Consider the following 62,366-nt stretch of genomic DNA (forward strand, 5'->3'; position numbering starts at 1 on the left):
GCAGGGAGGAGTTTGTGGCGGGGACGTGATGTGCTTGGCCAGGGTGTTGGACGGGTCAGCATTAGGAACGGTGTTGTTTAACATCTTCGTCTGCAACAGGCCGGTGCTGGAGAGACCTCAGCGCCTAGCAAGGGGACCCATCGCCGGGCTCCACCCGGGGCTCTGCCCGCCCCGCCCCGCGCAGATGCGGCCGCTGCTGCCCGGCAGAACTCCGCGAGCCGTTGCTGCCCCCTGCCGCGCGGAACTCGAGCGCCCGGGCGGCGACGGGGGACGGGGCCGCGCTGCCAGTACGGTCGGAGGGGCCGGTAGCGGCGCCGCCGCGCCGCCAGGGGACGCTATGGCACCGGGCTGTGCGGGGGCGTGACGCGGCGGTGACGTCGGGGGCGTGGCCCCCAAGGGGGCGGGCCGGGCCGGGCCGTACCGAACCGGGCTGTTAGAGGTGTCGGTGTCGCCGCCGCCATGTACCGGGCTCTGTACAGCTTCCGTTCGGCCGAGCCCAACTCGCTGCCCTTCGCCGCTGGCGAGACGTTCCTGCTGTTGGAGCGCAGTAACCAGCACTGGTGGCTTGTCACCCGTGCCGGCTCCGGCGAGACGGGCTACGCGCCGGCCTCCTACCTCCAGCGGCTGCAGGTGGGCCGGGCGGCTGCGGGCTGGCGGACGGGCGGCTGTGCTGGCTGTGCTCGGCCGGGAGCTGGGCGGCCCGGCGCCGGGCAGCTCTTCCCTCCGCCCCTCCCCCGCGGGTGGCGTGCCGTGGGGCGGGCGGCGGGGCTGTGGGGCAGTTTGGGGCTCTCCTGCTGAGACCGGTCCCGGTCTGGCTTTGTGCTGGGACGGGTGGTGAAGGAGCAGTTGCGTGGTCCGGAGCGACTCAGCACGCTGCTTTGGGGGCACTCTGTACACACACACACACACACACACCCCAGTCCTGTATCTGGCACCTCTGGAAGAAGTGGGGGTCTATGGTTCTTGTGGATGTGGTTACCCACTGCAGGGGACTTTCAGCACACAGGAACCTTATGGGCATCATGTTCATTCCGCGGTGAGAATCGAGAGCTTAAAGGGAATCAGGAGACATCTTTTGTAGGGTGATGTGTTTGGAGAGCAAGGTCTAGGGAGCTGAGTTTTGTCCAGAGATGATGGGCTAAGTAAGGGTCTCTTGGGTGACGACTGACAGATTAGGAGCTAAGGGCCTAAAGGGCTGGTCTAGGTGATGACCTGGAGAGATAGTGATGTATGCTCCCTCCCAGAAGCATACGTAGCTACTAGATAACCCTGAAATCTCCTAACTAGCAGCCCTAGTTAGCATAAATAAGCAGTGCTTGTGTGTGTATCTCTGTGTCTGCTGTTCAGTCATGGGAGTTTCCATTTTTATGGCACCCCAGCACCAAGAGAGCAGTGAGGAGGATCACCTCCTCCTTCCATCAACACACCATGACATCCATGGCAGATCTGTACTGTCCCGGAGGATAGGAGAAGCCACAGCAGCTGCCTGTGGTGCTAGTAACTGGGGTCAGAGGAGGGAGGGTACTTCTGGCAGCTGCAGGTGTGAGCTCTGTGCCTGCATGGGTGTCATGGGGAGGGGGTTGCTTGTGGTTTGTGCATTGCAGGGCTTCTGAGGTGCAACATGGCTTCTGAAATTAAAACAGGCCTTCACATAAGGCTAATTCATGGAAGTTTTATACTTCTGGGTTTCAGGGCATAGCTGTGGAAACTGCGTGCCGAAAGCTCTTTGCATCAGTGAACAGGTAACTGCACACAAATGCATCTGAATGGCACAAATGGATCTTTTAATGTCTGGCTGAAAATGGTGACAAACCCCTTTACTTCAGTGTGCTGCTGAGGCTCCTTGAGATGCCATTGAATTTCTGATTAGCGGTAATTCAGCCTGTAAGTAAGCGTGGGTGTGTGCTTTGCAGAATTCTTCAGTGAGACAAGTGTTACCTGGGGAGTGTGTGTGTGTAAGGGCGGTGCCAGGTCTCTCTGCCAGCTGCTTGGATCAGGAGCTAGCCCACCTGTGAGGCTGGGACTCCTCAGCAGCTTGAACCTAATAGCCTGACAGGAGGGGACATCTTGTATATCAATAAGCCCTTAAGCTATTTACAGGAGCTATTTAGTTACCAAGTAAAGACCTTATTAAACTACTAGATTTTAAAACCCTTTGGTGGCATTGCTCCAGGCTGCTGCTCAAGAGTTTTCTCTCTGCAGTACCCTACTTCATTTGCTGGTGTGACATGACGTCTTCTCGCCGCTGTGGGTGCGGGAGCCTTCTGCCAGGCTGCCTTCTGGAGCAGTCTTCCTGTATCTCTCCACCTTGCTGTACTAGTTTCAAAATCTTCCAGGGAAAGCATTTCTTCGATGACTCTATGTTCATTTCTGAGGGTATATTTTGCTACAGCTTCCCAGGCTGCCTCCTGACAGTCTGCTGGCAACGCACTAATGTTTAAGCAGCATTGCTGGTAACTTCCTGAGCACTCTCCTCTAGTTCAGATGTAACTTGCACAAATGCCCTTGAGCCTTGTAGCAGGAAACAGAAGAACCTTCCTTGCATCCCCTCATCTTTTTTTGGCCACTAAGTTTCCGGCATCAGAACTTGCCTGAGGATGCATGAGGCAGCAGGAGCCAGTTTGCTCCTCTGCAGTTGCAGTAATGCTTTGTATCCCTGACTCTTTCTGCCATTGCGTCCTGCCAGCTCCAAATTGCTGATCTGGAGTCACAACCTTCTTTTATTCATGGGAGAAGGCATCTGCTCACTGAAAGCTTGCTTGAGACTGTTTGCTGAATGTCCAGGATGAGAGTGCAAACAATTTGTCACCCCGTTTTGATTTAATAAGGGCGTTGAAACTAATTGGTAACAGCCATTTGGGAAGCAATTAATGCTGCCTCAATCACAACAGAGAAAAACCACAGCTAATGATTAGTGTTAGTGTGCTTAGCAGGGAGACAGAGTGGCCAACAGGAGTCACCATTGTAAAAGTAAGCCTTCGACTTTGCTAGTGCAGTCAGGTTCCAGGTGAGCAGTAGGTTGCACAACAGTTGCAAATCTGAAAGCTCCTCGCAGCAGGCTGCTGAGAATATGCTCACAGGAGAGGCTTGGGCTGCTGTTCCTGCTCTGCTATTAGGAGCAATAGGTTTCTTCCCAGCCTCTCTTGGTTTTCAGGTTCTTTTACTCAGCTTTCGTAGATATTGGAAATTCATGCCTTGGCCTCTCTAGGAGGGAAGGAAAAAAAATCCTGTTTATCATTTAAAGCTTATTCTTGGCTAGTGTCTTCTCGCTGCAAATGCAGCAGAATTTTGTACTGAAATCCTTGTGACTCAATGTTGCTATTAAAAGAGGGTTAGTTGTAGGGGGTGGAAAAAAACCACAACAGACTCTTCTAAGAAGCAAGCTAGGGCCAAGCCAGGGCACAGAGGTGCAGTTAATTTGGGTCAATTAGAAATACCCAACTTCATCTCACTTCCCTGCTAATCTTACTCTTCTGTAGTTCTCCTTTAGATGTGTTGTGGGCTTTTAAGAGTCAGGTCAGGTTGAGTGCCGTTCTGGGTATACAGAGGCCATCAAGCAGTAACCTGGGGGGATTGAGCCCCATGCTGCTGAAGGGGGGCAGGTTTTGAGCTGCTTGCCAAAACGCTGGCCTTGCAGGCAGCTGGACCCCAGCTCTGCACACCCATGGCAGAGATCCGAGCCGTGGCGCTGGCAGGCACGGCGGTACGGAGCAAAGCCGTAATGAGCTGGGAGCCTGACTGATGCTGCTGCCAAGGCAAGTGAAAACGTGTGCCCAGCGCTGCGCCAGCCACTAGCAGCACGTAGGATAATTGCCTCCAGCTATTGGTGGAGCAAGAGACAAATGCTCATATCTAATGCCAGGCAAATACTGCTGCAGTGAAGCTGTCGGCACGAGTGCTGTGGCTTCTGATGGAATGGAAAGCTGCCCATCGGCCTGAGGTTGGGCTTTTGGCTCTGGCTGTGTGCTGATGCTTAAGCGATGTGGCAGAAAAATGCAGAGGTTAAGTTGGAGCTTAGGGTGTCCTCTGAAGTCACAGTTGCTGCAGAAGGCAGGCCTTTTAAAGCTTTGTGTGGAGCAGTAAAAGGTTCCGTTTAGAAAACTTCCTTAAGTTCAGCTGGCATCAGGAAGAGACTAATACGAAGTCTAGTAAACAATAAGGTTCTCTCCTTTGGGTGGAATAGCCTGTAGGTTGCTGTTGTGGTGAGGAGACATGTAATTTCATAACAGGAGCCTGGAGATAGCCTTGGCTGAAGGCTTCAGGCTGTACCAAAGCAACACAAGGAGTGCGAAGTGAACTGTTGTCCTTGAGGATGCTGAGCTGGGGATGACACTTGGCCTTCTAGGAAGGCTTGTCTGCTCTGCTCCCCACAGGGCACAGGCCAGTTCCAGTGGTCTGCTGCTGGTAATGGGACCCACATATGGGAGCAGCAGTTTGCTTCTGCTCTTGCCTTCACCAGGCACCAGGACTGGTCTTGCCTCATTTCTTCTCTGCGCGGATCCAGGCTGTATTCCCCATCAGTTCAAGTGTTACTATTGCACACCAAGGAGGGGAATAGCAGCAATAAAATGCTGTATTGCCAAATGTCAGGGGTGCAAAAAGAAATGCTAACTTGCATTTCCTGGTGAAGTGGAAATGGTTTAGTGTGTTGGCCATTGCAAGTTAGCTGCTTGGCTCTATTTAGCTGTTAGGAAGTAACTTTGAAATTCCTATTAATAGCCCTTTCAAAATTACTTAAAATGTAGTTGGAGTAACTGAAAAATCTTGTGCAATGTGGGTTTAGATTCTCTGCTCAGCTGAGGCCTTCTCTGGTTGGTCTTGCTTTCATGTTGTACCTCTGGAGGAGTAAGAAGGGGGCTGTCTGGGTGTAAAGGTGTTTATGCTGATGGCCAAGAAGCTTTGGACCGCTTGCTGAGAAAATGGACTCAGCTGAGAGTATAACAAGCATTTTGAGTATGCCTTGGATTGCTGTTTGCCATATCTACAAGAATAAACAAGAATGTCTACACAAATAAGCAGGCATGTGATAAAAATAAAAGACTGCTTTGTGCAACCTAGCAACAACAAATTCTTCAGCATGATCAAATGCACAGAGCCAGGGTACAGGTAGTGTTCTGGTAGTTGCCAGAATTGTTTAACCTCCCAGGCTGCAAAGAGAAGAGAGGTTTCTGTGAAGGAGTGACTTTTGAGCTCTGTTTGCAGGAAACTCCCTTGTCCTGGTTCATGTTGTAACTTTGATAAGGGTTCAGGATTGGAGCATCTTGTGCAGCGTGGGAGCTGCCTTTCCTTGCAGTCTGGGGCATGCCAGGGCTCAAAGCATGTGTCTGACAGCTCTTTGAGCCCAATCCCACATCCTACACCTGGCCCCATGCTCCAGCCCCCTCCCACCCCCCCCAGCACTGCCTCTGCTCTTATTGGCCTTGTTCTCAAAAATTCAGTTCAGTGTCTTGCTGGAAAGCTCTTTGTTTCCAATCTGGTTGCTTTTCTGCCTGGATGGCAAATGCATTGGTTTAGTGATGGAGCAGCACATGCCAGCGTAGGGCTGCTGGGGAAGCAGTGAGCTGTGCTAGCTCAGGTGCTGTCAAACCTTTCACACTAGCATGGAGATGATGATGGTTGTGGAGCATGGAGTTGGTTGTATGGTATCAATCAAATGGTTAGGTCACAGAAACATTCAGGATCTTCTGATAGCAAGCCCCCAGTCACTGGAAACTGAGCTTTGGCAACTGTGCTTTGCTGCCAGCGTTTCTCCCTCCATCTACACAAAATAGAGCTGCCAAACAGAGAGGGACCTGGGGGTGCTGATCGACAGCTGCCTAAACATGAGCCAGCAGTGTGCCCAGGTGGCCAAGAAGGCCAATGGCATCCTGGCCTGTATCAAGAATAGTGTGACCAGCAGGAGCAGGGAAGTCATTGTACCCCTGTACTCTGCACTGGTTAGGCCACACCTTGAGTACTGTGTCCAGTTTGGGGCCCCTCAGTTTAGGAAGGACATTGAGACACTTGAACGTGTCCAGAGAAGGGCAACGAGGCTGGGGAGAGGCCTTGAGCACAAGCCCTATGAGGAGAGGCTGAGGGAGCTGGGGTTGCTTAGCCTGGAGAAGAGGAGGCTCAGGGGAGACCTCATTGCTGTCTACAAATACCTGAAGGGTGGTTATAGCCAGGTGGGGCTTGGTCTCTTCTTCCATGCAACCAGCATCAGAACAAGAGGACACAGTCTCAGGCTGTGCCAGGGGAAGTTTAGGCTCAAGGTGAGGAGAAAGTTCTTCAGAGAGTTGCTAGCTACAGGAATGTGCTGCCCAGGGAGGTAGTGGAGTCACCGTCCCTGGAGGTGTTCAAGAGGGGATTGGATGTGGCACTTGGTGCCATGGTCTAGTCATGGGGTCTGTGGTGACAGGTTGGACTTGATGATCTTTGAGGTCTCTTCCAACCTTGGTGGTTCTGTGATACTGTGAAAATCCAGCTTAAAACTCAGTCCTGCAGATCTCTGGCAGAGTTCTTGTTGCTTCTGAACAGAGGGTGATGATCATGCAGGCTGCTGCATGGACCATCTCCTGCACTGAAGCATGCATGGTTACTTGTCCTCTGCTGCAGATTTGATGGGGCTTTCAATGAGCAGGAGAGCTTAATCGCAGTACTCGCACAGATCCTGAGTAAGCGCTGAGGCTAAAAATAAAGGCTTATTTTGGAGAATAAGCAGCTGGTAGCACTTTGCAAGCTGAAGCTGCGTTTCTTGACACGTGCAGGAATCTGAAAGAATGAGACATTTTTCTCTGGGTGTCACAGTAACAGATTCAATCATGTCAGAGCTGCTGATGCCTGGAGATGGAGTTTTATTCTTGAGGCTCAATGACACAGCCAAGAGAATTGTAACAATCTCTAATTACTGTAGCTACAGACTTGACACTTGAGCCAGAAGTTCTCAGTCTTTCACAGTTCAGAATTATTAAAGTAGAAATGCACTAATGATCTTTAGCCTCTGTTTTTGCTCACCTGTGAAGATGTGTTCTTTTCCCTTTTACTCTGATTAAAAATAATTAGGCTTCCTGATACCAGGTGAGATTTGCCTCTGTGACCTGGATGCCCACGTATGAGCGGTAATGGGCAGCCTGGGCCCAGGGGGTTCACTTTGGGTTGGAAATGTTAAGCCTGTTTCAGGGCTGAACACCACAAAGCCTGTCTTAGCCAGAAGTGATCAAGCAGTAGAGAGATGCCTGAGAGCCCATGTCTGGTCTTGAGTGATGTGGCTGCAGTTCAGACAGACCTTTTCCAGACTTCTCACATCAGTTTCCACTGCCGTAACCCACAAGCGTATAAACACAGAATCACCGAATCTCCAAGGTTGGAAGAGACCTCAAGGATCATCAAGTCCAACCTGTCACCACAGACTTCATGACTAAACCATGGCACCAAATGGCACGTCCAATCCCCTCTTGAACACCTCCAGGGATGGTGACTCCACTACCTCCCTGGGCAGCACATTCCTATAGCTAGCAACTCTCTGAAGAACTTACTCCTCACCTCAAGCCTAAACTTCCCCTGGCACAGCCTGAGACTGTGTCCTCTTGTTCTGATGCTTGTTGCCTGGGAGAAGAGACCAAGCCCCACCTGGCTATAACCACCCTTCAGGTATTTGTAGACAGCAATGAGGTCTCCCCTGAGCCTCCTCTTCTCCAGGCTAAGCAACCCCAGCTCCCTCAGCCTCTCCTCATAGGGCTTGTGCTCAAGGCCTCTCCCCAGCCTTGTTGCCCTTCTCTGGACACGCCTTGGAGGAAGGGCAATGTGAGGGGCCCAGACTGGAATGTATCACAGTATAACTAAGGTTGGAAGAGACCCCAAGGATCATCAAATCCAACCTGAAACTGCTGCCTGACAGGAGAGGCACTTGCTTGGGACTGATAGACACAGTCTTATTTCCAACTTCTCTACAAGTTTGTAGTATTTACCAGGTCGTTTGCACTTCTGCTTTCTAGAGCTGGTCTTGCTGTGAACATTTCACTGCGGTGCACAAGTGAACACCAGCTGGTATCTTGCAACTGTAATGATCAGATTTGTGACTTTTTTTTTTCCTTTCTTCCTGCTGTACGGTTTTTGAATGCTTTCATCAGAAGATGGCTTGACTTCCTTCCCTGTTTTACATCTGGAAGATGATCAAATTCTCATTGCAAAGGGAAGAACCACCAGTTTGGATCTAGGAGTCTGAACAGTTTCTGAACTGTTAAAAATGGCTGGTGAGGTGCTGATGCTGGAGAACTTCAAATGCAGATTGCTCTTGGCCCCCTTGCAGGAAAAAGCCTTCAGCGTATTTACTGAGCAAGGTGCTTCTGTCATAAGCATGCAGGAATCTGGAATCTTTTCAAACCTGCCACCAGCTCGCTATGGGACTCCATGCAAGTGGCTTTCTTTGCCAGACCTTGTTCCACTGCCTGTAAATGAAAATATGGGTGAGAGGCCCCATGGGAGAGTCGTGGCTCAGCTGAATTTCTCATTAACATTGAAAAATTTAATTGATATAATCTTAAACTAAGCAACACTGCTGTCAGCCTGTGGGAAAGTAAGTTGCTGACTGCCCAGCAGTGTAGGTACAAGATAATAGAGCTCTAAGATAAGAGTGCTAACATCAAGTCAAGCTAGTTGATGTGCTGCACAGCAGGTCTGCTGAAAGGTGTCCTACCTTCAGCCATCACTGTCTTCTGATCCTTCAGAAGATCAGTCTTATGCTATCCTCACTTTGAACAGGGCACCAACAGCTTGGCCTAGACTGATCTTTCTGAGCTGAAGGGGACTGGCAGTTGTCTTTGAATGTGCAGTTTGAATGTCTCTGGGCTTGCCAAGCTGCACCTGCTCTGTGCTTGTGTTTGTACATCTCTCCTCACCATCCCACTCTAGTGTTTCCCACCAGGGTTTCCAGCAACCCATCAAATGAACTGGTAGGAGAAGGAGGGATTTGTACAGACAACAATAAATGAGAAACTTCATGGAAACTGATTTTGTTTGCTTGGTTTTTGTTTTAGTGTGATTGTTGCTCTGTATGAGGTACAGAGGAAGCAAGACACTGGACAGCAGGGATTGAGTCAGTCATCAGCAAATTTGCAGATGACACCAAGTCAGGAGCAGATGTTAGTTAGAGGGTGGAAGGGCTCTGCAGAGGGACCTTGACCGACTGGACAGATGGGCAGAGTCCAATGGGATGGCATTTAACAAGTCCAAGTGCCGGGTGCTGCACTTTGGCCACAACAACCCCATGCAGAGCTACAGGCTGGGGTCAGAGTGGCTGGAGAGCTGCCAAACAGAGAGGGACCTGGGGGTGCTGATTGACAGCTGCCTAAACATGAGCCAGCAGTGTGCCCAGGTGGCCAAGAAGGCCAATGGCATCCTGGCCTGTATTAGGAATAGTGTGGCCAGCAGGAGCAGGGAAGTCATTGTGCCCCTGGACTCTGCATTGGTTAGGCTGCACCTTGAGTCCTGTGTCCAGTTCTGGGCCCCTCAGTTTAAGAAGGACATCGAGACACTTGAACGTGTCCAGAGAAGGGCAACAAGGCTGGTGAGAGGCCTTGAGCACAGCCCTGTGAGGGAGCCCTGAGGGAGCTGGGGTTGCTTAGCCTAGAGAGGAGGATGCTCAGGGGAGACCTTATTGCTCTCTACGACTACCTGAAGGGTGGTTGTAGCCAGGTGGGGGTTGGTCTCTTCTCCCAGGCAACCAGCACTAGAACAAGAGGACACAGTCTCAAGCTGCGCCAGGGGAAGTTTAGGCTCAAGGTGAGGAGAAAGTTCTTCACAGAGAGAGTTGTTAGGCATTGGAATGTGCTGCCCAGGGAGGTGGTGGAGTCACCATCCCTGGAGGTGTTCAAGAGGGGATTGGACGTGGCACTTGGTGCCATGGTTTAGTCATGAGGTCTGTGGTGACAGGTTGGACTTGATGATCTTTGAGGTCTCTTCCAACCTTGGTGATACTGTGTGAATTTGTGTTTCTTGTCCTTGGAGAAAAATGTTCCTGTGTTAGTGATGATGGGAAAATAATGTGATGAGTCCTCCTCATTGCAAGAGAAGAATAACCTGCATGCTCAGGGCAGCTTAGGAAAGGCTTTCACAAAAGCAGGTTATGTCACCATTGCTGGCTGACCTAAGAAGATACCTTGCAAGGTCTGGAGCATATTAATACCTATGGGGCAGGTCAAATCCCATGGTGTAAAATGGGTGTTTAGATCTGTCATTGGCTGAAACACTGGAAAGAGCTGAACCTGTCTGTTGAGGTTGTTGTTAGGAAAGCTCTGGTTCTGGAACAGAGGCAGCCTCCTCATTTTCTTCCCTTGTTTGTATAGCTCAGATGAACATAAAAACAAACAGAATTTTTAAGAGCATCCCAGCTTCACTCCCTCATGAAGAATTTAAACTGTGTCATTCCCAGCCAGGATTATGTATTCAGCATATGAGCTGTCAGTCTGGGCTCTGGAAAAAGGATTAATTCCAGAAGAGGCTTATGAGGAGGAATGTACAAGCAGCCATAGCATGCAGCTACAGCATTAGATAGTCTGCAAGAAAATTAGACTTTGCAGATGCTGACATCCTTTGTGGCCAGTGCTATAACCAAATTTTACAAGCCACAGGTCCTAGCAGAGCTGTGTGTGCAGAGATTTTTAAATCAAAAGGCATGTGCACTGCATTTCTTCCAGTGACAATAACCTTACACTGAGGCTTTCTTCCCAGCTATGGGAGTAACAATTGGCTCAATTTATTTCAATGAAGAAGTACTTTTGTATGTGGGCTTGTGAGGACTGGAAGCATTTGCTGTTGGGCCAGGAGATCGCCCCAGTTCACAGGCTCTCACAGACCTGCCCCAGTTTCTCATGTCTGATCTCTTTCTGATGTCATGATCCTGGTGCCTTGCTGAGGGAGCTGGGGCAGAGCTACCTGTGCTGCTTGCTGCCTGCACTGGATGGTGCTTGGGGGTGAGTGGTGGAGGCTGCTGTAGGGCCACTGGAGAGAGATGCTGGTCCATCTGAGCTGGCCATACGGTGGAGCTGACCATACAGTGCTCCGCCAGCTTGCTATTGCTTTTGCAGTGAGGTTGTGTGTGCAGATTGCTGTGCCAATGGGCTCTAACTTCTGATGAGGAAGGGGATCCCATTTCCAGAACTGGCCTGATAAGTGGAGATGACAAAGCTGTGTCACAAGGCCCAGGAGGAATAATGGAGCTCAGTGCTGAGGCTGCTCCCAAGTGTTCCTGCTAGTGGACCACAAGAAGTGGTTTGGTCCCTGTGCTGTGGCAGAGAGGAATGGATGGCAGCACTCTTGGAGGTTAGCAGTTTGTGCTTTTTCTATGAGTTGGAATCTGGAGCTGCAAAATACTTTTGGTATTTAGAGAAAAAAAATCTCATTTTAAGTTAGAGTCTATTTGGGTCCATGGGAAACTCTTTGTGTGGACCCTGGCTGCCCTTGTTGCCACTGGTCTTGAGCTCCAGCAGGAATTGTGGGGAGCCCTGGTCCTGCTTCTGGAGGAGCTTTCCCAGCCAGTGGCTCACAAAGCAAGTTTTGACCTTTACAGAAGGAACTTCTCAAGCCTACTATTTTTCAGATTTTGAGCACATGGCAAAACCTTGGGTTTTGAAGCTTGTCATGTGAGAGGTGGAGCAGAGAACACAGTTCATGACTGCATCTGTTTCTCTCTGCTCCATTTCATCCCCCATCACTTTTCTTGTGCAGAAAGGGTGACCATCATTCTGGGGCAAAGCTCTGTGGATGCTGACAGAGAAACAGAGTTGTTCCAAAGACAAGACCCATCACCCTGCAGCTGGAGTAGAGGATTAGCTTCATTTCAACTACTCTGTCCACACCCTGCAATGCGGAGCTGTTTGCTTCCCTTGCAAGGGAACAAAGCACCAATACTTGCCCCTTTTTAGCACAGGGCTTAAGCAAGAAGGAGAAGTAAAATTTTGGCAGTGTGGACTTCTTAGGTGTAAAGTTTATGGGTTTGTTTTTCATGGTTATTTGTTTGCCTGTTGAAGTTATTTAGAAGTTGTCACTCCCTTCTTCCTTCGGAGCTGCTTGCTTCTTGATTGCTGAGCTTTAAATGAAGTCTGTGGCCTTTCTCCTGTATGTCTGGTACAGCTAAAGAGGCGGCTTCACCCAGCTGGGAGCACCATGAGCCTATCCCTCCAGCTCTGACTGCCCTTCCTACTAGCAAGATGTGCTTTTTGGATAGATGCATTTCTTTGCTAGCATGCTAATGGGGTCCTATCTACACCACTTCATCCTTTTTTCTTTCTCAGGCTGGGGTGGTGTGCATGAAGGTGGTCTGCAAGATGTTGACTTTTGTGCCTGTAATCTGGAAGTGCCACCCTAGGCTGGTATTTTGGGTTGTTTAGCTGATCAAGAGGCTTAGTTTTTTAAAACCAATCCAGCTGTTGCACTAAGCATGCTAGATAATTCCAGGCTGTGGGTTGTTTCTTGCTAAATCACTGGTTCCAAGTTCAGATTAGATCTTTTCTGAGTAATAGCTATTAATTATTTCTTGGGGCTTTTTTTCTGCTGGTACAAGTGGAGACAGTGCCTTGTAGCATGGAAACCTGAGGGCAGGAACCAGCTCCAACCCTTCTGTTATATTGAATAAAAACAAAGGGATAAGGCAGAAGATGAGGCAAGAGCTGTAAAAATAGACACTCGCCCACAGGGAGGAGGGAATGGCCTGGAAGCTGGGATCATGTCTTCATGAAAGAATTCTGAACGCCTGTCTGTGGTGTTTCTGCCTGGGGTGATACCTCCACAGCTGCTAATGTCATTGGGGTGTTATCTTCCACCGTTCCTGCTGCCTGTCCTGGCTCCATTGTCCTTCATCTCACTGGCTGAGAGGCTGAGCTCAGCCCCTGAGTTGCATCCTCCTCCTCTGGAGGTGGGATTGAAACCTTGATGAACCACGCAGGTGGCTCGCGTGTGGAGGATGGAAATGGTGGTGGACAGGTTTTCCGGGTGAAGGACTCTCTGTCAGTTGAGTTCAGTGCAGTGTCTCTGTGCACTGATTGTTGCACTGAGAACTGTGGCAGCTCCTGGAAGAAGCAGATGGCTGCCCAAAGAGATCAAGTTGAAGCTCCCAACTGAGCAGACAAATGCAAACCTCTGTGAATTCTCAGTATGATGCGGTGAAAATTCATCTTTGGGTAAACTTGGTGAATTCTGTGGTTTGCCAGGGTGCTTGAAGTTGTTCTTTTTCCCTTTCCTCCTGAGGAAGGGATGTGTGGTTGCAGGGGGAGTGTCAGGGTTTGAACATAGAGTGTGGTGTGCATGAATCATAAATTGCTGAGCAAAAAACTTCTAACAAACGCACTGTTGGCAATGGTTGGTCTCTTGTGACTCCTCAGATGTGGAGGAGCACCCAAAGCTCTTGTAGCTGGGCCATAGGGAGTTATGAGTACTAAAGAATGATCAGCCTTGACCTTGAGATCTGGGGAGCAGGGCAGGGGTGAGAGGCAGGGGTTATGCAAACCATACAGTTTCAGAGTTACTATAGCCCCTTCCTTGCTGTCTGGCAGCTTCCTCCACCTTGTCTGCCCTGTGGTGACTTTATATACCAGAGGAGTCCTACTGTGGCCACCAGCTGGGTGAAGTGCAGGTGAGCTGTCCCCTTCCCTGGGGGATTTGTCCCACTGGAAATGGTCTGCAAAGATTTTCAGAAGTACAACCGTTCACTCTCGCTGATGCTGCCGAGCGAGGTGGATGCTGACACGGGTGAATGTGGCGTGTGAAGAGGTAGGTGCAAGAAATTGACACTGCGGTAAGACACAAGTTGAGTGAAAGTTTTGTGCATGAGAAGTGAACAGTCCAATAAATGCAGCTTTTTGTGCTCACTGCCTCAGGAAGTGAGGGCAAACAGGATTATGGCTGTTCTGCTGTCTGTAGCACAATGTCCTGAGAGGATATTCCCCTCCTGTTCCCATTTCTTTGTGTTTTCTGGGAAGCCTGTGCCACTTCAAGCTGTGAAAGGAGATGGGATTATAACTTGCAGCCAGAGCAGTAGGCTTTTTTCCACCTGCAGATAGTGTGGGGCACTAATGAATTGCTTTTCTTCCTTGACCCACCTCTTACTTCCTTAAGGGTGAAATGTCAGCAAATCCACTTGAACCCCTTAATCTTTTCTTCAGGTAAACAAACCCAAGAATTTGTTCTTGAACCGAATCTGGTGACAACAGCAAGTCAGCCTCCATCCTCTGCTAAAACATAGCTAAACTTGCAGTTCTCAAGGTACTTTTGTAGGTCAATGGAAACTGTCAGTCTCTCTAAGTTTTGCAACACAGAAAAATCATGTGCTGTCCATTCCCACTGTCTGCCAGTCAAAAAGCACCTTGGGAGGCTGCAGGGTCTCCAGTTGCAACACACTGCTATAGATCTCAGTCATATCTTTGTTTATTTTGGGCCATCAGCTTTATCATTGTCCCCACAAGCTCGATTGCATTGACTTCCCAGATTTGGTGAGTGTCTGGGTGCTGATTGCTTCAGCAGAAACATCCACTTTACCAGAAATAAATGTGCTTGCAGGAGCAGCTCTCAGCTAACAAGCACATTGGTATACTTGGGTATTTTATCTATGGCCAATTTGCATGATCTACCTCTTGACAGTGCAGCCTGTGTGGAATATTTCAGCCCCTTTGATACGATACCCCCTCCCTTGCTGCCCTGCACCTGCACCCTCAACAGATTTCAAATGTCTTTGCTATAATTAGCTGGCACACCTAACTACTTGTAACTTCTGTGTATAGCAGTAATAAGCCAAAAGCCTGAATGGCTTCCTCTGTTCCTAGTGCTATTCTGAATGTATGGAAATACATAGCTACCAAAACCCATGGCAGGGAGCCAGGCAGATGCCTGCTTGCTTTCTGGAGGAGGTGTTCCTTCTTGCCTTAGCTTTACAATAGACCACCTGAGAGAAAATGAGGAGTTGAGGGTTATTTTTTACTGGGAGTGCAGCAGTCAGACTTCTTTACATCCCTTAATGAGTGCTTTGTACTCAGGTTAGCCATAAAAGCTGCTGGGACTGTAAGGCTGTTTGGGTGGAAGTCTTGTTTGGAGTACTTACCCAGCACTGGGGAGCTGTCTTTCCTCTGCACTGGTGAGAGTTGGTCTGTACATACTGAAGGTGTTGGGGAGAAGCTGGTTGAGTATACTGTGGTTTCCTAGTGCTGATATTTCAAATGCCTGTGACCTGGGTGGAGTGGGCTGTGGGCAGTGTGGGAGCTTGTTGGTGAGGTCTGTACTATGGGAACATTGTATAGAAATGAACTTTTCAGGGGTGCTTGCTCTCTGGGGTCCCTGTCCTGAAACATCATTAGCAGGAGCAGTCTTCAAGGATCTTGGTCTACCTGATGTGCCTGGGAGCTGTGTGAAGGGGTGATGGCAAAAGGACTGTTCGTATGTGATTCCTCCACCTTGGCATGAGCTTTGCTCTGTGGGAATGTGGAGCTGTTCTCATTGAGCAGGGAGCACAAACCCAGTTGTTGTTACTCTGAAGCTGCTTGGAGCCATTCTGCTGCTGGTAATGAATGCAAAGGTTTTTCCATGAGGTGGTTTGGGTCATTTTATTTCAGAGCAGGTTGCAGATATGATCTGTTCATATCACTGTGATAAGCTGTGTTTCAGGTAGGATCGGCAAGTTATTTGAAGAAGAGAAATGCTTATTACAGAGAGAGGCACTGGGTTTTCTGTGTGAGCTAATGTGGTTTCTGATCCTGCCCTGCTGCCTTTCTTGTTTTGGAGTGTGTAGGGAGAGCTGCATTCCTTTACAGCAGAAGAGCAGTGCTTACTCTGCACACGGAGTCCAGGAGGACATAGGAAAATAATTGTCTAGCCAGACTGTTAACTGATCCTGCAGCAAGCAGGCTACCTTTGATCATTCTGACTGGAATCATTCTGGTTTGGAGACAATTTTGCAAGGCCACTCTCAGGTTTGGTCATGGTCATGCAGGGCAGGTTCTCAGCTTTGCAGGAAGGAGCACTGGCTGTGCTGGGCACGGCAGCTCTGATCTCCCTGCTGCTGAAAAGATCCTGGGGCTTTGTCTGGTTTACAGTTTTGTGCAATTTACATCTGTACAGGAATAAAACTAGCTGATGACTTCCCTGTGTTCCCCACCTGAGGATGGAAGCTCTTTTCCCTCATTAGTGGCTTTAATAAGGTCCATATATCTGTCCATATAGTGGATCCCAGAAAGCAGCACTTGTTCTCCATGTGGCAGACTTGAATCATTCATGCCCAAGCCAACAAGTTCTGTGCTCCCTAGGGTGGTGACCTGTCCACCCTTCTCACCCCATGTCCTTCATACCTGATTGGTGTTGTGTGCCTGTGCCCACTGCCTAGTCTGCTTTCCTGTGTCCACTGGAGTCAGGATTGCAGGTTGATTTTCTTTACCAGTCTCCCTTTTCCTGTTAAGCCAGTAAGAGGTACTTTACAATTTGTGAGTTGGATTGGGTCTGGGCAACGTGGTAAATATGCCCAAAGAGCACCATAGCTGCAATTTGCCACCTTCAGTCCCTTGCCAGAAGGTTGGTCACAGGAGAGGGAGGGTTTTGGAAGAAAAGCTGATAAATCATAAATTCCCTTGCAAGATGAATCACGAGTGATTGCCTCTTTCTCAAACATGTACCTGCATGCTGTTAGATCAGTGCCAGTCTGTGGCATGCAGGAGGAAAATCCCTTTTGGTCAACATGTGCATACATGTTGTCTTGCATCTGTCTTTGTGCATCAGTTGAATTGGCAGCTTAGTTGGTGCCTTTCCCTGCCTGACCCCTAGAGACTTTATTACTCAGTCCTTGCATTGTGGAAATGTACTCCAGGGTGGAGGTGAATGGCAGCAGAGTGAAGTCATTTGGATGTGGCAAAACTTCTAATTTCTTGGTCCTGCCCCTCATGTGACTATCACTTTTCCCAAATTTTACTACAATTTCTGCCATAGAACTTGGGTTTTTTTGGGAAAACCAGACCTCCCTTCTTGAATGCCAGAAGAGGAGCCAGAACTTGCAGAGTTTCCCAGACTCGTTTCTTCCTCTGTCCTTGCCTCTTGTCCTGGCCATGCTTGGCAAACCTGATGAACAATGAGGACTATTTCTGCAGCTGGGTCTGCAGCCCACATCCATATTTTTGCCAATTCAGTCTGTGACCGTTTGAGGCTGTGCCTTTAAGAACAAGCAGTGCTGAGACACTGGCTAAATGTTTTCGGTACTAGAACCAAAACATTCTGATATTCTAAACGAGTTTCATTGGTTGATAAACAAAAATTCAACTTTAGATTGTGAAGCAGTTGGAATTTTTTTTTTTTTTCCTCAGTTCAGTTTGGTTTGGGGAGTTGGGGAGTTTGGTGTTTCAGCCTGTTCTCCCTGCCTGCTTCTTCTGCAAACTGCTGGAGTTGGCCTTCAGATAAGCAAACACTAATCCTGCATGGGCCTTTGAAGCTTACTAACAACTCTTTTCCTTAGTAACTTGCCTTTCTCTCTCTCTAACCCCTTTTTGGGGAAAAAGGGAGGTAGGCGGGGAGAGAGGGGGTTCCAAGGAGGGGATCCCTCCCTCGGGGAGGGATTTTTGTTGTGTTATTTCTCTTTGCTGTATCTTTCTGTGTATATATTGTAAATACCTGTATATATTGTGTTATATATAACCTGCTTTCCATAGATGCTTGTAAATATATAGCTTGCTCTTTCGACTGGGCTAGTTGTGGTTTCTTACTCTCTGGAGGAGGGAGAGCTAAGCCCTCTCTCAACCTACCACACAGTCAAAGGAAGATGAACTGATACTAGCCCCTTGTCTGTCCAGCACTGTGGGAAATTAGTGGCATTTTTGATCATACCTAATACAGGGGCTTTCTCAGGAACCTGTGTTAGTTGTGCATGAGTGATGTAGGAGCTGAGCTGAATCTCAGTGAGTAATGGGCATCTCTAGTGGGTTTTTGGGGGCTGCCAAACTGAAGACTGTGCAAAGACTGACACAACTCCTTCTGTCAGGCTTTTCCTGCAACTTTGAATGCTAGTATGTCAAATTTCTAGAATAGCTGCTAGCCCTTCACTGCATCATCTTTCCTTCTACCTTGATACATCCTGGGTCATCATCCTGAGCTTTCATCGAAGTAGAGGCTCTCTGCAGTTTTCTTTTTCAGTGTAGGTCTAATATATAAAATAGAAGTAACCAGGTTGGAAGAGACCTTTGAGATCACTGAGTCCAGCCTATCATCCAACACTATCTAATCAACTAAACCATGGCACCAAGCACCCCATCAAGTCTCTTCCTAAACACCTCCAGTGATGGTGACTCCACTACCTCCCTGGGCAGCCCATTCCAATGGCCACTCTCTCTTTCTATGAGGAACTTCTTCCTAACATCCAGCCTAAACCTCCCGTGGAGCAGCTTGAGACTGTGTCCTCTTCTGGTGCTGGTTGCCTGGGAGAAGAGACCAAGCCCCACCTGGCTACACCCTCCCCTCAGGTAGTTGTAGACAGCAATAAGGTCTCCCCTGAGCCTCCTCTTCTCCAGGCCAAGCAACCCCAGCTCCCTCAGCCTCTCCTCACAGGGCTTGTGCTCCAAACCCCTCTCATATATGTGTGTGCATAGCTTTTGTGTGTGTGCATATATATATATAAGTAGAAACATGCTTCCCCTGCACATACGTAGTTTTGATCATGTCTGATACTGAGTTGGGTTTACAACTGTGTGCCAAAAGGATGCTAAACACTTAATCCTAAAGAGAGGGTCAGCTGTGGTGTGTGTTGACCTGGGACAGGCTGAAGGATCCAGAACAGTCAGAATTAAGGCAGCAGAGAACAGCAAGATGTGTAAGTATGTGTTGAATGCTTTATTTTGAAAACTTCTGTCTCTGCTTTTATTCTCTTAGGGTGTTTTGGCTTGAGAGATGAGTTCTGGTAACTGGAGGGTGCAGGATGAAATAGAGGAGAAGGAATCAGTGGCAAATTCTGATCATAGGGCCAGTAAACAAAGTCTGAGCATGGCTGGAGACCCAGGATGAAGCATTTCCACCTTGGGAAGTATAAGTGTGCAGTGGTGGCTTGCATGGATTCTGTTGTTCCTCGGTGTGTCTTTGACTTTGCAGCTCTCTGCTCCTGGTTGAGAAATCAGTTGAAGTTTGGTTGCTGTGCATCCTTCTGCTGCCTTCAGGGTTTTGGTTATTCTGAATGCCACTCGTGCCCGTACTGTCCCTAGTTAGCATGTCTCTTTATTGGGAACTCTGGCCTTGACTTTGGCGTGATTTGCACAACTTAAGCCTTTCCCCCAGTTATCCTTTCTCTTCGTTCTCATCCGTGCAGGCTGTGTGCTCGGGCGGCTGCTGTCAGCACTCAGTGGAAAACCAACACCCACTGCAGCCTATCAGCAGGGATTCCAGAGCTGCTTCTGGGCTGCCTCTTTGTCAGGAGAGCTCAGCCGCGTCTTTGTTTGTGCTCGCTAGCGAGTCAGTGATGCTGCAGGTTTGTTGGGAGCTTTTCTCAGCTGATTTGCTTAGTAACCAGGACAGTTGGCCATTATTTCGCTTGCGTTTTTATTGTGTGTTTTTATGTGCCGCAAGGCACAATATCTCCATGCTGACAAGAATAAGCTAATGCATATCTCTTAGTCAACAGCCTGGGGACTAAAGATTTCTGATTGCAAAAAGGGGAAGAGAAAGGAGCTGAATTTCCCACAGCAATGCAAAAACGAAAACTCAGCCCATTTGTTTGAGCCACGTGGTTCAGAAGGGGGAACTCATACCTAGCACATCGCTCTGCTATGGACAAAGCCGAGCTGATGTTTGTAAATTGCTGCCGTGGTCATTTACATCTGGAAGGAATCCAGCCCGCAGGCACTCCGGCGGTGCCTGGGAATGAATGGCGTGTGACCGAAGAGGTGGCATTGGTCTCTGGGTTGAGTAACAAAGAACCAGCCTGTGCCTGTGTACACGAGAGGGATAAATACCCTAATTTCAGCAGTGGTCCGTGCCAGTGCAGCTGTGTGAAAACTGAGCTGTCACTGGAGACAAAACTTTGTCTGTCTTTTGTTGTGGTGTTGTGAGATTTGGAGCAATGACACGAGGGTGAAAATCAGCCGCCCTACCTAGGCATCTCCCTGGCTGCAACAGCGGGTGCGGGGATGAGGGCAGCGATTCCCGCGTATGCAGAAGAGCAAACACTTTTGATTACTAAAAACTAGGGAGGCAGGAGGAAAAATAAAGCCATGTTTTCTTGGATCAGCCCCCTGCAGAGGCAAAGAGCAGCCTGCCATACGTTGATGGGCTACTTTCATGAATGTGGGAGTCTCGAACAGGCAGAGTGGCTCAGCCTGTCTGTGCTGATGCAGCTGTCAGCCTGTTTGTCTAGAAAACGCTGTTCTGAAAGGTATGATTATTCTAGACTGTTGAGCAAGTTCATCTGTGTGAGTTCATTTCAATAACACCAGCAGTACATGGGGAAGGACTCAAAGAGGGAGGAGAGCGACATTTTTGGTAGCTCTGGGAGGGCAGGAGAGAAGGCCACACTGCCTGTGCAGCAAGGACACCAACAGTGTGTTCTGAAACTCTCAGGACTCTCCTCAGCCTGTACGTGGGGAAGCAGAGGTGTGCAACGTGTCCTGTGCATGTCTGCTCTCCTTGGGGAGACTGCTCTTGGGGCAGTGAAGATGAGAGCCATGTGAGCTGTGGGAGTGGATGCCTTCCTGCCTGCACATGTCCATGCCCTGTGTTGGCCGTGCTTAAGTACTTGTGAGACATCCTTTGAGGGATGCCTCTTTAATGCTTGGCTTTGGTGCTGGGGAAGGCATCCTTCCTCACCTGCCTTGGGAAGGGGCACACACAACACCCCAGGGCAGTGCTGAGGTCTGATTCTGTCCCTGTCAGGTGGAAGTCCCCCTCCTGTGGACAGAGGGCAAGAGGAAATTGGCAGTGGGCTCTGGGGAAACCTTTTGTTTGCTCATGTTATTAGCAAGGAGAGAGGAAATAATGATTTATTGATGCTCCTGTGATTCTCCTACACTGGCCTATGAAGGAAGAAATTTTTTCCTGGCTGATATTCATGGCTTTAATTGAGCTGTAACTTATTCCTGCAGGTCAGCTTGCCTGAGGGGTGCTGGCAGTGCCCCCAGTTCTCTGGTCTGGCACCCGGTCAGCCAGTCTAATCCATGATCGTCAAGGATCACTGCTCTGCTCTCCCCATGCCTCATGGTGTAGCCAAGCTGGTCGTGACAGTCTGTTTATAGAGCCAAGCATTTCTCTGCTGCAGTGTTTTATTTGATTAAACCAAAAATATCTGAGAGGAGTGGGTGGCAGCCAGTCCTTTCTGGGGTGAGATGCCATGTGCATCAATACCTCACCAACATACTCCTCTATTGTCACAGTACCTTGTGCAGAAGATGGTGTCCTGTTGGTGCCTCTGGACTACAGCCTGGTAGCTGTGCCACCCTATACTGATCAAAGAGATATCTGCCTTCAACCTGTGAGGGCAGGCACACATGACCAGTATCTTCCACCACCATCACTGCCCAATCCCTGCCACCTTCTGTGCCTTTCTGGAAACACTGTGACTGTGCCACTGGTGAGCTGGTAACTGGTGAAGAATTTAGTTAACAGCTAGTTAACAGCGGTTGCTCAGGGCTCTGCCAACCCCTACCCGTGCAGATAGCAGCACAGCTTCAGTAAATTCAGCTGAATTCCTGGGCTTTATTGGGTTTGTCTCCTCTGACAGCACATGGTACAGGAATGCCCTTTTCATGCCCTCCCCCGCTTCTGTGTGAGCTTTGGCTTAGCCTGCAGTGAGCAGGATTTCATCCCTGTGTCCTGGAGCATGGGTGGGGGCAGGGTCGGGGTCCTGGCAGTGCAGGGCTAGCACAGCACTGGTGAGAGCAGACTAAGCACTGACCTCTCCTGCCTGAGCTTTAAGGCTCTACTCCATTACCTTGGTGGCAGTCTATGACCCCTCTCTTGCAGGCCAGCTGTGCATGGCCAGGATTGGCAGTGAGGGTGTGGGAAGGCATGGACATGTGCTGCCTGGTGTACCACTTAGGATCTCTGCTGCCTGTGTGCCAGCTGTGAGCATCCCCAGGAGTGGGTGCTTGGCACAGGCAGGAATCCCCTGCCCTGTCATCCCCTGTGGGATGACTGGTCCTCCTGTGTGGCATGGCAAGAATGGTGAGGGACACACATTATCCTGAATTGCTGTGAACAGCTAATCCCTTGAGACCGAGGGAGAAGGAGTTTGTAGGGGGGACAGTGGCAAGCTTGACTTTTGCCCCCATGCAACTCATGCTCCTTCAAACTGCGATGTGCTTTATATGTTCGTTCTTTTCAAACAAAGCAGTTCCATTCTGGTTAACCTGAGGAGAATGTGGACTTCTAATCATGTGTTTTATCCAGGAATACTGGTTTCTATTTTTTAAGTTTATGACTATAGTGCAGGGGATCCCCAATGCTGGGTGTCCTACAAACCCTGAATGTGGGGGAGCCTGTGTGCTGAAGATCCTGCTGCCTGACCAGATCAACTGAGCAAGAGAGGAGGAGTTGATTTTATGAGCAGCATCCACAATGTCATAAAGTGCAAGTGGCAAGTTAATGCTGCTTTTTTATTCCAGCCTTTTTGACAGGGCCCTGTTAATGGAGGTCTGGGGAGCAGAAACAAAGGAAAGAGCACAGCAGCTAAAAGCACTGCTGCATTAGTGTGAAAATGCTGTGTTTTGCCATTAAAGAAATGCCCTCTCCATAGCAAATGGCACTGCACAGTGAGTAGCAGCTCCAGCCCCTGGATTCCTGTAGGCTGTGGATAATGTCAGTGTGCCCTCTGGAAGAAGCCAGATAGGCTGAGCTGTTCAGTAGGATTCTGCATGCTCTAATGTGACCTTTTCTGGGAAAAGGAGAGTGAGAAGGGGTGAGCACTTGTGTGGGTGAAAGCCTGGCTGGGGACAGGGAGAGGAGACACTACAAAGGAGTGTGTTTTGTAGAAGGGATGGTGTTTGAGGTGGTGGTGAATGTGGAGGGGCTACAAGTGGGGAATCAGGGAGTGTGTCATGGTGGGTGTTTGGAGGCTGTAGCAAGAGCTGTGTTGAATTTTGGGGTGGGGAGCTGACCTGGGAGCAATGTGAGGGTGGGTGGGCTGTGCAGAGGGCAGGGATCTCCAGTGCTTAGAGCAGCAGTGTCTTTCTTCTAGGGAGAGCAGTGCTGAGGCTTCTGCAGTGTTCCCCTTTCCCAGAAAAAGCATGCAGCTTGCTGTGATTTTTCTCATCTCAGAAAATGAGATGCATTCTCTGACATGCCTTGCCTTTCCTTTTAACACTCCCTTAAATGGTTCAAATGTGCTTTGCTCCATTTCCTTACTCAGAGCTGCAGTTACAGGTGGTGAAATGTTCCCTAGGCCATATGGGGCTGCTTGGAGGCTTCATCCCAAAGCTGGGTTTAGAGTGTTGGTTGTGTGTGTTAGATCTGTTTTAGCACACCTGGGTTTATTTTAAAGTTTTTCCCAGGTGTTTGCTTCCATCTCTCTCTTTCTGGGGAAAAAGAATCCAACCCAAAAAAATCCTCCTACAAGATTTCTTTTTCGAAGCTGAGTATGGCAGAGAGGGCCTCTCATCCCCACCTTGTTTGGAGGTGTTTTGGTTTTTCTTTTTTTGTTTTTGTTTTCATTCCCCAGCAGTCTGCAGTAGCTGTTAATCCACATTTGGTTTAGCAATTAATCAGAATATAAATAATACATAGCACGTTATCAGAAAACTGCACACCAGTGCTACGGAGGCAGCCACTTCAGGCCCCGGCAGGGAGGGCTTGCCTTCTGCTGCTCTGCAGCCCCCGAAGGCCAATTAAGGTGCATCCTTGATGAGATTCCAGCCGTTCCTGGCCTGGATAAATGGTGGTTCTGATGCAGGGGGGGTGGGGGCAAAGCAAGTGAAGATGAAGGAAGTTTTAGTTTTCAAAGAGCAGAAATGAACACGGGAGTCCACGCACTCCCTTCCTGCCCTGTGTGCCTGGGTTGAGGCCCCCGGTGGTGCTGCTGAATGGATGGTGCAGGCACCACTCGGTTTACAGAGACCTGTGGGTCTGCTCGATCCAGAGCAAAGACTCAGCAGTGTCCTTCAGCCTTAGTTCTGAGAAGGTCTTTTTCTTCTGAAGGCATGTCAACTGATGATAAAGCATTGGATATCCCAAATGTGAGAAACCTGCTTTACCTTCCCGTGCTTCCTCACTACAGCTTTCCCAGTCTCTTGGCTAAGCCCTGAGATTGTCATCCTTGGTACTTCTTGTTTCAAGGCTGGTGTTTATTTCAGCTGCAGTAACGAGTGCTAAACTGGCTGGCAGGAGGAATAAATGTTGCTATGACAGTTTGGGTGGAGATTTGGAAAAGGCACTTCAAGTTCCAAAACAAGTATAAAAACCATCATGAAAAAAGACAGCAAAAATGCAAACCCAGAGCCAACGGACTCCAAAAGACCTCAGATTTTGTCTTTGTAACATTCCCAGCTGTGTATTTGTTCCACAGTAGGGCAGCAAGGGCAGCAGTAACTGAGTTTGGAGTAAGCTGGGCTTTGCAGTGGGATCTCAAAAGCTCCCTGCAGCAGGCTGAATATTCAAGGTTGCTGTGTTGTCCAGAAGCTCTGTCCCTGTTGGATTTCAGTGCTTATAACAGTGACTTTTCCAAACATAAAGCTTGAATGTGCAGACTCAATTCGAAGCACAGCTTCAGATATGTTTCCTCTGGAGGAAGGAAGGAAAAGTGAGATGGTTCTGAGGTGGGGTTCTGATCTGGGAGCTGTTTTTTGGCCTCTTGGCTCCTGTGGTGCCTGCTCTGGAGGTTTCCTGTACTGTCATCCATCCTGCCCTGAGCTCTGGTGCACAAGAAGTGCAGCTGAAGCAGAGCAGTAACATGTGGGGTGTTGCATTTCTCAGGTGCTGGAGCAAGATGTGGTTCTCCAGTCTATTGACCGTGCCATCGAGGCTGTGCACAATGCGGCAATGAAAAATGGGGGAAAGTACAACCTGGAGCAGAGAGATGTCCTCCAGTAAGTATGCCAGGCACTGGGAGAGCTGGCAGATGGGGGTGGTCAGTGTGTGATGCTTGTGTCTTTTCTATTCTTGGGGGTCGAGTTGGATGTCTTTGATTTGAGTCCCTGTGCTGCAAAGTGCTGATGCAGTCGGAGAGCTTCCCAGTTTCTGAGCTCGTAGCTGGTGCTGCTCCTCCTTGTCAGCTGCTTCCAGCAGAGCAGTGCTTTGGTCTTCCCCCCCCCTCCCCTTCTGCACGTAATGAAGAGGAAACTCGGAAGTTGCTTTGTAGGCTTGGAGGAAAAATCCTGAACCTTTCTGGATGCATTTTCTCCTGTAGGCTTGGAGGAGAAATCCAAAACCTTTCTGGATGCATTTTCTCCTCTCTACCAGCCAGAAGTAGTTGGCATGTGGCACAGGGTCCTTAATATGTTCTCAGATAATTGTCTGTGAGAAGAATTTGTGTTGTTCTCTGGCACCTTGCACTCGGCGCTGAGGCACGCCGGTTTAATCTCCCTTGAACAGCAATTCCAAAGCGCAGGCAATTTCTGAAGCTCGCAGTGCAATATGTGACTCTCCCCCAAGGAAAAGGCATTTTTCTCCAGCGAGCTGATGAATAAATCATGGGCTCTTGCAAAGCCTCTTCCTTCCTCCCCCAGAAGTGCTGCCTTAGTTGTTAATGAAACCGGAGTTGGCGTTCAGAGTAACGTAAGCCGTCCTGGTGCGTACGGCCCGAGCACAATACATCACTTGAAAACATCATTGAAGTGTTGTGGCATGGCCGCTCCCTGCCTTGAGCTCTGCTGTGCCTGATGCTGTTGTTCTGTTGCAGAAAACTGATCCATCACCGCAAGGAGACCGTGTCCCGCAAGAGTCACTCCCCCACCCCGCAGGGCATGGTGATGACGCAGTCCTCCAGCGATCACCACCTGGACGTGGCACGGCAGCCCAACGGGGTGTGCCGGACCGGCTACGAGCGGCACCACAGCCTCCCGAACACCGAGTTTGAGGAGGAGGACGAAGGGCTCTATCAGGTAACAGCGGATGGACGCTTTCTAGGTTCCTTCTCAGTTGGTGTGACGTCACTTGTCCTGCTTATCAAAATGCCTTTGCAGCCGAAGCCATGAGAGAGCTGCCAAACAGAAAGGGACCTGAGGGTGCTGATTGACAGCCGCCTGAACATGAGCCAGCAGTGTGCCCAGGTGGCCAAGAAGGCCAATGGCATCCTGGCATGCATCAAGAATAGTGTGGCCAGCAAGAGCAGGGAAGTCATTGTGCCCCTGTACTCCGCACTGGTTAGGCCACCCCTTGGGTACTGTGTCCAGTTCTGGGCCCCTCAGTTTAGGAAGGACATTGAGACACTTGAATGTGTCCAGAGAAGGGCAACGAGGCTGGGGAGAGGCCTTGAGCACAAGCCCTATGAGGAGAGGCTGAGGGAGCTGGGGTTACTTAGCCTGGAGAAGAGGAGGCTCAGGGGAGACCTCATTGCTGTCTACAAATACCTGAAGGGTGGTTGTAGCCAGGAGGGAGTTGGCCTCTTCTCCCAGGCAACCAGAACAAGAGGACACAGTCTCAAGCTGTACCAGGGGAAGTTTAGACTCGAAGTGAGGAGAAAGTTCTTCACAGACAGAGTCGTTAGCCATTGGAATGTGCTGCCCAGGGAGGTGGTGGAGTCCCCATCCCTGGAGATGTTCAAGAGGGGATTGGATGTGGCACTTGGTGCCATGGTTTAGTCATGAGGTCTGTGGTGACAGCTTGGACTTGATGATCCTCGAGGTCTCTTCCAACCTTGGTGATTCTGTGTTTGTACCACTTGTGGGTTACGGCAGTGGAAATTGATGTGAGAAGTCTGGAACAGCCCCTCTGCCACTTGTGATGCATTTCAGGATCCTCAAGGGTCCATGGTTTTATGGTGACCTGTGAGATCCGCTCTGTACTGTGTGGCTGTCTCTTGACAATTTTTTTTAAGAGCTGCAAACTCCCCAGAGAGCACTTTGAAACACAGTTTTGATGTGAGCAGCAGAACTCCCTCCAAGTACTCAGCACTGCTTTGTTTTCCCCTTGTTAAAGCTGCACGACAAGATCTTTGGTCCTTAAACACTATATCTGCTGCGGCTGCTTATTTTTGCTACCCAAAACAACAGCAGCAACAACAGAACAGAAATCAAAGATCCTGCTGTGTCTGAATGTTCCTTGTCATGAAGAATTAAAGGTAAATTGCAGGAAATGTGATTGGAGCAGATTTTTTTATCTCAGCGACACACAGTTCCAAGGCTACTGTGTGGCGCCAGTGAGACTTCAAAGAGGTAGCCCAGGATGGATGCAGCGGTTGTTGGAGGTGAGTGATGTGGCTGATTACACCGTGTAGGTACAGCCAAGCAAGGATGAGCACAGGGATTTTTTTTCTCCTACAGATGAACATGCATGCTGTAGTTTTTCTTCATCTCTCTGGGTAAGTGTTTGGAGGCAGTGTTTATGAAGTACTGATGTGCTGTCGTTCCGAGCAGATGAGGCTTGTTTTACACTTGAAGAACTCCGAGTCTGCAGAGATGAAAGGTAGCTCTGGCTCATGCAGAACATGGCAGTCCCTACAAACACCATTTTATTCCTTGGTGTTTGTTTTCTTTTCTGGGCAGCCAAACTGTCTCCTTTCTCAAGCCCCTTGCATTATGACCTAAGTGAATGGAGCACCTTACAGCCAATTCTCCCTCCTGCTTCCCTGCCTTTATCTGCTCTGTGGTTTGAGCACTTGCCAAAAAGGAACAGGACATACTCCTTGGCTGACAAAAAGCTGTTCCTGTCTGATGGCACTGAGGATGCAGTCAAAGAGTTTCCAGCTTAGCCCTGTTCTGAATGGGCTCCTTGAGATCTCTCAGCTTGGCTCAGGGTTTTCCTATGTGCTTTGAAGTACAAAATGGAGGAAGCAACATTGCTTTCTTCCACTGGTTGTGCAGCTGCCGAAGAGGAGACCTGCTGAAACCCAAACTTTCTCACTAGCTCCAGAGAAGCAGAGGTCCTGGGCTATGCTTTTACCTGCTTGCAATTTTCATGTGCATTCAATGTTTGCATCTGAAAACTTAAGCAAAATTTGAAGTGCAAATTTCCTGTTGGTGGCTTCGCTCCTAGAGCTGAACTGGCTGAAGTACTTGGTGATGGCACCTGTGCCTCTCTTCTGTTCCTCTGTAGTTAGCATAAGATAGGAAGCTGGGGCAGTTAGGTACCAGCTGTGAAGGGAGGAGGTTGTGCTCTCAGGAGTGTTCTAGTCATCACCTGCTGTATTTGTGCATGCTCAATAGGTTTGTGATGCTTGCTCCAGAAGCCTTTGCTGCATGCCAGTGAATCTGGCCTGGCAGAGTTTGCCTAGAGGAGGTGTTGGTGGGGGCTTGTTAGTTTGTTATTGTTTTTTTTTAAAAGATCTTATTGTCATAGCATTGTTCCCAGGAGTCTCTGCCTGCCCATCTAGGAAGGGGATGGGAGTGTTGTGGCTGAGTCAGTCTTAACCAGTGCAGGGAACGGAGACTCTGCTAGCAGTTGCTGCAAAATGGAGGAGGAAGCACATATGTAAAATCTGTGGATTTGGGGAAGTTCACAGCCCCCTTGTAGAGGCCTGTGGAAGGGGAGGCTTTCAACAAGTGTTTAGGCACTTCTCTCTACATCTGAGCTGCAGGACCTCCTTCACGGTCACCTTCCCTGCAGCAGCTGGACAGGAGAGGTTTTCTCCCTTTTCATTGGAGGATATTTAGTGTTCTAGGTTGTCCTCCTGGCCCTATACAGCATCTGGGATACAGGGTGTGGAGGGAAGGGATGGCCATCAGTTACTCCTTGCAACTCCTGACTCTCTGGCAGCTCGCTGCTTGGGCAGGCACCAGCATGGGGAAATTCATGTGATGCTTCACATTCTTTGCTGCTTGGACTGTGGTGTGTGGCCATCTAAATGAGGCTGGCAGGGCTCTGAGCTAACATTAGCTCTTCATCCCTTAATTTAAGCACTAGTCCATGATGGCTGTGTTAAACTTGCACAGTAAATTTGGAAGAGAAAATGAAGCTATGGAAATACTCTGGAATGACCCAACCCAAATAATGTCAGGCAGCTGCTCTGAGCCTGCCTGCTAAATCCCATTGCTTTGGTAAGTGTGGCCATGCCATGCCAAGCAGCTCAGACTCGTGCTGTAGCTCCATGGCTCTGCAGAGAGCGCTCTGCTCTTAGCACAGCTGAGCTTTCCAGATTTGGGACCAGCCTTCCAGTCACACAATGCAGAGACCCCTCCTGATCTGTTTGGCCTCTCTCAGCTATGCAATCTCTCTTTTGGATTAACATGGATCATTTCTGAAGCTGTATGCAGGTATCATATAGCACTTTACTGGGAGAACAATGTGGGATGGATTGACAAGAGCAGAAGAGCTGGGAGTATGCAGCAGTACTTCATGCCAATCCACCAGCTGAAGGTGTTCCCAAAGAAGTGACTTCTTGTGTAACATAGTAAAAGGTTGGCTGTATTAGGTTGGTGTATTAGGGTGGAGAAAGAGACCAAGAGATCCCTTTTTAACAGGCTTTGTAAGCCATACAAACTGCTTTGTCTTCTCTTGTCTGGTAGGGTGCAGACATGGGCTGTGAGCTCTGTATTGTCAGCTTTTGGCATTGAGTCTTGAACATTTAAGGTGGCTCCTGAAGGCCTCTTATTTACAGGAATAAGTTTGCTCCCATTTCAGAGGAGGTTTCTTCCCTCCCTGGATCCAGGTGGGGGAAAAAGTACATTTTTCACTGTTGCTGTGAGCTATTTATGATGGAGACCTCTGAGGGACCTGCCTTAGTTCTGACTGTGGGGACTGGCAGTGCTCTGTGCCCAGTGTGGCTGTTCAGCATTGACAGGTTACAGACAAACTTCTCATTCAGGGCTAAGCAAACATGGAAAATTGACTTTGTGTGATGGCCTGAATGTTACTATAGATTCCAGCTGGCTTCAGCCTGAGCTAATGGTGGTGTTCAGGCTATCACCTCCTTTCTTGTGCTGCCCTGAGTGTTTTTACTGCAGGCAACGGTTGCAATATGCCATAAAACCAGAAGCATGTTTCAGGCAGAAGGCTGTGAATCACCGAAGTCCTAAGAGACCCCAAACCGAGTCTCCTGGCCTTGAGCTGCTGGGTTGTGAGGATTAGAGTATTGATGCAATGTGCTCCTACCTAGATTGGCTGCTGTGTTCAGCAGTGTCCTGCTGATCAGAGGTTAACCCCGAGGTTACACCTCACTGCAGTAATTCTGGGTGAAAATGATGTCAGCGATCATGTTGCTTGGCTCTGACAGGAAAAGGTGAGTGTAGGAATCTGGATCTTGAGCTCATAGGCTGCCAGCTTGGCATTTCCTAGGAGAGAGACTTACAGGAGAAACCCTGGATGTGAATAGTTAATTCAACTCCCTGGCAAAAAATTTTCCCAGCAGGTAGCATAGGACTGCACAGAGGGTCTAACCCTGCCTTTTCCCTGCGTGAGCAGAAATAGCTCTGCAAGCATGGAAAAGGCATTTACACGTCTCCAGTCCTTGGCTTTGTCTTTCTGCAGGGGTATTTGTAGCTGATGTAATGAATCTCTCTGGAACAGTGTCTAAATACACGCTCTGTTTGCAGCCTCTGTGGAGCTATTGAGAGTAATGTGGAGTCATGGTGAGTGTGTGGGATCACATTTGGAATAAAGGAGGAGTAAATGCTTGACAGGTCTACACGACATATGTGCCGTGTGCTGCTGAACACAGCAATTAAACAAGGGCTGCTTTGCCTGTCACAGGGAGGGGATGAAGCCCGCCCAAGTCCTGCTTTGTTGTTCTAGGAAGCTGCCTATTAATATCTGTCCTCCTGAGAAAACTTCCCTGAATGATGAGAGAGATGTAAGGACAAAGCTACACACGCACGCGAGAAGAAAGGTTTCATAACAGAGGATGTCTTTATTGTCAACCTGCTTTGATTGCTCTGAAATCTTTCCTTCTAGATCCCACATCAGGCCCGGCGTGCAGCTCCCATCACCCCCCCACCTCCAGAGAAACACAAGAACCCACAGATTGCTGCTCCTGTTAAAAGTAAGGACAAACCTGGGCACCAAACGGGCACTGGGCGGTGGGACAGCCATGCTGCCCGGGTGCTTTTGCTCTGTGCTTCGAAGAGCATCCTTACATAAATCCTGGACTTCTGTAGGTTTTAATGCTGATGATCATGAGGTGTTGGCCAGTGGTCTTTCAAGCCCACACTAATCTGGGAGGATCTGGCCAGCCTGGCATTTGTGGATGGGTACTAGGTACAGCATCATCCCAGTCTGCCAGTTCTGGTGTCCCTGGGGAACATGGTGCTCTCCGAGGAGCACCTCTGCCTGCTCCTGTGGCTAGTCAGGCCAGTGCACAGCGTCAGTGATGTAAGATCCTTGTAGGTGTTTTTCTCCCACAGACATCCAGGCCATCTCCAGCAAGGCAGAGGGAGTTTTCCTTGGCAGTGCAGAGTGTAGTAGTTCACCAGGGGGAGCTCATTGGTAGTGGTTTTGGGACAGGCTCAAGTCTCGCTTTTGGCTCACACAGTCTGTTGGATGTTTGTAGAGTGTTCAGGTGGGATTTCCATAAAATCAATAGCTGCAAGGAGCAATAACAATACCAGGGACACAGCTGCCTATGTGGCACCCACAGGCAGGGGAGCACTTCACAGCAGGACCACAGATGGGGCTAGGGCAGGAGCTTCTCATCTTCAGCATGTCTGGGCTGGCAGAGGCAGTGGTCATCTTGCTGAGCTGCTGTCAGCTTCCCAAATGCTCTCCTGTGCTGTGACAATTAAGCTGTTAGTGACACACAGCCTATCTCAAGCCCACTCATGTCTCCTTTTGAGGAGCAGGACAGAGCTGTTGACTTGCAGGTAGCTAATTGAAACTTGGCCACCAGCTTACTTAATGGTACTTAATGGTATTGAGCCATTTTTCACCCTGGTAGTGGGAGTTCACAAAGGTCAGTTTTCTCCAACACATTAACTTGATTTAATGAAGCATGATGGGAGCTATGATTCATGAATGCTCGTCTGTGAGGAGGAGGAAGAAAGAGGAATGCTGAACCCCTATGGGAGGGAAGGGTCCTGTTTTCATGCCCAGCTTGTGCTTGTCTTGGGGTGAAGTGGTAGATGGAGTAGTAGAGGAATTCCAGGGCGAAGGGGGTGAGAAGGATTGGAATTGCTTGCAGAGGTGTAGCAAAAGCATTTCTCATGTCTGTCTCGCTGACCCATCCTTGGGTGTCTGGGAAACTTCCTTCTCTGTGAACTGGGCTCCCCCATGGGTGTGCTGCTTCTCTTCCAGGACTATCATCAGCATGTTTGACCAAATAACTGTTGTTGTAGTCAGGGAAGGACTTAGGTACACTTCTGCCCCCTAGAAACTAATGGGTAAGATTTACCCAAACTATATATTAGACCCAGTTAAAGGACAGAAGAATCTTAACATCATTTTGCTTGTAGTAGAGTCTTTTTTTGTTGGAAGGTGGGACAGCTACCACTGCTTAGAGCTAGTCAAAACTAGATGTAGGTGTGGAAGGGAGAAGTACAGCAAAGCAGATAATGTGGAGGCTTGGGAAAGTGGTGAGTGCTAACAGGGCTCGTGATCAAACGTTGGAGAGTGCTGAAAGACACACCAGAAGTGTTGTCAGCCAAATGTTTCTTCCACCACTGGTGCTAACCATGGTGTGCACTTAGTGAGGTGTGTGCAAGAGGGAGGCGTGGGCTGGCATGTCAAGACTTTGGTGTCTTGCAATTCTCAGGCACCATCATTCAAAGTGAGGGCTTAGATCATGAACACAGAAAAAGACCCTTGCTAAGCCAAGAGAAAAAGACTTTTCTGTCCCTTAATCCTGTTTCCTCCCTCTCTTCCGTAAAACACTAAGCCCTTTGATGGGTATTCATCTCAATAGAGTACTTTTCCCCTTTTTAAAGAGGTGATTGTGCAGGAATGCTCCAGAGAGAACTGGTACAATTTTGCTTTGAGATAAGTGAGGCAGGAAGAGCAGTTAAACTGCTCTGGTGGCATGCACAATGAGCCTTTTAATGGGCTGTGCTGCAGCAATTTGGTTTTTTTCCTCTTTATTCCTTTGATGCTGTTGCTAAGGCTTTTTTAATTGTTTCCTTTCAGACACTGTTGAAATTATCACTGGGTCAGCTTCTAGTGCCTCCTCCATGAGCACAACATCCTTGGATACCTTGTACACTGCTTCTTCTGTGTCCGAGACCGCTCTCCCAACGGCCACCTCCAGTCCTGCCAACACGCCGCCCCCTGTCCCGAGCCGCAGTGTCCACACCACCATAACGCGCAATCTGGACACTGGCTCCGTGACCCACTCCCGCTATGGGACCTCCCCGAAGGATGGCTCCAGCAAATCTCCTCAGAACAAGAGGGCTGCCCCGGCACCACCAGCTGAAGGAGGGACCCAGAGGTCCCACGCTGTGGATGGGGAGAAGACTTCTCAGGTGAAGAAAGCTGCCCCAAACCCCCCTGCAGGCCTGGATGCCTTCAACAACCTCTGCCTAGAGGATAAGAAGACAACTGCTGTAGAGCCAGTGCCACCAGAGCCCAGTGGCCTGGTGGCATCCGTGCCCAAGACAATAGGTGCTGAACTGATCGAGCTGGTGCGCAGGAACACCCACCTCAGCTACGAGCTGTCCCGCGTGGCCATCGGCGTGGTCATCGGCCACATCCAGACCTCCATCCCGGTAACAAGCAACATCATGGAGCAGATTCTCATCTCTGTGGTGGAGAGCAAGGTAACCTGTGGCTGGGGTGGCTGCTGCAAACTGCCTCCTGGCATCAGGCAGAAGTGTTGAGCTCCCCTAATGTTTGGGATGGAGGAGTGCAGCTTGATCCTAAAGGAAAGGGGAGAAGTGCTAGAGGGGAGTAAATGTCTAGCCACGGGAACCAAGGGTTTAAACCAGGTCCAAGTCCTGGTAGCAGGGAAATGGCAAACAGATGAGTGTTTCTCCAGCAGGTTGTACAGCTGAGAGGGCCCTTGGTGCTGGGAAGCACTGGTGGACTGTGGTGGAGAGGTGAGTGTCTCAGGCAAGAATGTGGCTTAGAGAGAATGTGATGTGGTGGATGGTGACAAACTGAACCACATGAGGCAGGAGGTGCCAGCCTTTCAGGTCCCAGGGGAACAGCACTGGTGACAAAGCAGGGTGAGAATGGATGCAGTGGGACTTGATGTGCGCTGAGAAACCTCTGGTGCAAGTTGCTGACCACTTGATTTTGAAGGCTCCCAGAGAACTATTGTGGCAGCATACAATCAGAGAAAGAACCAAAAGGTGACTTTTTAATACAGTATTTTCTGTTATGAATGTGGCAAATGGAAGGTGAGGAAAATGAGGACTTTTCAGTAAGTGCTTCTGTATAGAAGCCTTCTATAAAATAATGTCATTGTCTACATTTGTTTTCTTCTGTGGTGCTTTGCTTTTTCTGTGGTAGCTTCAGCAAGCCTATGCATGCCATAAGTCTGCATGGATTCTTGTCTCTGACAATGGAGCACCCAAAACTTCTCAATGTCTTGCCTGGTCTTTCATTGAAGTGATGAAAACTAGTTTTCTGTAGCTGTGAACCTCTCTTCTTAGTCCACAATGCACACCTCAGCCCTGCTGCTTTTTAAACATCATGGAAGAGTCGTTTTTCAGCCACTGGAGGAAGAGCATTGTCTTGAGCATGTCCCAAATAAACCCTATGTCAAAAAGACTGGATATTCCTCTTTCCTCTGCAGCAGATATGCATGAGGGGAAATGAAAGGATGTGTCTTGCAGCAGTCATTGAAATGGTGAAGTGCACCTGAGCACCTGAGTTGTAGGGATAATAATTTTCAGCTCCCACTTGCTAAATACAGCCCCAAGGACTGCTTCATATAAACATCTAAGATTGGAGTTCCATTGCTAATGGCAAGATTATAATGAACTGTTCAGAGGCATCTGAATATGGAAAGCTCATGGCATTCAAATTTTAGATCAAATCATAATCTGGTTAGCACTGCATAGAGAGGGTCCTATAAGCAATCATTGAGTCTCCGTTTGTGGCTGTAACCCAACAGTTCATTGCTTCCTCCTTCAGGAACAATCCCATGTCAAGGTGCAATCTAGATTCAGCAAAAAAATTTAGCTGTTTCAAGCAAATGCTCTGCCTCTGACTCACATGCTAAGGTCTTCCATTTTCTGTTATTTGGACCTGGGACAAGATTTGACTATTTTTATCTTTAATACCTGTTCTCAGGATACAATAGACCTAATTCCACAAAAGTGACAGCTCTCTGCAGAGGGGATTTGAAAACTTCAATTCCGTGGCCATTGCCACAGACCAGCCTGAGAAAGATGGGAAGAAATTGTGATGTTGGTGCGGGGACAAGTGTGGATCTTCTTATAAGTGGTACAGTATCTGTCATCTAGGACAACCACTGGACTTACAAAAGCCCAGTTCTGTGTGGAAGCAGTGCAGAAAGTCCTGTCCCATCTCTTCATACCTCATCATGCCTATCTGGAGCAGTCTTGCTTTCAGGAGAGCCTGGGTGGGCTTTGCACAGTGTTCAGGTGTAAACGTGGTGGTGGTTTTTCCTCCATGTCCCAAGCAGAAGATGTGGCTCTGCTGGTACCTAGGTGCCTGGTGATGGATGAGGTTGTTCACCTGGTGTAGAAGGCAGCTCTAACAGTTGAAAGAGCAACCGTGTGGGTGGCTGTACTGCCATGGCCTCGCGAGCGCTGTTTAATGGTACAGATCATTACTGCTGATTTTTGTATTGTTCATTACACAAAATCATTCCAAGATCTCAGGGGCTTTGTGTAGAATTGTTGCTGAGCCATCAGTTCTAGCTTAAGGGCTTTTCTATTTAATTTGTAACTTCTGAAATCCCTCTACAGTCCAATCTGTGAAAACATGGTCAATTCTTTTGCATATTTTCAAGGTTTTTCTTCCACTCCCTAAGACAGAGTGAGAGATCAGCTTTGATTTAAAGCTTTGGTCTGTTCCTTGTATTTATCACACCTGCTTCAACCCTTTGCATCATGTTCTTTAATTAGTTTTATCCTGTCTATGCCTACACCAGTCTTAATTTGAAGTCACATCACTGGTTTACTAAATCAATTCCAGAATCCACTGCCTCGTTCCTATCCCCAGTGCCTCCTGGAGGTTGAATTGCAGTGGGACTTCTCTCTTATTTACCTTGCTGTTCCTCCAGCATAGAGTCTGCCCAGGCACATCTTTTCAAGAGAACAAAAGACCTTTCTTCTGGGACAGCATCATGCTGCTTTTGGAGGGGAAGGTCCTGTTTGTGGAGGGTTAACATAAGGCTACACTGGGGGAACAGCAAAGACAAGGAGGATGCTGAGGTGCTCATGCTTCAGAAAAGATGTTTCAGAGGTATCATACTACTTGAAGAAGCCTGATCATCAGGAGAAAATGTGCTGAGTTGGTGTGGTGGATTGGAGATTCCCCCCAACATTAAATTTTGCCAGACCAGCTCAGTTGGAAGCAAATGAAGCTGTGTTTACAAGCAAAACTACAATCTACAGTGAAATGCAATGAATATGTACAAACTATACAGTGTTTACAAATATTTACAGGTATTTACAGTATATAAACAGCACAAGAGCCCCCTTGGCCAAAGACCAGGGGAGCTGCTACAGCTTTTCCCTCCCTGCCCCCTCCTTACCCCCCTGTACACAAAGGGACAAGAGGAAAGAGCAGTGAGAAGTTGTTCTTAATAACCAGTCACAACAAAAGCAGTGCAGCCAAGGTCAGTAAAGCCAGGAGAAGCATCAGCCAGAGCTGAAGAAGCCAGAAGAGAGAGATTGTTTTTGTACTAGTTTAAGTCTGTTATCTCTCCAGGGGATTGTTTAGAACTTGCCCTTATTTTCCTTTTTACACCCAATAGTGATTTATTTTCATGTTACCACTGTTCTGTTCAAGATCTGGGGAAAAAATTTTAAAGGCATAGCCTAAACCTACCACAGTTGGCTTCTCTGTGTCAGGATTTGGCCCAGCCTTAGATATGGCTCCTGTTTTTGTCCTTGAGCTGGTTCCTGATGAGTGGTATGGTGACTGGGCAAGATGTGCAAAGGGAAATGAAACCTGTTTCCAAAGGCTTTGCTGCAGTCTCACAGTGAGACCCATCTGAACTGGAGCTGACTTTCACAGGGACTCGCTTTTGAAATCTGGGCATGACTAAAGATATCTTAGATGTTGCTTGGTTTTCAAGCATCTACAGAGACACTTGGATTAGTGTGTATTGGAAATATGTGATTGCCTTCAGCCGTGGTGAATTAGATCCCACCTGAGAGCAGAGAGTGGTACCACAGACATCTTGTCTGGGGAGGTTGGTTTACAGATTTATTAAACTGAGTCAGAGGCAAGCAAAATTGCTTAATACACAAGCTGGCTACACCTGCTCTTTACTATATTAGCATTGCTGTGTGGTACTTGTGACTCAGACCCATCTCTGATTGCCTTAAATTTAAGCTTGAAAACTGCTGGCAAAGGTGTGTCATTCAGTTTGGTCTTACAGCTCAGCCCCAGCTGCTGGATGGGGTCAAATGGTTCTTGGGTGTGTCAGAAGTTGATGTGGGAGATGCTGTGTTTCTGGAGGGAGTTTCCCTTATGTTGCTGGGCTGTGACTTGCTCCCAGCTGCCCATCACCATTGTCTAGCAGCTGCCTGTTGTCCCCAACAAGCCTTGACAAACCTTGTGGCTGAGCTCTCTCCCCTTGCCCTGAATCCTTGTGAGATGCCTCTTGCTCATAGTTCCTGTTCATTCATTAACTCAGCTTTGCTTGAAGGAGACTTGCTTTAGACACGATACAAATACTGCTGTGGAGCTCAGCTTTTCTCCGCAGGAGCTTTGTCCCTCTGCCTGCTGGGGACAATGGGAAGGTCAGCAGAGTGATTGCTTTCAAGGCTGAGTCGTTTGGCTGCGCTGTTGGCTGCATACATGAGGCTCCTCCTTAGTGAAATCCTGTAACAAAAGTGAATCTGGAGGGTGGGAGGAATGCATTAGAGCTTAGCCAAGTGCTTTGCTCACTAATTGCTAGGGGAGCCTTTGTGAGGGCCTGTGTCAGATTCTTCACATGCATCCATCTCAGTTCAACTGTAGATGGGCTACGCTCATCCAGAAAGAGCTGCTGCTGGGTGCATCTGTGGAGCAAACATGCATTGAGCTGCAGATGGCCAGGACACCTGAAAAGCAGAGGCTGCAGAGACCTAGCTGACGCACAGTGGTTGGAAGCTAGGTGCTCTCTCTCTTCGTGACACTGCAGAGGCCACCGGCCCCACCACCGGGCTGTGTCCCTGGGGTGCCCCTCGGGGAACAGACCTGCGGCTGCCAAAAGAATGCTGAAAGAATGCATGTGAAAGGCCTGTCCGGAGAGCTTGGCTCAGCTGAAGTCAGGCACCTCTCTTGCACTGTGTTTCTTCTGGGAGCCTGGCAGTGTTGAGAGCAGTGCTACCAGGCCTGGGGTTTATAGTTGGTGCTGTAGTGGGAACAGTTTGTTTCCCAGAGGAGAGGAAAATTCCAGGACAGTCCCCTGGAAATGTGTTTAGAAGCCTGCTGTGTGGTTTACTCGAGGCGTATCTGGGCTCATCTGGAGGGAAAGTGCTGGTGGATGTGTGTACCCAAGGCACTGGTGATCACCATGCTTGCTGATGTGGTGGCGGGGAAGGAGGTATGGAGGAGGGAGAGCTCAGCAGAACAGCAACTGAGCTTACATGGCAGCCTTGATCACCTCTAAGCAATGTGGATACAATGAGATTCCCAACATGTTTTTGGGCTGCTCAGGAGGTACAAAATCCCTGCAGTAGTTTGTTCTGCTGGGCTGGGGGGAGGGAACTATTGAAGCAGTGAGATAATGCCACTTGGCATTGTTAGAAATACTGAAACCTCCCCCTGCTTATGGACTCCTCAGCAGATTCCTGGAAACAACCATATGACACAGCTGCAGTTTGAAGTAGCTGCCAAGATGTTTAATAAACAGAACCCTGACCCTGGTGGGCGGGCTGAGAATGGTGCTGAGAGTGCATTAAGACAGTGCATAGTGTAGTTACACCAGTCAGGTTGAAGAGCCTGTTAATGGATTGATCTCATCCAAGTCCATTAGGAGCTTGATGCTCAATGGAGTCATAAAAGCTGCGGATAGAAGGATTGGAGGAAGCAGATTAGTGATAAGAGGCTGAAGAGAGTGATCATTAAAACGAGTACTCATTAAAATGCCCATCCAAAAAGATGTTCTAGCAGTGAACTGAGGTAGGACCAGCCCTGTACTGCTCTGGCAAGGAGGGTGTGAGTGAGGAGGATATGAGTAAGATGTATACATGGAGAACCCAGTCCCAAGCGGCTGGGGTACACCAGGACAGGCAGGTGACACTGCAGTGTTGTAGGTTCCTCCTAAAGAGAGGAGGTGGCAAGACCAAGCAAGTCTCTTATCTAGCTTATTTACTTGTTAGAAATCACCATTGACTGGGAGATTCTTTTGTGTTTGTGCTCAGCTCCTGAAAGCTGCCATCCTCTCACAGCTGGTTACCTGGTTTTCTGCTAGGCTGTCCACAGCTTATGGTGTTAACCAGCATGCTCCTTCCTTCGCTATCTGCTTGACAAAAAAATGCATCATGAGAAGTGACAATAAAAATGCTTTCTTATGCAGCTGAAGCACTGCAGTCCTGTTAGTTCATACCCCAAATACCCTGACACAAATGAACAACAATTCTGTCTCTAACCAAGCAGATGAGACATTCCTGTTAAACCTGGAGTGGTTTTCCCAGAAAGGGCTGGGGGGTGGAAGCTGTGCAGGAAGGGTTCTGCTCATGCCATGAGTGTGCAGCTGTGACATCACCACTGATACAAAGTGCAGGCTCCTGTCTACCCACAAAATTGTTCTGCTCTGCTTGTATGTGAAAGCCTGCTTTAAAGGCTTGCTGCCCTTGGCCACACAACCTGCCTGTCGGAAGGAGCTGTGCCAGGACAGGACTAAGCCTTCTCCAGGTTTCCAGAAGATGCTGTGCAGTTGCAGCGTGTCCTGGCTGGTAGCAGGCATTTTGCAGTGAATGATCGTGGCTTGTCACTGTGTGCTGCAGTACAGCTTCATACAAAAATTAAGGGCTTGGTCTCAGTGAGAGGGTTTTCCCTGTTTGAATTTTTCAGCTCTGTTCTTTTCCACCTTGCTTGTTGCCTCCACTGCCAAATCCTTGTGTATATAATTTAAGTTCTGCATATTAGTGTTTACCTCTCTTCGTGGTGCCTGGGCTCATCACCTGTAATCAGCCCAGTTCTGTGTACTGGTCCCTCCCCATTGCCCTGCTTTCTAGAAACCAGGTAGTTCATATGTGAGATACTTGAGAAGGTTATCCTAAATTGCAAACCACAGCAATTGTAGGGGCAGGTTAGCTGCTGCCTGACTTCTCCCTTCCCTTTCTCAAAGGAGAGGAAAAGTGTGGGATAGGCAACTGAAGAGTGAAGGCTTTGTGGCAAGGGTTGTGTGTGAGGCAGAAGTGGTGGGAATGCAGATAACAGCAATTGGAGAAAGGAGGATATGCAGCAAGATTTACTGAGTTAGTCTGCATTGTAGCTACAGGCTTCAGAGCTGCTGTGATCAGTGGTTGAGATCTGCTGTTTGGAACCAAAGCAGCCCATGATGAATTGGATCCCATCCTTGCTGCAGAAGGTGGCAGACCCAGTATTGAGCATTTGGCATGTAGAGTACTATGCAAGTATTTGCTCCTGAGCCAAAGATTAAAGGAAGATCTGACCTTTTTTTGAGCTGGAGGGAGGGCACAGTGAAGGGAATGTCTTCTTCCTGAAGGTAGTTCTGCAGTGTGGTGGGTTTATGCCCCGGGACACATCTGTTTTATTGGAAGTGAGCCTGAAGCTGTGCTCAGCTGCTGCCTGGCAGCAGTCCTGGCCTGTACCTGCTTTATTTTTCTCCATTCTCAGGATGATTTTCAGAGTCTACAGTGTGTCCTTTAAAGGGCTCCTGATGCCTGCACCCAAAAGGAAACCAGTGCTTTACTTGGTTTGTTGGGAGGTAATAGAGCTCTGAAGTCTGATTCACTGAAGTGAGGTTGCCCTGAACTGCTTTTCTGAAAGCTGCAGTGTGTTTGGCTGTCCCATGGGTAGGACAAATGAAGGCTTAGCTTGACACAGTGTAGTACTCTGGCCAAGCATTTTGGGCTTCCCTTTGAGTGTACTGAAATGTGCAGAGTGCTGTGGTCATCTGAGTTGGCTTCTTGCCCTAAGTTCCTCTCTTACAGGAAAGGGGCAGTGTACCTTACCTCAGCATTTGTCCTCCCCAGGACAGGCTGGCAGTGGTCTGCAAACACCCTCCGGTTTACTGTGAAGGGAAGTGGAGAAGTTTGTGGTGTGCTTGTGTGCTAAAAGGTTGCAATTATGTGATCCAGGAAAGACTAAGGTACAAATTTCCCATGAGGTATTTTAGGTTCTTTAACATCCTCCAGGAGGATGGTAGCAGCTTGGATTTAAAGATTTTCTGACCATGCACTAGTTCTGGCACCTATTTTGATTCATTCTCTGTAATAACTGTAGCCTGGTACAGAGGAAAGGAGGCAGGAAGAGGTCCCAAAAGTATGAGAGCTGAAATAACATGTCTTAAACTTGCTGTCTTTTGGCTGCCAGCTCTTGACTGAATGAGGCCAACTGTCAGTCCTGAGACAAAGATTAGGGGAAACAGGCACCCAAACAACAGCTAACTGTCAGGACCCCACTAACCAGTGGTTTTGCTGTCGTGCAGAATCTGAGTGCGGGGCTGCCCTCAGGACAGATCTGCCATGATGAGCAGAGGCTGGAGGTGATCTTTGCGGATCTGGCCAGGCACAAGGACGATGCTCAGCAGCGCAGCTGGGCGCTCTACGAGGATGAGAATGTCATCTGCTGCTACCTGGAGGAGCTTCTTCGCATCCTGGTGAGCAAATTTCCCTCTTTACAGACAGAGCAAACAGTCCCAGTGAAGTTCCTTTTTTCTGAACTCCTCCACCCCTCTGTTCCTGTTGGATCTGCTGTTGCAGAAGGTATAGGTTTCTTGTGCACCCCTTACTGCCCTGCCCTTCTGTGTGAGGTCTGCAATGTTCTTCAGCTGCTTTACTCTCCATCCTGCAAAGTTATTTGGAAAACAGTTAGAGAACCATTCTTCATGGTAGCTGTGATATTTACCTGTCACAGAAGCATGTAAACCCTCACCTCCAAAACTTAAAACCTGTCATCCTGCAGCAAACCTAGAACTTTGCTGTGAGTGTTGTTGCATTCCTAGGCCCATAGGGAAATGTCTTCCATTTAAAACATCTTGCTCAGAAGTTCTTCTGGGGTGAGGACCATTAAATGTAAAGAAACCTCCTTGGCTGTCTTGAAAATGTCTTCAAGTGTATTCAAAGCTACTTCTGTATCTCTCCACATCTGTGCCTTAGGAGAGGTACATCCCCATAGTGAGCAGCAGCAGCAATTAATGTCCCATGCCGTCACTAGAACGTGCAAACCCATCAGTGTATGGGGAATGTGATGATATGAGAGCTGCCACGCAGTGCAGTGGCATGGTCTGTGTTATGGGTGCCAGTGTGAGGTTTTCTCTGGCAAAAGCAGAATGTGTGTGCTCTGACATAAGCAGAACATGGGGTTTGTGTAGTAAACACCAGCATCTTTGTCACAGTGTAAGACCTGTACTGCCTTGCTGTGGGCCTGCAGGGCAAGGCAGAGGGGGATTTTGTGCAACCTTTTCCTCATAGTCTAAGGGTGGGAGGAGTTGTACAGCACTTCTCAGGATGAGAACAGTGCTGGAACTGCCCTGTGTAACTGTGCAGTGCACTCATCAAGGTGCTGCTCAGGTTGTGGTTTTTCAGTTGTTCTCAGCCCAACACATGCAGAGAGAGTTCTCAGGAATTCCTTTTGATGCAGGATCTGCAGGGTGGCCATTATTGAACTGGTTCAATTTCTTTGTGAGTTGGTTGGGCTGGGGCTACTGATAACCGAAAGCAGCTGACCTCCCCTGAAGTCCCTGCAGCAAGCACCTTGCAGCTTTGATGTGCCACTGGTCTCACCTGTTCATTCCTGCTTCCAGACAGATGCAGATCCAGAAGTTTGCAAGAAAATGTGCAAGAAGAATGAGTTTGAATCTGTCCTGTCCCTTGTGGCATATTATCAGATGGTAAGGTGGCAGAATGCATCAAATCTTTCTGAGTTTTCCCTGAAGATGGAAAAGAGCAGGGTTGCTATGATGAATATGTGTGAGAGATTCCCTCTGGGTAGGGCAGTTCTGTGAACTAGATGGAGTTGGAGCACATCCCTTCTGAGTGCTCAGTCAGTGCTGTGCTTCAAGTTGTATGAAGGAGCAGAGGATGGTGCAGACTTTGAAGCAGTAGCTTGCACTGTGAAGGGTAAAGCTTGCTGCTTTTGTTAGCTCCATTGAGGGACAGAACTGGCATCACTAATATCTAGAGGAAGCATTTCCAAGGATGCCTTGGGAAAGCTGACAGGCTGTAACTGCTCCTCTTTTAATCAATGCACGCCTGTGCATCAGTAAATAGCTTTGCTTAGGAAAGTAGGTTGTGAGTAGCAGCCTTGGGAGTGAGGAAGAAAATCAGTATTCAGAACAAGAAATGGAAGTTTTGCCTTCAATGCCTATGTGGTGTTGCTTTCCCCCTCTCCTTCCTGGAATGTGCTCTTGTGGGACTCTGCGGGGTTGGCAACTTGTCCACATCTTGTCCCAAAGTCCCCCAGCTACAGCACATCAAGGTTTGTGGCATTTAGCTTTCTTCTGGCACTTCTGTGTCAGAACACAAAGCTCAGCATCAGGAGGCTGTAGCATATCTGGCAGAAGTGGGAAGGCAGGCTGGGCATGATGTAGCTTACTGGCTTTCACTGCCTGTTCTCATCTGACCAGGATTTCAAGGAAGCCTGATCAGGTGCAGAGAAAGAGCAGTTAAGTTTCCTGCCTTTGCTTCTGTTGTGCCCAGTGGCAGAGCTTGGCTCACTTCTGTTCTTTGAACCCTGGAATTGTTTGCTGAGGCTGAAGGTTACCCCAGTACCAGAGCTGTTGTGGGAGCTGCAGCTTGAGGATCATCATTACTGGAATCTCTGCATTTCCCAAAACTTTCTGGTTACGCTTTCAGAACAAATCTGACAGCTTCCTGGTGCGGGAGCCGCTCCCATCCTGTTCAGTAGCCATCACATGCTGAAGAGGGTTTGCAAACACTGTGCTGTTAGGAGACCTCCTTCAGAGCAGTATCCACTGCTCTGTGTTCAGAAAATCCTGGCTAGCCAGCAAATTGAATCTCTTTGCTGGGGTTGGGTATAGTTTCTTGATGGGGATCACGTTTAGTGGATGTAATGGAACATTTCAGATCTGAGCTCTGGCTGCCACATGCCCTCTGATCACACATGCCAACAGCCTGTAGCTGTTGTGAATGTTATTGTAAAACAAGTCCTATGCTGTTGTTCAAAGCTAGTAGAGCTTCTGGGTTCACTGTCACCCTGGGAGGGTCTGTGGCTTCCCAACAGTGGGAACTTTCAGTCAGTTCTGTCTCTGCCTTGAAGCAAGCCCTCACCTGGGAGATGGTTTCATCCAATAAATTGGTTTTGCAGGAACACAGGGTGCCCTTACGACTGCTGCTGCTGAAGTGCTTTGGAGCCATGTGCAGCCTGGATGCTGCAGTCATCTCAACACTTGTGAACTCCGTGCTGCCCATGGAGCTGGCCCGGGACATGCAGACCCACACACAAGGTGAGCCAGAGCTGCCATACCCGGCTCCCTAGGAATGTGTCTGTTCACCGCAGCACCGCTGGCTCCTCATGGCCTGGCTGCTCCACGTGCCCAGTGCTCTGGGGAGAGTGGTGTCTGGGTTTAAAGTTATTCAGGTTACTACAGCTCTGCATGGAGAATGCGCAGGAGGGGATGTTTCAGTCCAACAGTGCAAGGGTCAGTAGCTCTTGAATGTGCCGTTAAGGATCTGTAGCACTTCTTGCAGCTGTCTTAAAGCACATTTTGAGCTGTTCCAGTTTTGTTTCATGATGCTGATGAGAGACACCTGCAGATCTCAAGGAAGATCTCTGCAGCTTCCTGTAGGTGGTTTTTCTCAGCTGTCTACATGAGGGCTTTGTGGTGTTTTCTGACGGTGAATGAGATGTGTGCTGATCAAAGGAGAGGATTTCCTTTCCACCAGTGTACCAGGGGAGATGGTAGTGCTGTTAAAGTTGCAGTCCTGCTCCTCTGCAGGTTAGTGCCACAACCTTATTTCCCCCAGCAATTTGCTTCCCATCCTAGGATTTGCCTTCATGTTCCTTGTACTTCACGCTCCTGCTGCCTTTTGCTTTGCTCTCTCTTTTGAAGTCAGGCAGTAGGCCACCAGTGCTGGCAGTGACATAAACTACTCTTTTCCTTAAAGGGACACTGAAAATCCATCATTTGTGCTACTCATGACCTATAATTGAAGTAGCTGTTGAGTGACCATGTGGATCAGAGCAGAAGAGCCCCAGAGTACAGAGCCTTGCTACCCCAATTGCAGTCTGCAGCCTCTTGGTTTGCTGTGGAGGGTGTCATGGAGCTGTGAAGTATAATTTGTTGATGATGGTGTAGGGATTGACAAGTGTGTGCAGAACAGGAGCCATTATATGCGTTTCATGAGAGCCAAGTGAATGTTCAAGATGGCCACTTTGGACATGCCTAATCAATGTCTGTGTCTGCAGCATCCCTCCACAAATGTGGTGGCCAGAACTAATGGGGCTAGTCTGGTGTCCAGAAAGTGCCATGAGAGAGAAAATCAAGCAGGAGGCTTTGTGCTTATCTTTGTGCCTATCTTTGCTCAGAGGCTTTGAAGTTCAGACATTTTGAAGGTGGGGAGTGCTTGAATAAAATCAGTCATGTTTCAGGGCAGGGCAAAGCACCAGTGCTGTGGTACAGGACTGAGATCGTTGTGCCTGTGTTGGTTACCCTTTATTCTTGTGCTGCTGCTTATGAATTCTGTGCAGTGAACTTAACCACACTGTTGGTGTTTATCTGGTTATGCATGAGATGCTGCCTCTCTAGGCTGAGGTTTTGCTGCCCATGAAGCAAAAAAATACTTGGTTACACTGTGGCTATGCTTCTGTGGTAACATTACTCACAATTTTGTGCTGCCAAAAATAAACTTTGGCATGCATCCATCACTGATTTGTAGAGATTGTCTCCAGTTGAGCATCTTCTGCTCCATGCCTCAACAGGCTTCAGTCTCCTGCTCTGTTCCCCGTGGTGCCTCTCTGCAGGCAGGGTGAGCTGGTTGCCCTTGTTACTCCTTGCCTGGTCACAGTGTTGCTGTCTAGGGCATTTTGTTGCATCATCCTGGATAGCACTGCCAACACCTCTTGATATGATGGAGCATCAAGTTCTGATCTAGGTGACGCCTGCACACCTTTGCTGTCTCCATGTAGCCCTTTGTATTGAATGGCCTATCTTCCAGCAAGTGCTAGCTCTGCTTGGGGGACCTGAAAAGCATTGCAGTGGATGTTGGTGGAAAGTGGCTCTGCTATGTCCTTTGAATTACCAATCTGCAGCATCTCTTCTTTCCCTAGCTTGGCCTCAAGGTGTGGGGTTTTTTTCTCTCCTTGCTGTAGTTACATGGGCAGTACAGTCAAAGGGTGAAAAACTGCTCTTCCATTGCCAGTAGATTGCTTTTGGTTACTGGAGCCTCCCAAATCCATGTCCCGATCCTGTGCTACCTTCCTTGTGCTAAGCTCATGGCAAACACATGCATCATCCAGTTCTCTTGACCTTCACAGCAGGGCTGCAGAGAAGTAACCATCCTTGACCCAAAAGTGTCCTTCAGAAGTGTTTCAGGGCATTAGTAGTTCCCTCCTGTCTTTCTCCTGTTTACTGCTCCATGTCCTGCCAGCAAATGGCAAGCAGTGCCTTGTGTGAAAACGTGACCTTGAATCCTAGAATGGCTTGAGCTTATTTTGGTACCAAAACCTTGAGAATAGCAGCTGATCTGTGACATACTGTGGAATAGCTAATCCCTTCTGTGAATGGCAGGGACCAAAGCAATTGGTGCCAACACTAAGCAACTGGGGAGTGTTGGAACTGGCTGCAGTAGCTCTGTGGGATCCCTCCTGGCTTGTTAATGATGAGCAGCAGAGGCAGAACCTCTGTGCATGGATGCTGGGTGCCTTTGATGAGAAAGCACTTTACCCCGAAGCTGATGCAGGCATGTTGGCTGCTGGCCAGTTCTTCTGCCAGATGTTTGAGTCTTACTGCTTCTGGACAGCCACTTTCCTCTGCTATGGCTAGCCAGCACATCTATCAGTGTTAGAAGAGCTTATAGTAAGCCAGAGTGAGGCAGAATTAGCCAGAACAATTCCAAAGAAAACAAACAGGGATAATCCAGTCTGTAATCATGACTTTCTCCCTTGTTGCAGCTCAGTGCGTATGCAAGTCAGCTCTTGGGCTCTTTTCATTTCAGTTGTAGACAGTTGTCTGCTTCCAGTGCCTAGGTTTTGCACTGCTGTGTTTAGAAGTTGGAAGCAAGGTCTTTGAAAGCTTCTGAGAAATATCTTCCATGCATAATGGCAGCTTTCTTACCAGTATCTCAGCAGCCTTTGGTAATGCAGGTTGGTGAGCTCAGCCACATCTCTCCTGCCCTTCATGGCCACTTGAGTGATGCTTATGAGTCTGTCATTAGTAGAGTCTCTCTGCTTTGGGACAGTTGTATTAATGCTGCTTACTTTCTTGCAGCCGCTGGTGCTGCGGTGCAATGAAAAAAATAATGTGCTTTGTCTGGCAATTAACTCTGTTCTTTAGCATGGCATGTCTTGGATGAGTCTGGCTGCAGCTGGGACATTCCAAGAACTTGTGCTGAGTGAGGGCACTTCAGTAAATCTGGATTTGCTCCAGCTTCTGCCTGGTTTCAGTCTCCTTTGATTCAGCATCCTTAGGCAAACACAAGATTAGCCACCCAGCAGTGAAGTCTGCTGTCAGCTCGGATGGATGGCCATCAGTTAATGGCAGATGGGACAAGGATAGAATAGAATAGAATAGAATAGACCAGACTAGGTTGGAAGAGACCTTCAAGATCATCGTGTCCAACCTATCAACCAATCCAACACCACCTAATCAACTAAACCATGCAGCCAAGCACCCTATCAAGTCTCCTCCTCAGCACCTCCAATGATGGTGACTCCACCACCTCCCCAGGCAGCCCATTCTAATGGGCAATCACTCTCTCTGTGTAGAACTTCTTCCTAACCTCCAGCCTAAACCTCCCCTGGTGCAGCCTGAGACTGTGTCCTCTTGTTCTAGTGCTGGTTGCCTGGGAGAAGAGACCAGCCCCCACCTGTCTACAACCTCCCTTCAGGTAGTTGCAGAGAGCAATAAGGTCTCCCCTGAGCCTCCTCTTCTCCAGGCTCAGCAACCCCAGCTCCCTCAGCCTCTCCTATTAGGGCTTGTGTTCCAAAACCTGTCCTCCCTCTTCCCATCTCTAATCTCTTCTTCCACACCAGCTATGGCCACACGTTTATCACTGGCTCCTGGTTCTCACATCCTTATTTCATTGTTCCTGAGGTGATGAGAAAATATTTTTGTTCATTTGATCCTTACTAGGAACATGGGAACAGCAGGCCCCTACGTCTGCCTACTGCACTATCCTGCCTCTGACACACAACTCCTGAAGCTGCAGAGGAAAGAATGAAGAAATCATGTGGTGAACAGTTTGGTTTTCTGCCACAGTGAGCTTTGGTATCACTGACACCTTAGAGCTGAGAGCTTCTTATATAAGTATGAAATATATTTAAATCATTGAATATCCTCCCTCTCTGTGTACCAAGAGTAAACAGCAGCTTCCAGCTTTCCTTTGCTGCCATATGGTCTAGAGTGCTCTCTTACAAACTCTTAATCTTGTTAATGCTGTAGCATCTCTGGTTAAGCCCTAAATGATCTATTTTTTTACTCAGAGTATTTGCTATTTGAAAACCCATGCATCTTGTGGAGCTTTGACAGTGTCTGCATGTTCTTCATCTGTAGAGGCTTTGCTCCCAGAGCTGACTTTCCAGGATCCTGAGGTTGGAATGATTTGCTAGGGGTTTTGTTTGTTTGTTTTTTCTCTCCTGTGCTAACAGTAAATTTGAGGGCTGCCAAGTGTTGCAAGTCCTTTGGCCAGGTCCAGGGGTATGGAGTGACAGCAAAGGCATTAGCCTATGCTCTCAAAACACAGCTGCAGGCTGCTGGTGCTGAGAGATTTAAATGTCTTAAAGGGTTTGGAGGGGGTAGCAGAACCAGCACATACTGTGGAACAGTTCTGTGAGAGAAGCATTGAAGGGGACTTTCTTCTTTTCTAATGAAAAGTAGTTTGGGGTCATTTTGTTGTGTTTTGTAGATGCAATGTGTAACAAGTGCACCAGATGCTTTCTGGCAGATGTAGCTGAACTTTATTTAGCCAGTATGTGTGGTAACCTACTTCATAGAAATAATCATAGAATCAAAAAGGTTGGAAAAGACCTCAAAGATCATCAAGTCCAACCTGTCACCCAAGACCTCATGACTACTAGACCATGGCACCAAGTGCCACGTCCAATCCCTACTTGAACACCTCCAGGGATGGTGACTCCACCACCTCCCTGGGCAGCCCATTCCAATGGCTAACAATTCTCTCTGTGAAGAACTTTCTCCTCAATGTTCCTTTTCCTGTCATCTTCAGACTTGTTGAACTGGACAGAGGCTATGTTTGATGATGACACAGATCCTATTCCATGATTATGTTCTTTTATTCAGCAAATGTTTTGAGGTGTATCCATTAATTGAAATTCAGGAAAGGCACTGGCTGTGGTTCTGTGAAGCATAGCTACTGCCAGTGAAAATCATGTTGGACTGGCAGGTTGTGGGATGTACGAATGCTGGCGACACGTGTGGCCTGGGAGGTGGGCAGATGCACAGCCCCAGTCATGAGCAGCGATCTGGTCTCCCCAGAGACCTCTTATACCTCCAGGCAGAGCTGAAGTAGCAAAAGTGGAGCAGTGGAGGGATGGTAACAAGCAGCATAGCTGTCTGGGGGTGGTGTTGGTTGGAACAGGCAGTATTTCAAGGTGGCCAGATGGATGCTTTTTCTGGGTTCAGTAATTACATAACTATGGGATGTGTCCTGGGACTGTGCAGGGGAGGTGTTTAATTATTCAGATCAAGTTTTCCCAGATCATCTCCAGTAGAGGAGATAAAAATCAAGAATAATTCTTGTGAGTATTTTAAAATTGCTTTGGTAAGGTATGTCACAGAAGGCATGGGAGGTGCTTAAACAGGGGGAACAACACCCTTACAGCTCAGTAAACCGGGAACAAGGAGCGCTCCTAATCGGTGTTAAATGACTTTATTAAAGGTGTTACTTCCTAGCTGCCACTAGGGAACGCTATTCCACATCCTCAGAAGAGCTAATGGCAGGACCTTTATCTTGCAGATCATCAAAAGATGTGCTACTCTGCACTGGTGCTGGCAATGATGTTCTCCATGGGGGAGCCCCTGCCATACCATCACTATGGTAAGAGCAGCTTATGCACACGGCTTGGTAGAACAGCAGAGCTGATGGTGGGACCTCTGGGGCGTGCTAGCAGACCCAAGGAAGGGACCTTTCCTGGTGGCCAAGGTGGGGACAGCTAGAGGAAAGTCCAGGTGAGCAGGGCAAGAGTAAGGTCTGCTCTTCATCAGTAGTCTGGCTGCCGAAGCACCAGGACGCGATGCCAGATTTCCAGAGAGCAGCACAAATCTGGGTTAGAGCAGTGGAGGACTGATGTCATGCTGCACAAGAGGTGGATTTGTCCATCACTCTGACTAAGCAACATTGGAAACATGCATCTCTCACTTGCCTCAGAGATGTTATGTCTGCTAATGAGGCTGAGAGCCCAGATCACTCCATGAATAGAATAGAATAGACCAGGTTGGAAGAGACCTTCGAGATCATTGCATCCAACCTATCATCCAACACCACCTAATCAACTAAACCATGCAACCAAGCACCCTATCAAGTCTCCTCCTAAACACCTCCAATGATGGTGACTCCACTACCTCCCCAGGCAGCCCATTCCAATGGCCAATCTCTCTCTCTCTGTAGAATTTCTTCCTAACCTCCAGACTAAACCTCCCCTGGTGCAGCTTGAGACTGTCCTTTTGTTCTGGTGCTGGTTGCCTGGGAGAAGAGACCAGCCCCCACCTGTCTACAACCTCCCTTCAGGTAGTTGTAGAGAGCAAGAAGGTCTGCCCTGAGCCTCCTCTTCTCCAGGCTAAGCAACCCCAGCTGCCTCAGCCTCTCCTCACAGGGCTGTGCTCAAGGCCCCTCACCAACTTCGTTGCCCTTCTTTGGACTCGCTCCAGCAAGTCAACCTCCTTCCTAAACTGAGGGGCCCAGAACTGGACACAGGACTCAAGGTGTGGCCTAACCAGTGCTGTGTACAGGGGCAGAATGACCTCCCTGCTCCTGCTGGCCACACTGTTCCTGATACAGTGTTCTTGATACACTGTTCCTGAACAGCCCCTAAAGCTGTCAAATGCATGAGGTGGCCTCTTGCTGGTCTTTGTTCTAACAGGACAGTGCAGCCCTGTGCATTTTAAGCCTTTAGGGAAAGCAGAGATGATTAAGGGTGTTGCAGTCAATTGGGAAGTGCAAACACTGTGCCAGATCTGCCTGTTTTATCTGCTGTCCTTTCCTTCCAACCTTCAGCCACAAAGCTTCTTCCTCAGGTCATGTTGTGTTCCCTGTACTTGGGAAACTCTGGGCTCATTTTTCCTTGAAATGCAGTAGAAATTTTCGTAAGCTTCTCCTCAGCAGTTTCACCCTTACCACCCCAGTAAACACAAATAAGATTTAAGCTGGCACAGTAGAGGCTGTGGAATAAGTTTCCACACTTCCTGCTTTTCTCTCCTCTTGTCACCCTGGCAATTATTTCCTGCAGGTGGACTTATTTGCATGAGCTCCTCTGCTTTCCTAATGGCTAAATTGAAAAATGTGTTGTTTCTAATGACTGGGTGATGGCTCTTCTTTTCTTTTTTTCAATAGATGGATTAAACCAGTGGTCAAGAATACAAATCCCTTCCTGCCTGAAGCCTTCGTTGGCAGCAGTAATGCTGCATCAACAGCTAGAGCAGGATTTGGTGGATAGCACTGCATGGTGGATAGTCCTGTGAGCCACTTCTCTCTTGCACAAAGACACTTCAGTGGTCTCTCTAATCCACTTGCAGGGTTGTTCGTTCCCTGGAGACTGACACTGGCACTTCACTAATAGGCATAGAAGCACAGAGAAGTGGCTTTCATGGTCCCTTGTTACATGGTTTATTTTCACTATGCTGTAAATGCCCTCTTTCTCCCCATGCAGAACATCTCAACTCTCAGTTTGTGCAGTTCCTGTTGGATGTGATTGAGGATGGGCTGCCCTCGGACACCACCGACCAGCTGCCTGACTTATTTGTCAATGTCCTTCTGGCTTTCAATCTCCACATTCCAGGTCAGTTGGGTGCTGCTCTGCTCTACCTTGGCAAGAATTCAGTGGTCTTGAGCAAGAGTGTGAAGAATGGAGAGAGAGAGAGAGAGAGAGAGAGAGACAGACAGAGAAATAGACTCTTACTGGGTCTTCATGGGACTGTGATAACCTCTCTGGCTCCCCTCATCTCTTGCACTGTTTAAATATGTTGCATAACCCTTGAACACAACAAGGTCTGAGAGACCATGTCCAACCAGCTGACCCTCTGGGGCATAGCAGCCCAGGGGATTTCTCTCTGTATTTCCACGCTGCCTGTTGCTGGGTTGCACTTGGATATGATAGAATCATTTTATTGGAAAAGACCATTGAGTCCAACCATTATCTAACTCTACCAAGTCTGGTGCTAAACCGTGTCCCTTAGCACCTCATCTCTGTCTGCATCTTTTAAATGCCTCCACAGATGGGGATTCAACCTTCTCCCTGAGGAGCCCATTCCAGTGTTTGATAACTCTGTCAGTGGAGACATTTCTTATAATACCCAATCTAATCCTCCCCTGGTGTAAGAAGTTCAGGCCATTTCCTCTGGTCCTGTCTCATAGTACCAGGGAGAAGAGACGAACAACCCACCTCCCTGCAACCTCCTTTCATGGTAGTTATAGAGAGCAATAAGATCTCCTCTCAGCCTCCTTTCCTCCAGACTAAACAATCCCAGCTGGCTCAGCTGCTCCTCATAAGATTTGTCCTCTAGACCCTTCACCAGCTTTGTTGCACTTCTCTAGACCCGCTTTAGCACCTCAATGTCTTTCTTGTAATGAGGGCCCTAAAATGGCAGAGTACTCGAGGTATAGCCTCACCAGTACAGGGGGCCAATCGCTTTACTGGTCCTGATAGTCACATTATTCATGATAGAGGCCAGGATGATGTTGGCCTTCTTGGCTGCCTGTCAGTCAACACCCCCAGGTCCTTCTCTACTGGGCAGCTTTCCAGCCACTCTTCCCCATGTGTTGCATGAGGTGGTTGTGACTGAAGTGCAGAACCTGGCACTTGGCCTTGTTGAATGTCACACATTGCTCTAGCCTGTCCAGGTCTCTCTGTGGAGCATCCCTACCCTAAGGCAGACCAACACTCCTTCCCACCTTAGTGTCATCTGCAAATTGTGCTCTCAGTCCTCTTGTGCAGATCATGAGTGGAATTAACTCACAGGCACATCTGATTGGGCACAGAAAATGCTTCAGCAGGCAGTTCTCAATACCAGTCTAGAAAGAAAGTCCTCTGCCTTCTGTAGGCCTTGACAAACCTTATGTTTAGCCGTCTGCTGCTCTTGAAGCTCAGTCAGTGCCAGTGTGTTGGCACCAGGCTTTTCAGCCTTGGCTTGAGCTGCACTCTCTCCTGATTGCCCTCAGTTACTGCTCAGCTTCCTAAGAACAGACAACATGTATGGTCCCTCCAGAAGGGCGTTTGCCCTCTTGATGCCTGTGAGTTTTGAAGTGTTGACAGATTGGAGAGCAGCTCCAGGTCCTGCTAAGAAAGGCCACTCTGTAACTCAGAATCTCCTGTTGTTCCAACTGTCTTTAATTGCTTCCTCTGGTTCTGCTTCATGGCTTTACCTTTGGCTGCGTGGAGAGAGGGGAGGATAAAGCAGCAAGGATGTGTCCCGTAATTTACCTGTTATTTGGAGTTGCACTTCGTTAAAATTGATATGAAAGTTTCTAATTTCATGTGAAAGCTGATTGCACAGAGACTGATTAAGTGTATCTCTGCTGCTTTCATTCATTACCCCTCTCACACTTGCCCATATACTTCCTGGCTGCAGTAATTAGGCAATAATGCATGACAGGCAGTGTACTTCTGGGGGATTACCGCCCGCCTGGGGTCTAGCCCAGAGCAAGGGACTTGTTCTCTGATGCTAAGAACATGTTAAATGATGTTCAGATTGCTTATTAGTGGGTTGAATTTTTTATTCCTCTGCGAGATTCAGTGGTGCAGCATTAGTTCAGAAACTCTCCTAAAAGCTGCTTATATTGGCATCCTTCACTGTAAAGGATGCTGAAGCACTTTGCAGCCTGTGGAATATTGCAGGGTTGCCAATGCTGTGCCACAGAAACAGCCATCCTGTGCTGTTTGGATGCTTCTAAGTGTGAACACAGGCATCCATAAGGTCTGTTAGGATGAACCTATTTTAGTTAGAACAAATCACCCTCCAAGCAGGCTAGGGGATGTTTCCTAGAAGTCTTCAGCCACTGTACTTGCACAGCCTGGTGCTTAGTGCTGGGGGGAAGAACTTTTCCTTTCTGGCACGCTCCAGGGACCTGGTTGTCCCTTCTTATTAGAGTGTGCAAAGCAATAAATTCCAGTGAGTCACCACTGATATGAAGCAAGAAGGTACCAGACAGTGAAGCCCTTGGCTTCAGAGGCTTGTGAGCAGACATGCTGTTCAACAAGACAAAGCCTTTGCAAAGTATTTAACGGTACTTGGCCGGCAGGACTGGAGCCCATATGTGAATCAGATGCACACAGAAAGCACAAAGTCCCAAATGCTTCATGCATTGTTTCAGATTGATTTCACCTTCTCTCTCCCTGCCCACCCGCTCTGTGGGGCTGAAACTTTTCATAGCCCTGACAGACTATGGTTCCCCAAAGCTTTCCAGAGCACTGATGTGAAATAGGAGCCCTCTACTATTGACATTTTATTGCTGTGGCCTTCAGGAAACAAAGGGATGTGCTGAACAGGTCTCTTCCTTAGTTCCAGAACACAGCGTGATCATGACCACAATAAGCAAGCACTCAAACGTCAAGACTTTCACAGAGAAGCTGCTGCTGCTGCTGAACAGGGGAGGTGAGTGTTGGTGGCACTGGTACGTGCCCGGCAGGGGGTGCAGCTAATGGTGACTGGGGGAGATGAGCCCAGAGCTTGTTAAGGGGTGAGGTGCATTGGGGATAGCTGAGGAGCTGTCAGCTCAGGCAGAATTTGCTGTTTCCTGGTGAGTTTGTGAGGGTGACAGGCTGTGTTGCTGAGGACAGAGCTGCACAAAGGATAAAGGGATGCTGATGCCACCTAGGAAGAGAGGAGAGGCTTCTGGGCTGTCATTTCCTCATACTCTAGGTCAGTTCAGCCTTGTATTGCAGCATGGACGGCTGCAATGTAGGCAAGCTCTTATCTGGGCTACTCTTATCCTTGGACAGGCAAGACTCAGCAGCACTAGCACACAAACCTCAGCCTGTGCTGGCAATCAGCTGCCTCAGGGGACAGATCCACATGGAGGTCTTACCTTCCAAAATACTATTTAGAGTGGAGCTTCCCCCTTCAGAATCACCAGCAGAGTGTTAGTTTTGTATCTGCTCCAGGCATAGAGTGAAATCCACTGTACATGTAGAGCTTTTGGAAAGCATATTGCTGGGAAGCTGGAGATCTCTGCAGGAAGAGCAGTGCCAGGTATTTCTGTCTGTGCCACACGCCACTATTGTGCTTTCTAATACTGTCTGGAACACAGGGGCTTTGCTGTCTGAGTTTCATTTTGTTGACTTGCGGGTAAATAACTCATCCTGTGATGCTTGCAGCTCATCTTACTCTGGCTTGAGTTCTCTTTGGGGTTGCAAATCACTGTCTCCGCACTGTATCAGCTTGAGGGCAGCCAGCCTCTCTGTGCTCTTCTGTCTGGCCTCCTCCCAAAGCCTTTGTTTAGTCCTTTCCCTGCCAGATTCCCTGCAGGAATCACCTTACTGCAAGGGTCTGGAAGAAGAAAATGGAGGCCACAACCTAAATGAAGAAGACCACAACCTAAATGAAGATGCTTTCCTTTTGCCTGTCTTCCTGACAAGTGCTGGGGGGGCTCTGCAGTGTCCCAGAGGCCCCCTCTAGGGTTCTGCAGGGATGTGTTTTGGAAGACAATAGGATATGGTTGCTCATTTAAACTTGGAAGTGCTTATTTGCTACTGGGACATTTCTAGCCTGATCTCTGTGGTGAAAGCTCATTTCTGGTACAGGATCTGATGGGGGTTTTTGGAGGGATCATTGGACCAGGCTGTAAAGTGGGGAGAAATTCAATGGTTGAGCAAAAAGGGGAGGCACTGCTAATGAGCTCTCACCTGGGATCATTGGTGAAACATAAACAATGATTAATGTTAATGCTAATGAGTTTGGTCTCAGCTTGGTACCCTGCAGAGCTGCCATCCTGATTACACTGCTTTGTGCAAGACACTAAGGTCTGCTGGCACAAGAGCTGGCCCACAGGCAGGGAGTGGCTGACCAAGGCATCCTCTCCAAAGCCTGTACGGTCTAACAAAGGGATGTGCAGTGAAGATGGAGGAAGGGGGCAGTGGGGGACATGTGGCTTAGCACAGTTTCTTTATCTCCCCCAGATGATCCAGTTTGTATATTCAAGCACCAGCCTCAGCCACAACACTCGGTGCTGAAGTTTCTGCAGGACATCTTTGCCAGCAAGGATACAGCCAGCATCTTCTACCACACAGACATGATGGTCCTGATAGACATCCTGGTGCGGCAGATAGCTGATCTCTCCCCAGGAGACAAGGTGCTCATAGTAACCCACAGGAACTGGGGAAGGGAGCACGGTCCTAAAGAAGTTGGATGGTGCAGGCCAGAATGGACTCCTGGGGTGGGCATGGTATTTCTGGGTGCTTAAATGAACCCTGGGAGCTGAGGAGGAAGAAAGGATTTATCCTTCCTGGCACACAGCAGTAGCAAGGCATGTTTGAAGGCTTCTGGTGGTCTGCACCTTTCCGTCCAGGGACCCTTGGGAATAGAGACCCTCTGTGAGATATAGAAGTAGGAGGGATCTCTGTGTTTTGGTATGGCAAGAGACAGGGTTATGCATGTTTGAGAGCTAGTGAAGAGCAGCACTGTTTTGCTGTGGGAAAAGCAGAGTTTCCTGTAGCTGCTAATGAGCCTTAAGGACAAGCAGGTGCCTCTGGAGTTGCTCTCTGGCTGGTGCAGCAGCAGCAGCTGTTCCTGCACTCATGCTGTAATGGAGGCTGGCATGATTGTTTATCTCACTTTAAACCTTCGTTGTGCTCTGTGTTTTGTCTCCCCTCCCACTTGGCAGCTGAGGATGGAGTATCTGTCTCTGATGCACGCCATCATCCGCTCCACACCCTATCTGCAGCACCAGCACCGCCTCTCTGACCTGCAGGGCATCTTGCAGCGCATCCTGGGGGAGGAGGAGGAGGACCAGCAGTGCCAGATGGACAAACTGATCATCTTGGAGATTTATAAGGAATTCCCAGAAATCTCCCCCAGTACAAGCTAACCACCTCTCAGCTTGGACTGGAGTTTGAACCACTTGGATTGATGGCGTCTCTTGTTGACACTTCCTCCCCATTCCCTTCCAGTACAGCTCATACCTTATATCCCTCCATGCGAGGCCTAAGGCTGGGACAGCATTCACCAGCCCTTTAGGAAGGCCAGCAGCAGAAGGGGCGTGGGGTGCCCCCGGGGCCTGGTGCTCAGGGGAGGTCGGAGCTGGGTGGGCGCTGGCGCTGTGGTTTGCCTGCAAGGCTCGGGCTGGAGGTATTTAGGCAGCTGGTGTTCGTGGGAAGGGCAGAGAGCTTGCAAGGGACTTAGCAGGCAGGGTGGGGGGGGTGCTGAGCTGCGTTGGTGTCCCGAGGTCCCGAAGAGAAAGGCCTTTGCCTTAGAGTATCACTTCTTTTCCATGTGCATCTCTCTCCCTGCAGTGACCAAGTGGAGTCTGCTGGTGCTTGGAAGAAGCTTTTGTAACACCTGTTTTGTTTTCTGCTGCTAGTGCCAATGTGCTGCAGCCCTGCCGAGGGGAGGTAGCTTGCTCGCTGTCCAGCGCCTTGTCTAGTGAGCCTTTCGCTCTCTCCTGGCCCTCTGCTTTGCCTCTGGGTAGCAGCCCATCAAGGGTCATAGAGGTCTTACGCCAGCAGCTGCTTTTTTCAATCTGCTTTCTATAGTGGTGTTTAAATCTGAAATACTTGCACACTGTGGCAGCCTAGAAGCAATGACCATGTGGGTGATGCTGCCCTTAGGAAGCCTTTGGCCGGGACACAGCAGAAAGATGTGTCCTGCCAGGTGAAAGCTGCCACTTGCCACCTCTCACAGCTCTGCCCTGGGGCCCCAAGCAGAGGGGCTGCGTGTGGGCAGGCTTGCTCTGTTTGTGAAGCGTGTGGATTTCTTGCCTTGAGCTTCATAGTAGCTCTGCCTCGCTGCTCTCCTGCTCCATGTGGCAGCGCTCAGAGGCAGCGTGAGCCTGGTGTCCAGTAGCTGTTTGTGACTATGCACGAGTGTGGGGAACCCTTATTTATATTTCCTCTAGGTTTCTAGAAGCAGGATTAACCTCCTTCCCTGTAACAGTCACACTAACGTGGGTCTCTTAGATATTCGTGTGCACAGTCTGGTCACACCCTGTCCCCAGCTCTTCCTTTGCAGTATTCTGTGTAGGAGCTATTGGAAAGTGGAACTGGAAATACTGAGCACTGTATTTTATTTTTTCTTTTTTTTTTAAGCTTGAGGTAATGACAGGAGCTCTGTTCTGCAAGCCTGGACCCTGGGCACTGAGGCAGTGGTGCTTGGGAATGGAGCAGGTTAACCTGCCAGCCAAGGCAGGGGCAAGGTCCTCCTGAAGTCAGCCTGGGAATGGCCAAGCTTAATAACCACCCTCATAGAAAAACCTATTTTTCCCCTGTAAAAATGTATGAATGTCAAAAGGGATCCTGTATTTTCTTAAACACTAAGTGTAACATGCAGAAGAATAAAATGTCTTAAACTGGACTCCTGTGAATGTAGCCCTGCCTGTCTTGTTGGGGGAGGACTGCAGCAGTGGGGGCAGCTCGGGTGCCTGCTGCCTGCTAAGGCAAAGCTCTGGGTGCTGATCTTACAATAGCAGCAATGCAGTACTTTTCACACACTCGGCTTCTTGCATTGTGTTTTCCTACCATGTTTTTGGCAGACAAGGAGTGGTGAAGAGCAGCAGCCATTGCTAGGGGCACACCCATCACCCCCGTGAGCCTGCTCAGCATCACTGCTCTGGATTAAGGGTCTGGCAGAGCTGGACTCTGCAATTCACTTCCTGCAAGGCACATGCAGCCTCAGCTGGCTCCCAGCAGAGCTGCCAAGGCAGCAAGCCTGTGAGGCAAGGTTTTAACAGTCTGTGCTGAGAGCTAACGAATCCTGCTTTGGCTGCAGATGTCTGCTCTCAGACCTCAGCCCCACACATCCTTCTTTGGGTGGGGGTGGTGGGAGGGCAGTGGCTGCTTGTTAAAGCAGTGAATAGGCAACAGGGAAGCTGGTCTCTGCTCTTGGCTGTGTGCTGGAGAGCCAGCAGCCAGTGGGCTGCAGCCCTGGCCATGAGTAGGGGTGTGAATTCCAGATGCAGGCTCTCTCCCTGCACTCTAAACATGGGGGCTGCATCAAACAGCTGCCTGCAGAAATGGGGCCTGCCTGCTATGAGAAGCTAGCAGAGCCCTGGCTGGGCTGAGCCTGTACTGGCACAGCCAGCAGCTCCCTTCAGCAACCCTGAGCCATTGCTGTCACTGGGGGCTGCTCATACCATGTACCAGCTCCATAGTGAGTGTCACCCCTTCTGCATCATCACTGTGCTGTCACTGTAGCCAGGGCTGCAAGGGCTGGGGGCAGCCTGACATGGGAGGTCCTGGGGAAGAGCTGCACTTACTGCCCAGGAAAGGCCTTTACACGTAGCAGGAAATCAAAGCACAGTCTGTAAAGCCATTATCCCCAGCCTGCTCTGGGTTCTGCTCGGCACATGGTGACAGGCACAGATCAGGCACATTCTCATTAGCCCTAACAGGCTGCGGTGAGGGCAGCATCCCCTCCTATCAGGGTGTGTGAGGGGTGCTGGGGGGCTAGCACAGGAGCCGCGATGTGCTGCCTGTGACCTGTGCCTCTGCTTTATTGTCTGGAATGATTCAATTACGACTGTTCTGTGGCAGTAATACCCTGACGATTTTCTCCTCCTCCCCTGAGCTGTCAGCTGGGTAATTAGAACAAATAAACTTGAAAGCCTTCATAATTTTTTAAAGTATCACCTCTCTCCTGATTGGGCTTCTTGGTGGCAAATCCCCAGTTTGAGGAGGTGCCAGGTATAATCCAGCCAGCGGTGGCGGCTCGTGTGAAGCCAGCACGTTCCCCTTGTGTGGCCGCTGTGCTGCCCTTTGTTGGATGAGTGAAGGATGTAAATCACCACATGGGCATGGTGGGCATGGCCACAGCCCTGTGAGTACTGGTGCTGGACCAGACAAGCTAGAAGAATTTGTAGTACTGTAGTCACTTTGTCCAGCTCTGGGGCCCTCAACACAAGATGGACGTGAACCTTATGGATCAGGTCTAGAGAGGAGTGCCACAAAAATTATTAGAGGGCTGGAACCCCTCTCCTACAGAGAGAGGCTGAGAGAGTTGGGGGTGTTCAGCCTGGAGAAGAGAAGGCTCCAGGGAGACCTTATAGTGGCCTTCCAGTACCTGAAGGGGGCCTACAAGCAAGCTGTTTACAAAGGCATGAAGCACTAGGACAAGAGGCAATGGTTTTAAGCCAGAGAAGGATAGATTTAGATAGGACATTAGGAAGAACTTAACTATGAGGGTGGTGGACCACTCAGAAAGGCTGCCCAGGGAGGTGGTGGAAGCCTCATCTCTGGAGACATTCAAAGTCAGGCTTGATTGGGCTCTGAGCAACCTGATCTAGTTGTGGATATCCGTGCTCACAGCAGGGGGGGTTGGACTAGATGACCTCTAGAGGTCCCTTCCAGCCTAGTGCATTCTATGATCTTTTGGGAGCTACATAGGGGCTGCACAGGGGGCTCTGGTGGTGTCCAGCCTGAATACTGTGTTGGCACAGGAGTTCCCCTGCTCCCCAGCCTCCCCACTCTGAACCACTGCCCATCCAGCACAGCGGCACAGGTGCTGTTGCAGCCCCCTTGGAGCCAGGTGTGTCCTCTGCACTCCCTGCCTTCCCTTACCTCAGCCTAAATCTCCCCATCTCCCGGTTTCCTCCCCAACACAGCTCTTTTTTCCCTATTATGCACCCCAGCCACTGTGCCTCAGGCTCTCCTCTTCTTCAACAAGATGCAGCCAAGGATGTTTCCCTTGCTGTGGCGCACTAAACGCTAATGAGGACGTAAAGCCCTGTTATGCCTAAGCCTATTACAGGCTTCAATGGATTAGGCTGCAATATTAGTTGATTGAGATCAAACTAACAGCCAAGTTGCAAGGATGATGCACTAATGAACCTTCCTAACACAGCAGTCACAAACTAAATTTTCCTTGGAAAAGTGTGTGTGGGGGTATGGTTTTTTTCACAGATGCTGGAAGAAAGCCCCAAAAGTTCCTCCCCAGTGTTGATGCCTCAGTTTGATGGTGGGGGTAGCTGAGGTCTGCATCAGAGCACAGGAGCAGACCAGCTAAATCTCTGCCACATAGTTGAGTGCCCATGGAGGGCTGTGATGCTGCTGCAGGTACCTGGGCATCACCCGAGAAAGCTACTTCCCTGTGGCACAGGACAAGGGGAAGCCCCTTCTCAAACATGCAGTAAAAAAACACATCCCTGGGGAAGCAACCTTGCTCCATGGATGCCAGCAGGGGCACAAATACCGTGTTTGCCTCCTGGTGCACTGGCAGTGCCACAATAGCAGGGTCAGGGGCTGCAACCAGAGGTGTGCACTGAGGGTTGGTGTCCATGGGGCCTAGGACCCCTGCCTGACAAACTCTGCTTCTAGCTGGGAGGCTCTGAGATGCCCTCCCCTAGGATACATGGGCAACTGTCCCTGTGACCTGCCCCTTGCTCTGGTGAGACCCAGATTGCAGTGCTGTGTCCAGTTCAGGAGTCCTCCACATGGGAAAGACATGGGCCTGTTGGAGTGGGCCCAGAGGAAGCCACAACAAGTAATCCGAGGGCTGAAACACCTCTCCCATGAGGAAAGGCTGAGAGCTGGGGTAGTTCAGTCTGGAGAAGAAAACGCTC

General features: G+C 49.0%; 1 protein-coding gene across 1 annotated transcript; it reads left to right on the forward strand.

Annotated features, from left to right (window-relative positions):
- Nucleotides 1-416: 416 nt before the first annotated feature.
- On the forward strand, nucleotides 417-59,178 carry NCKIPSD (NCK interacting protein with SH3 domain). Its single transcript, XM_054162582.1, has 13 exons — nucleotides 417-630; nucleotides 24,883-24,995; nucleotides 25,808-26,009; nucleotides 30,955-31,042; nucleotides 33,115-33,743; nucleotides 41,735-41,905; nucleotides 43,052-43,138; nucleotides 44,575-44,713; nucleotides 50,403-50,483; nucleotides 52,312-52,440; nucleotides 55,160-55,252; nucleotides 56,776-56,948; nucleotides 57,480-59,178. Exons 1-13 carry the CDS (start codon nucleotides 460-462, stop codon nucleotides 57,681-57,683), a joined length of 2,280 nt encoding a protein of 759 aa, XP_054018557.1. The 5' UTR covers nucleotides 417-459; the 3' UTR covers nucleotides 57,684-59,178.
- Nucleotides 59,179-62,366: the final 3,188 nt, after the last annotated feature.

This window comes from Dryobates pubescens, chromosome 1, assembly GCF_014839835.1.
Source record: "Dryobates pubescens isolate bDryPub1 chromosome 1, bDryPub1.pri, whole genome shotgun sequence".
NCBI lineage: Eukaryota > Metazoa > Chordata > Aves > Piciformes > Picidae > Dryobates > Dryobates pubescens.

What these genes read in the sequence shown, in the direction of transcription:
- NCKIPSD (XM_054162582.1), top strand. Translation starts at nt 460, where the DNA reads ATGTACCGGGCTCTGTACAGCTTCCGTTCGGCCGAGCCCAACTCGCTG. An exon ending in GAGCAGAGAGATGTCCTCCA is followed by an intron (nt 24,996 to 25,807) that starts GTAAGTATGCCA and finishes GTTCTGTTGCAG; the next exon opens with AAAACTGATCCATCACCGCA. An exon ending in CATGCAGACCCACACACAAG is followed by an intron (nt 44,714 to 50,402) that starts GTGAGCCAGAGC and finishes TTTATCTTGCAG; the next exon opens with ATCATCAAAAGATGTGCTAC.